This window comes from Rutilus rutilus (genome assembly GCF_951802725.1).
Source record: "Rutilus rutilus genome assembly, chromosome: 16".
Classification (NCBI taxonomy): domain Eukaryota; kingdom Metazoa; phylum Chordata; class Actinopteri; order Cypriniformes; family Leuciscidae; genus Rutilus; species Rutilus rutilus.
The window spans coordinates 5093169-5165257 of record NC_140224.1 but is presented as its reverse complement, the minus strand read 5'-3'; the positions used below and the strand labels follow the sequence as shown (position 1 = coordinate 5165257).

Genomic DNA, 72089 nt, shown 5'->3' with positions numbered 1-72089 from the left:
CCTTCCTTAGGCTCACGAACTTAGAGTGGTTAAAATGTATTAAACATTCCTAAACATTATAATCCCAACGTTTATCTGTTTAAATGTTTATCACATTTTACAGAGAACAGCTTCCAGCAAACTAAGAGAGTACAATGCTACGCACAAAAGCTTTTCCTGAAATGGAGCAGAACACACTTTGTCGGGACAATCTATTGTTTGTGGATCACAATTTGTAAACTATGTCTTATTATTTGTGGTTACGTTTTCTATTAACAGTTATAATTGTAAGTATTATGTTGTTGCTACGCTTGCCTGCTAGCCAAAAGTGTTGATATAACGTTAGTTGTTTACTGTAGCTTTTGTAAGCTCTCGCTTTTGTAAGGCAGTTCACCGGCCCTTAGCTAAATAAACAATGTTTTTGTGATTTATTACTGTAACAGAGTTCAGTAAGTAGGGAAGGAAGAGGCAGGGTCGGCTTGTGGAGACCGTGGGTATTTATTCAAAATAAACAAAAGAACAAAACAAAGTCGCGCACATGGCGCTGCAGTATTCAAACTCAGTCCAATAAATCTGTTGTAAATAACTATAAGTATATTTTGTTACAGAAAAGGTGATTGTCTTTTATTTAGAATTTTTTATTTTATTGAATTTGTTGACTTCCGGTCTTAAGCTAGACGCTTTTGTTTTCTTTTTGAATGCGTGCTCACAAGCTAGCGCAGTTTATGGCATATAGCTTGTTATCCCAAATACGGCAATAACTTCGACACGGAGACCTGGTAAATGTCGAATTTCATACTTGCAGCCCCTCCGAAGAGGAAAAAGGTGTGTTAATTAAATCAGTTGAGATATGAGCATTTTGTCTGTTAATATGTTCGTTTTTGCACAAATGTAAGACACCATGTGAATGTGAACAATGTTAGCTGATCAGTTACATGTTTTATATACATTTCAGCTCTTACGTTGGTGATATGGTGAATGGATTAAGGTTCATAAAGGATTAAACATCATAAAACCATCAGTAAAAGTCTCATCCTTGTTCGGGGGGGGCATGCTACATCCGTAATCACTCAAGACGTCCTCGCGCTCGGCGTTGTAGCATTTCTAAAACTCTTTCCACTGTGCTGCTGGTAGCGCGATCACCCACAGGTCTCCCGTTTGTCTCTCTCTCCTGTGGTCTCATTTCCTCTTGGCTTTTATCCGGTCTCCCCACGCCAATTACTAAAACAAGAAGCAGGTCTTTGTCATTCACACTTACACCGCACCTGTCTCCCGATCCTCTCTCCCGTCACAGACCTCGCTGAATCACGCCCCCCTTGCCACAATTACTGTTTGAATTACCATAGTTTTCCGACAAATATCATGATTAAATGGTGTATAACATTGTATCTAAAAGAAAATTACATACCACTCTAAAACGTCCTGTGAAATCCGTGCTTGCAAAGTCCGTGCATAAAATCTGTTCTGGATGATCCTCTTGTTTGATTGGTTTGAAACTGCCGCCATCGTTTATATTTACACTAGAGCAGAACTCACAGAGGGAGGGGCGGGACATTTTCCCGAACACACACTAAGCGTGTACACACACGCTTATTGTATTTATTTTCTTTTATAGGTTGGAACGAACATGGTGGAATTTCGAAATAGGGCAGAGTCCACAAAAACTCATCCCTTTGTCATGGCCATGGGAAACGCCCAGCAGATATAGCAATCTTTTGTCATCATCAATGGACAAGCTTTGGAACAAAGCACTCTGCTTGCAGCTGTTGATGTATGCTTCAAAGCATTCTATGTATTTGACTTGAATTACCCCAAGCAGTGCTTCTACCTGGGAGTTCTTGCAGCATGTTATCTTCCAAATGGAGGGCAAGGAAATCTTCTGCAATTCGGTTTCTCTCCGTATGCCTCTTAACAGCCTCCCAGATCGGTTTTCTCTCTGTCTTCCGATCAGTTTTGTAGGGACGCCCTGTTCTTGAAAAAGTCAATGTTGTGCCATAGCCTACTTTCTCCACTTGATGACTGTCTTCACAGTATCTAATGCTTCGCAAATATTTGAATCTTTGTGGCCAGCTCTTATTGCATGCAACCAATCTTACAAGAACAGCTTAGATTTATTTGAAGTTAATCAGAGTCACTTCAGGTGAAAACAGGTGTGTACTATTCCACACCTGAAAATCCAGCATTGGTCACCAGCATAAGTTCTGCTTTGCATGCTGGGACCAGCTGGTTTGTGCTTTGCATGGGAAGCAGGAGAACTAGTGGACCAGTATAAACCAGCCTGGATCAACCAGCCTGATTTTTCAGCAGGGATGAGCTTGATGAGTTGTTAATTTTGAACACAGCCACATACCCAGTTATAAACTTGTGTGCACACTTATACAAAAAAAATTAAATAGTTTTTCTCTGTAATGCCTCACTCTGGTTTTCAGTTTCATTGCATAGGTTGTTATTTTTACATGTAAAGGTGCAAATGTTCTGATATGATTTATCTTTGTTGAATTTTTTACATCACAAAAAAAACAGCTGTTTTAACCGGAGACTTTTATATCCACTGAGGGGCTTTTTCCCCTAGGAAGTACGTCATCTTCTGAAAAGGACATTGAAGACTTCCGAAGCAATACTATGGGCCCTTTCATACACCCGGCACAATGCGGCACTAGGTGCGACCCAAGTGTTTTTGTTAGTTTCAGCCTGACACAGTTTTCATTTTCCCGTCCAAATACATTTAGGATGAGTGAAAAAAAATAACAAATGACAAGATATAAGATCACAAAGAGTGTAAAGCACTCATCAAGTGTCTAACACAGGTGGATAAAGTTTCAGAAGAAAGCCTCACTTTTGTCTCCTTCGAGCTCAATGTGAATGTGAGGTCATTTATAACACATTTTCATCTTGTAGCAGTTGCTCAGGTGTTGCTCAGGTGTTTTGGGCAAATAACTTCACTGATTCACTGATTGGCTGAAAGCTTCACAAGAATGCGAACAGTCCCAAACCCTTTATTAGAGCCTATCTTGAGCTGTGACGTAAAAGGCAGCAGACAGAGAAAATATAGGTCCATTTTACATTTTAAAAAATCTGTATAAAATTATGAAATATTTACAATTTATATTGGTTTAGATTTTAGATTTTAGATTTTACACTTTAGATTAGGGTCCAATTCTCACTACTAACTATGAACTATGACTTCTGCCTCATGCTTATTTATAGTTAGTAAGGTAGTTGTTAAGTTTATGTATTGGGGAGGATTAAGGGATGTAGAATTTGATCATGCCAAATAAGGCATTAATATGTGCTTTATAAGTACTAATAAACAGCCAATATCCTAGAAATATTAATGCTAATAAGCAACTAGTTAACTAGTGAAAGATGCTTTCAGGACTAAATGGTGGGAGTTATGACGTATATCAGCAGGGGTTAGTGTGACCATGCTAAGCAGAAAAACTTTACAAAATCAGGTAAGAGAAGGCAGTGCCATGCAAGATCGCTAACAAAGATCGTGTGTAAGATTTGAAATAGCATTTCATAAGAACCTGTAGTCAAGAGTCTAGAGTCTGAAACAGATCAAACTGTTAGATACAGTGACTCAGCGCGGCATGTCGTTAAAATCATGTGTTAAGCTTGTGACAATGAAGACAATGAATATTTTCTGTCCCCCTTTTCATCCTGCCATTTTCTGTTCTGTATATCTGCATGACTAAAACTGGCAAAAAGAGAGAAATAGATTCAGATTTGGATAACGAATAAAAAGAAATTAACCTTAGCTAACCAAAAAAAAAAAAAAAAAAACTAATCAGAATACATAGCTGTTGACTGGCTGGCTGGTGTTTTAATGACAATGACGAGCAGAGGCTGGTGACTTGGTCTTGGCTGGTGAGCCTGTGTCACGGTGTGGTGCAGGCAGAAGAAGACGAAGAGTCAAAAGCTCCTATACAAACTTTTGCTTACAATATAATTCCAACAGGTACAGACAGGCAGAATGTACGCACACACTAAACAGAACTGAGAACGGACGAAGACTGACAGGAACTAAATAAAAACACTGATGAGCAGTGTGACATAGACAGGTGACATAGATGGTGATGATGAACTGACACATGACATGGAGGAGGACGAAGAGCAGGTGAAGGGCAGACAGAAGGCAGGAGGGACCAGGGCGGGGCAGACGATGCAGGCGTCCAGGGCGGAGCAGGCTGTCCAGGCGGCCAGGGCGGAGCTGACGGAGGGTGGAGCTATGGAGGAGGCACGGCTGACGACTCCAGGGGGTCGACTGACGGGGACGAAGCAGGTGGGAGAGGAGACCAGGATGGAGCCGGAGAGCCGACGAGCCCAGGCGACACCGAGGATCCGGCGAGACATAGCGATGCCGCAGGCTCCAGCGACTGAGGTGCAGGCGGGGGCACAGAAGGCTGCAGTGGAGCCGGAGTGACAGAGGACCAAGGTGGAGCTGGAGGGAGTGAGGAGCTCAACGGAGCCAGAGGGATGAAGGGACGAGGCGAAGCCAGAGGAGTGTAGTCCCGAGGCGAGGGCAGGGCGAGGAACGACCAAGGCGGAGCAGGGGGGACGAGGGAGCCCGGCGGAGCTAGTGGACTCATGGGCCACGGTGGAACTGAGGGAGGTAGGAGCCAAGGTTGAGCTGATGGACTTACGGGTTGAAGTAGAGTCCATCCTCGGGAGCAGACTCAGGAACAGGCTCAGGAGCAGACTCTGGACGGGCGGTCTCGGCGGGACAAGACTTTGGACGTGCGGTCTCGCTGTGGGACGAGACTCTGGAACGAGACTCTGGAACGGGGACTGGAACAGGTCTGGGAATTTGGATAGTCCTTGGGGCAGGAACAGGTCGATGCACAGAATGGGAAACAGGAACAGGTCTTGCCGTGGCAGCGGCTATCCTGGCTGAGGGCTCAGGCGGTGAGGCAGCGACCTTCTGGACTGAGGGCTCAGGCGGCGAGGCGGCAGCCATCTTGGCTGAGGGTTCAAGCGGTGAGGTGGCGGCCATCTTGGCTGAGGGCTCAGGCGGCGAGGCGGCGGCCATCTTGACTGAGGGCTCAGGCGGTGAGACGGCGGCCATCTTGGCTGAGGGCTCAAGCAGTGAGGCGGCAGCCATCTTGGCTGAAGACAAGGGCTCAGGCATGGCGGGCATGACGTGAAGAACAGGTTCGTCAGGCATGACATGAAGATCAGGCTGGTCAGGCAGTGTTCTGGTCAGGGCACGACGCTGTTGACGGTCTCTTTCCAGTCCAATCCTGTGGTGTCTGGGAGGTCGTAATGGTGGTGGAAAGTTGCCCAGATCCAGAACAGGGTTCTTAGGGTCTCGACGTCCAGGGCACTAGTGGCGGCAAGACACATAAAGTTCTTCACGAATGAAAAAAGGTTAGGGCTCTCCTGAGCCAGGATGATTATTCTGGCCCTATTGTCCATTTTGGGCGGTCTGTTCTTCTGTCACGGTGTGGTGTAGGCAGAAGAAGACGAAGAGTCAAAAGCTCCTATACAAACTTTTACTTACAATATAATTCCAACAGATACAGACAGGCAACACAGGTGACATAGATGATGATGATGAACTGACGCAGGTGATACAGATGAAAAGGTTGTCAAGTAAACAAATGAGTGGCGGGAAAACAGAACAAAGGAAGACATGTGACTATGAAAATACAAACAAACACTGACACGTGACAGCCTTCATTTCTGGCTTTATTATACTTTCTTTTTTAGGAGTTCAGTTTCATAGACCATCCCAGCATCAGTCTGGACATGAATTTAATTGAAATGATGACACCCATCGGATTTGCCTGAGGTGGGACACATTTGCATTATGGAATTTTTTGCCTATCCTCAAAATGAGCAGCTATAATTACTGCAAAAGGATTGTGATCACACTAATAATGACAATGTGGTTCCTTTCTTGAGAAATTAAACCTTTTGTATATGAATACACTCGTTATACTATAGCACCTTTGTATCTCAGGTATCTCATAGGGTAGAGTGGGGGAAAACGCCCCCCTTAAGGAAAATGTGACATTACAGTGAAACAAAACATAAATGTGACTAGAATTGCCATCCCGGTTTTGAGTGACTATGGCAGGAGTTATTCACCAAATATTAAAATTGCTCAGCCTTCATAATTAATTAGTATTTTCACTGAAAATATTTTTGTACAAAGGGGGCGTTTTGCCCCAGCGGTGGGGTAAAACGCCCCCCAAGGTGGGGTAAAATGCCCCCTTTCTTACCAACCAGTTTGCTTCATAGATCAACAGCAAAATTAACAGACAATAGTTTTTAATCTCTAAAGGTAAAAGGCAAGTAATGTATCAACATGTATATATATTAATATTTATTTCAACAATGTTCAAAATAGGCAAAATTAACTACCTTCCATCAGTGAGCTAACTGTGCTAGCAAGCTAGCTAGTTAATGCTCACTTGAGGTAATTTTTTCATGTTTTGTTCAAATATTTTGATTTTACCACCTAGTTATACTGCATTAAGTGTAAAACAAAGGATTTGATAGACAGAAATATTTTATTATAGTAATTATGATAGAGAAACTATGCCCCCAGGGGGGGCGTTTTACCCCTCAGCGTAGGGGGCGTTTTACCCCACAAGCTATGAGTTTTTAAAAAAAAAAAAAAATTTTTTAAATATAATTATATTCCTTATAAATAATATATGATCTCAAACTACAGACTTCACTATTCATCTATCATACATCACTGCGATATCCTGCAGAACAATATTCTCTTAAACACTTATTTACTAATATCTGAAAATTATAGCATTTACCATGTAATCCTCTTCTCTTCAAATATGTCGCTGGTGTCAACTTCTCCATAGAGATTTGTATATCCCCGTTATCAACGTAGTGCATAGCAACAGTAAAAATGTATCTTGACTACTTTTAGTGGTTATTTTGGGAAAAACAGGTGGGGGGCGTTTTACCCCAGGGGGGCGTTTTCCCCCACTCTACCCTACAGCTCATACAAAAGTCAAAAGTGGTCATTGTACTTTAGATGAATGCTGGAGCCTAGATGTAAATATATTTTATATTTATTTATTTTTATTAAGTTTTCTGCAGACATATAAAGGGTGTTACAACAGATGTAAAATGAAACAAGATGTCTGAAAGAAAAAGAAAATCAACAGAACAGTTCCACACAGCAATATAGACCCCCACCCATCAACCCCCCCACCCCGCCCCTAAGGCCACCTGTAGCACTCACAAGTAGATAATAAAAAAACAAAATAAATAAACTAGTAAATACATAGACAAAAAAAAAAAGAAAACAAAGAAGAAAATAAGACAGTAAACAAAAGAAGAAAAGTATCCCCCCCTCCCCCCAGAAGTCTAATCAGGAGGTCTTGACATCCCAATAAGGCCTTCAATAGTAGTCAGTACAGGGCTCCAAGTTTTATGAAATGATCTCAGCGAACCTTTAAGAGAATGTCAATTTTTTTCAAGGTGGATGCATTGCAATACCTCTCTTATCCAATCATCATGTGATGGAGGAGAAGCATGCTTCCATTTAAGGAGGATGGCACGCCTGGTCAGCAAAGTAGTAAAGGCAATGACGCAGTGCACTGTAGCTGGTATACATGTGATTGGGGAAAGGCCGAACAGGACAGTCAAGGAATTAGGGACAATAGTGTAATTGAGGGCCTGTGAGAGGGTACTGAAAATGTCGGACCAATAATCTGATAGCACCGGGCATGACCAGAACATGTGAAGATGATCGGCTGGGGATTGTCTGCATCTGTTACAGGCATCACTTCTGTTTGGAAACAATTCAGCCGAGTCTGGCATTAGTGAAATGAGCTCTGTGAGGCACTTTACATTAGGGCATGTCTAGCACAAATAGATGAAGAGTGAACTAAACTGAGAATGTTTTTCCACTGGTCATCGGAAATGTCAATGCCCAAATCATGCTTCCAGGTTAGCTTAAGGGAGTCAATCGGAGAAGGGGTTAAGGAGATTATTTTACCATAAATGGTTGAAATCAGTCATCTTTGACCAGAGTCGAAGGTGAGAATTGAATCAATTTCTGATTCGGGTGGACGATTGGGAAAATGGGGAAACAGCTTTTAAGATATCTCTACATGCACCCAGGGCGGACTAGAGGCACAACTTTTAAGGCCAGCCCAATATAGTAATTTATGGATGTTACATGCCCAATAGTAGTATCGAAAATTTGGCAGTGCTAAACCCCCTTCAGATTTGAGAAGCTGAAGAACTGACTTCCCGATGCGAGCTGGTTTGTTATTCCAAAGGTATCCATTCAATTGCTGATCTAAATTGGGGGAAAAGGATTTATTAATGCAGACTGGAAGATGCTGGAAAAGATACAAAAACTTCGGCAGAATAACCATTTTAATAAGGTTTGCACGACCTATTTCAGAAAGGGAACTCCAGCTAGCAATATCTGACTTCCATTTTTCCAAAAGTGGTGTAAAGTTCTTAAAAAACAAGTCTTTAAGCGAACCGGTGATAAATATCCCCAGATATTTAAACCCATCCAAGGCTAACTTAAAGGGGAATGAAGAATGAGGAAGAGATTTAGCCAACTGGTTAACAAAAAATAACTCGCTTTTTTGAAAGTTTAACTTGTACCCTGATAGGCAGCCAAACTGTTCTAGAACAGATAGTATAGGGGGGAAAGAAGCTATGGGGTCGGAGATGTACAATAACAAATCGTCTACATAAAGGGAAAGTTTATGGACCAAGCCATGACGTGTGATGCCTTTAAATGCATCGTGACTTCGAAGCCAGATGGCCAGGGGCTCAATAGCTATATTAAATAACAAAGGCGAGAGCGGGCAGCCTTGACGTGTCCCCCGCTGAAGTAAAAAGGGTGGCGATCGAACACCGTTGGTATATACCGATGCAGACGGGAAAGCGTACAAAAGCCGTATCCAAGAAATGAGTTTGGGGTCAAACCCGAATTTTCCTAACACAAAGAACAGGTATTCCCACTCGACCCTATCGAAAGCTTTCTTCTCGTCCAATGAAACTATGACTTCAGGGGTATTAGATGAGGGAGAGAAAATAATGTCAAGTAATCTCCGAGTATTGAAGAAAGAATGCCTATCCAGTGTAAAGCCTGTTTGATCTAATGAAATTATGGATGGCATTACATTTTGGAGGCGGAGAGACAGAATTTTGGCTAGTATCTTGCAGTCTACATTTAACAGAGAAATCGGTCTGTAGTTACCGCAGGAAGTGGGATCCCTGTCTTTCTTCAAAAGCAAGGATATAGAAGCCATATACAGCGTCGGTGGGAGTTGGCCTTCTTGAAATGAATTATTGTACATCCTCACTAAAATTGGGACTAATAAAGTAGAATATGCCTTGTAGAATTCAACTGTAAACCTATCGGGGCCTGGGGATTTCTTATTTTGCATTGAGTTAATCGCTTCTTTGACTTCTTGGGGGGAAATGGGGCTGCCCAATTCCTTAGCCAAATCTTCATCAATTCTAGGAAATATTAAAGAATCTAAGGTATTGGGGAACATTATCGAAGCTGAAGACTGCTCAGTGGTATAGAGGTTAATGTAAAAGTAAAAAAAAAAACTCTGTTGATTTCAGCTGGGTCTGCAGTGAGATTACCACTAGGGGACATAACTCTTGGAATTAATCTAGAGGCACTGGCCGCACGGGCCTGTTGGGCTAGAAGTCTAGCCGCCTTATCGCCATGTTCAAAAAAACGTTGCTTGGATTGCTGCAGTTGTCTCTCTACAATATGAGTCATCAGGCAATCATATTCTGATTGTAGCAGAAGTCGTTTTTTGTAAAGGGCAGGTGAGGGAGAGACGCCGTAAGTTTCATCAAGTTTGAGGAGTTTGTCTAGGATATCCTGCCTTTTAGTCCTTTCAGCCTTACGCATGTACGAAGTGAAGGAAATAATCTGACCTCGAACAAAGGCTTTAAGGGCTTCCCATAAGAATCCCCTGTTGGCCACAAAGTTCTCAAACTCATGATGCGCTAATAAATGAGAACTAAATTTCTAAAGTGATGGGGAGATAACACTAAGAGGAAGATTAATATCAAGCGAGGTGGGGGCATGGTCCGAAACAACTATGGGGTGATAGCCACTAGCGGTAACCAGATGCAACAATTTATTATCAATCAGGAAAAAGTCAATCCGGGAAAAGGTTTGGTGTGGCAGAGAAAAAAAAGACAAAACTTTACTCTGGGGGTTTTTAAACCTCCAGGGGTCCGAAATTCCTAGATGAGATGAGCAATTAAAAACTACTTTAGCAGAATTAGATAGACTAATTTGCTTGGAAGACGACCTATCGAGAATTGTGTCTTGCACTAGGTTAAAGTCGCCTCCTATCAGTATATGATGATTGTCGCTATTTGGGATTTTAGCAAAGAGGTTGATGAAGAATTGCTCATCGTCCCAGTTGGGAGCATAGAGACTAGGACTACTGAAAGGTTCTGTAACAAGCCCGATACTATGACATAACGGCCATTGACATCCTCAATAATATGTGTTGGCTCAAACAATATATTCTTGGTAATAATAATAGCAGCCCCTCTAGCTTTGGCCGAGAATTTCGAGTGAAACACATGACTCATCCAAGGCTTTTTGATTCGTTGGATATCTGATGTTTTAAGATGTGTTTCCTGTAGAAATATAATATCCCCTTTCAAATGTTGTAGCTGCGTCATTACCTTACCAATCTTAATGGCCTTATTCATTCCTTTGGTATTCCATGAAATCAAGCGCACACCTTTACTCATCCTTGACGTATCAACAGCCATCTAGAACGATGCATAATGTTGTAACTGGAACTGCATGGCCTTCTGCAACGGGGAGAGAGAGGAAAAGGAGACAAGAGTTTTTTTTATTTTTTTATTAAAAAAAACCTTATTTGTGGCCTCACCAAAAATATTCCCCCAAAATACGAACATTGTCCGAGCAACACGGCTCAACGCTTTACAGCGATACAAGACTTCCAACGTCTCATTCCCACCACCTTTGAACGCCACACTTATATTTAGTCCAGCCTGTGACTTAAGAACAAAACAAAATGAATAGAAAGAAAACAAGTGTAATAACCAAGTATTGCCTGTCATACAATGTGCATCGCACACAAACTGTAGGCACTACAGCTGTAAAACTAGTCTCTCAGGCACCGGGTGTCTGAAAAAACAAATGGACTGACCAAAAAAAATTAGTTACAACAAAATGTGTATAATGACCACAAGCACCAGGCCTAACGAAGGGAGGAGAGGGAAGAGAGAAAAGTAATAATAAATTAATTAAAATTAAAATTGAAAAAGTAATAATAATAATAATTTGGTACGCCTGTATAGCCCCTTTCACACAGAGATTCCGGAAAATACACGGATAAAGTGACCCGGGATTTGACCCGGGTTCGTTTGATTTTGATTCACACTGCCAGTGATTTTCCGGAATCAGAGAGTGCGTTCACACACCACCCGTTAAAATCCCGTAAAGACACGTGACATGGATGTGACATGTAATGTCTCAGCAGCGTCTTAAGTTTGCGTATGAGCTGCGATTTCTCTCTCGAGAAACCACGCTTGTGCATTTTTTTCTCTGATTCGATCATAAACTTGCGCATTACGTACCGTTTCACAGCTGGCGAACGATCCCGGCTTCAGCGTAAGCACTACGACACGGCATTATTATGGCTTTTGTTCACACAGCGCGCGTTCCGGGACTGAACACGGCAATGTTACTAGGTCCCCAACCCGGCATCAATGCCGGCATCAATCCCGGGTCGTGTTTGCGTTCATAGAGGGCGTTCTGGCAATTTGCCGGCAATTTCCCGGGTTCAAAGCGCTGTGTGAAAGGGGCTTAAGTGTACATTGATCTAAATTTAGAACTAAGGGTGTATACAAAACAATACCTCCATAATGCCAAATAAAAGACATCTAACGTTATAGATCTAGAGTAACCACTTTCATACGTAACGTTATGTAGCCTATAATACGCACATAAGTCAGTATGGAAATCCAAGCATTTAACGAATAGCTTCTTGAGTCAGTCGATCCAGTCATGAGTTACTCCACAAATCACTTCGAATTTAGACCTCAGCAGGACGAATAGATGCAATGTAGTCTTTGGCTTCAGTGACCGATGCAAATCTTCTCCTCTCACCATCCTTCGTTACGATAGTAAGCCTGGCCGGAAACAACAGCGCTGGTTTTAGGCCAAGATTGTACAGTTCAGATAGCACCTCTCTGTACTTGGAGCGTTGTTCCATCACCTCCGGCGCATAGTCTTCGTAAATAGAGATAGGTGTGCCTCGGTAGTGCAGCTTTCCCCTCCTCGCTCTGATCTTTTCCTTTTGTTGGAATTTATGTAGCCGAATGATAACAGGTATAACGGCTCCTGAATGGTTCAACTGATGCCTTTGATCTTTTAATGTCTTCCTTTCAGGAATCAGGATATTCCATATCACACAAATCGAATGGACACTGTGAAAAAACTGAAAAATAAACCAAAATTACAATCAAATTTGTTGAAGCGATTCTGCCATGACATCGCTCGAAACATATCCCATTAAAACTGAAATCAATACACACAGTACATCAAATTATAAATAAACAATAACCAAAATACATACAAACATACCGTGTGCTTTCCAATCGGGACTCAGGAGACATCAGTAGACAATTTTCTGCTCAAACACTCTTTCTATTTTACCTCTTTCGATTTGTGTGCGACACCTCGTGTTTCTCTCTTATCTTTTTTCTTTTTCCTTTTCCGGTGATAAAATCACATGACCAATACGTCTTATGTTACTCCTTTTCCCAGTAGGTGTCCCAATTACCAAACTATCATATAGACAATTCTCACATAAGTATTACACAAGATTTCTAAAACAAAACAAACAAACAAACCAAAAACCTTTCAAAGGTGAAACAATATCTGCGACAGCTACAACAGGTCTGGGCCTCTGCCCCGGCTTCGGTTTATCAGACAGCGTTTAGCGTTGCTCTCTGTTAGGATAGCACAAGTCGTTTCCAAGGCTTGCACGCGCTCATCCTGTGCATTTACGTGCGTCTCGAGCGAGGCAATCTTCGAGGCGTGGTCCGTCACGGCAGTTTGAATTTGGTCTAGCTTTACCTCGAGTGTTGAAACGGCAGTATTAAAGTCTGCAGAAAAAACGACGCGGTGTTCCTCAAGAAGGCTAGCGATGGCTGCCATGTTAACCTCTTTGCCACTCGCCTCGGCTTTCTGATCCTTTTTGCTAGGGAGCTATTGCTATTGCTATGTTTTGTAGTTTTAGCTGCCATAATGTGATGCCAATATGTATGCAACAAAGATATTGCCCACTTGGTAGTGAAGTAAAAGAAATAGTTGGGGTTTAAAACTATTATAGACAACAACAAAAAAAAAAGTGGGAGTGAGACTTAACGCGTGTCTACGCCATCTCACCAAACCGGAAGTCTAAATATATTTTAGAGTTTATTTGCACTTAATGTAAAGAAAATTTTGTGCAAATAGCCGCTGCCAGCATAAGCCTCCTGCACAAGTGGCAGTATTTGACTCCTTGGGAGTGAGAAAATACATTTAGGATGAGAAAAAAAAGGAAAAAAAAAAACAGAAAAACAAACAAAAAAATATTACAAGATAGAAGATCACATCTAGTGTAAAGCACTCATCGAGTGTCTAACACAGGTGGATAAAGTTTCAGAAGAAAGCCTCACTTTTGTCTCCTTCGAGCTCGATGTGAATGTGAGGTCATTTATCACACATTTTCATCTTGTCGCAGTTGCTCAGGTGTTGCTCAGGTGTTTTGGGCAAATAACTTCACTGATTCACTGATTGGCTGAAAGCTTCACAAGAATGCAAACAGTCCCAAACCCTTTATTAGAGCCTATCTTGAGCTGCGACGTAAAAGGCAGCAGACAGAGAAAATATAGGTCCATTTTACATTTAAAAAAATCTGTATAAAATTATGAAATATTTGCCATTTAAATATCGGTTTCTTGCAAAAAAAAGAAAAAAGGTATTTCATCATCAGAATACACAAATACTTTCGGTCAAACTTTAGATTAGAGTCCAATTATCTCTACTAACTATTAACTATGACTTCTGCCTCAATAAACTCCAATTACGGCTTATTAATAGTTAGTAAAGTAGTTGTTACGTTTATGTATTGGGGAGGATTAAGGGATGTCGAATATGATCACGCTGAATAAGGCATTAATATGTGCTTCATAAGTACTAATAAACAGCCAAAATCCTAGAAATATGCATGCTAATAAGCAACTAGTTAATAGTGAGAATTGGACCCTAAACTAAAGTGTTATCATACTTTTAAATGGTTGTGAAAGATGCTTTAAATGGTGGGAGTTATGACGTATATCAGCATGGGTTAATGGGACCATGCTAAGCAGAAAAACTTTACAAAATCAGGTAAGAGAAGGCAGTGCCATGCAAGATCGCTAACAAAGATCGTATGTAAGATTTCAAATAGTCAGTCATGCATTTCATAAGAACCTGTTGTCGATAAGTCAAGAGACTGAAACAGATCAAACTGTTAGATACAGTGACTCAGCGCGGCATGTCGTTAAAATCATGTGTTAAGCTTGTGACAATGAAGACAATGAATATTTTCTGTCCCCCTTTTCATCCTGCCATTTTCTGTTCTGTATATCTGCATGACTAAAACTGGCAAAAAGAGAGAAATAGATTCAGATTTGGATAACGAATAAAAATAAATTCCATAGCTAACTGGAAAAAGAAAAGAAAAAGAAAAAAATCTAAATATATACTGTATACAGCTTTTAACTGGCTGGCTGGTGTTTTAATGACAATAATGACAAGCAGAGGCTTTTGCATTTTGGAATGTTTTATCCTTAAAATGAGCAGCTATAATTACTGCAAAAGGATTGTGATCACAGTAATAATGACAATGTGGTTCATTTCTTGAGAAATTAAACCTTTTGTATATGAATACACTCGTTATACTATAGCACCTTTGTATCTCAGGTATCTCATACAACTCATACAAAAGTAAAAAGTGGTCATTGTACTTTAGATGAATGCTGGAGCCTAGATGCCCAAAGTATACGGAATATTTCAGTATTTGACCATTGTCATCATTACGTCTATTCTCTCTGTCTACTCCTCGGTTCCGTTATGGCGAATTGGTGGATTATGAATTCATCATATGAATTCGTATGATCTCGTTCAAGCCGCCTTTCCACTGCACACGACACGGAAGTCATTCATTTCCATTGGACACAGTAGTACGGGAGCTGCGTGGAGTTCCGATCATATGCGTATGCAGTAGATGCGTTGAAATATCCAGGGGGCCAATGTTTCATAAAAAATGTAAGCTTCCCCGGGCGCCGCCATTGATTAGCTGACCCCCACCTGCAATTCCATTGACTCCCATTCATTTTGGCGTCACTTTGACAGCGAATAACTTTACATCTGAGGCGTTTAAAGACTCCATTTGTCCATTATTTATTTCTAAAGAAACACGACAATGTATAAAAGGCTCCATTACCTTGTAGCTTATGTTATGGCCCCGTAGAAGCATTTTTTGTAAAAATAGGCTAACGATTGCATCATAACCACGCGACTCTCTGTCGCACAGTAGAGAAATTACCGCATGGACAGGAGGAGAAGCTTAAGGGCAATCGGGGGGACGTGGAGGCAAAGTGACAAAATAATTAATCAGAATACTTAGCAAAAGTTGCTCCTGCTCCTAGCTCATGAACACCTCCTACTCACACTCTCCGTCTCTGCAAGTTTCGGAAGGGAATGATTCAGATTTCTCTTGGCACAGCTACTAGAAGACAGACGGGTTGCTCACGTCACATCTACGTCGTCAAGCTCAGTTTGAGTCTGCGCAGTACGCTCAGCCATCAGGAAGTGAGTGCTTCTAATTTACTTCACTTTTCTCCATTGAAACCTATGGGGTCGCTGTGTCCAGTTTATATACTGTCTATGGAAATATCTCTGCGGCTAGACCGTATGCGACCGGTCGACCGGATGTGATGTATTCTAATCAATGTCAGAAAAAAATATTTTATAATTATTGAATCAATATTTATATTGATTAGCTCTATAAAATCTACTATGTTTTTATTTTAGAATAGATGTATTGAGGGTCATTTGTTTTGTGTGGATATATTCATGCATGCATTACGTTCATTAAAATCATTCATTTTACCAATAGCCGAGGGTAACGGTTGCTTCACGACCAACTTCAAAGTTCCGTGCGACTGACACTAGGGGGCGAAATGCAACAATCGTATGCGAATGTCGTGTGCAGTGGAAAGACGGCTATACATTTTCGTACGAATTCGTATAAATTCATATGATCTCATTTCATACGTTTTCTATCTCCCTCGGGAATTTCCCACACTGGTTATCAGCTGTGTTTAAATTCCGCCTGGTGTTAACACCAACATGGCAGCTGAGTTAGTGGCCCAGAATGTTCATGCTATGTTGAATAAATATCCTGAGGCTCCGGTGTTTATTATGCAAGCTGCAAGTTGGACAGTGTCCTCCCATCCTTTAAGCAGTATGTTGATTCTCCCACAAGAAAAGATAATGTGTTGGATTTGTGCTACGGGGACGTAAACAATGCTTATATTGCTCGCGTGCACTAGGCTCCGCGGATCACAACATCGTCTTTTTGTTTCCGCAATATAGACAAATGCTGAAGAGAGAAAAGCCAGCTACCTACAGCATCACCCAGTGGACAGAGGACGCAACTGCACAACTCCAGGGGTCATTTGCATGTACAGACTGGAGTATTTTTGATGTCGACCTGGATATAAAAATGGAGACAATAACTGATTATATCAAGTTTTGCATGGCAACCAGCATTCCAGTCAAAACTGTTAAAAGATATCCTAAATTGAGACCATGGATGACCTGCCAAATAAAACTCAAACTGCAAGAAGAAACAACAAGCATTTAATCACAAAGATTGGCTTTTACTGAGAGTGCTACTAAACTGGTACTAAACACTATCCTTCTGGTTGTCTGCCCACAGCTGGATCCTTACCAGTTTGCCTACAAGGCCAAAAGAGGAACAGAGGATGCTGTTGCTTGCCTCCTTCATACTCCCCTCCAACATCTGGATTCTCCCGGCCATTATGCAAGGATTCTCTTTATAGACTTCAGTTCCGCCTTCAATACGATTCAACGCCACATCATGATAACCAAACTCCACCATCTTCACATGCCTCCTCTTTTCATCCACTGGATCTATAATTTCCTCAGTGAAAGACCACTGGCAGTAAGGGTGGGTAGTGTAACATCCTCCACCATTACTGTCAACACTGGAGTCCCTCAAGGCTGCGTCCTTAGTCCCTTCCTCTACACACAATATACTAACGACTGCCGTAGCCCCTCCGACATCACAAAGTATTTCAAATACTCGGATGACACAGCCATACTCGCCCTCCTCACCGGCACCGAATCAGTTACAGCACATCACCAATCTGTTGCCCATTTCACTCACTACAGTAGGCTACAGACAGTCATCTCCTCCTTAACATGACTAAAACAAAGGAACTTATCCTGGACACACGGCAAAATCTCTCCACCACTCACAGACATTCATAGGCGCTGCCAACAGAGACTATTTGTCATACGTAAACTCAGGACTTTCTCAGTCAAACCACACCTTCTTCTTTTGTACCATAGTATCATTGAACCCATCCTCTTGTATTGTGCCACCTGCTATTTCACTTTCTCTCACTAATAGAAACAAGCTCCTTAAAATCACTAACACTTCTTCAAAAATAATTGGTCTTCCCACACCCAACTTGGCGGCTTCTTATTGACACTGCTAACACCATTGTGCAAAACCCCAGCCACCCTCCAGGCAAAATTTCCTCTAACGAGGACAATAAAGGATTAATATGAATACGATCTGATCTGCTTACGCACCACTAACATTTTGCATTCATTTTGTTCTAAAAATCTTACATAATAACTTTGTCTCTTACATAAGATCTCCTGCACTGGCACTGCCTTCTCTCTTACCTGACTTTTACCTGTATTTTATTGTTAGGCCTACCTCTTAAGGTTTTTCTGGTTTGCATGGTCCCATTAAGCCCAGAGATATCATGACTTCCACCATCTGGTTCCGGAAGCATCTTTCACCTTTGACATTCATTCAAAAGTATCTGTTTATTCTGATTATATTTTATCAGAACAAATAAATATCTGATAGCCTATTTTCTGATGATATTATTCGGATTTTTGCAAGAAACATATAGGAATCGCAAATGTTTCATTATTTTATACAGATATTTTGAATTTAAAATCGATCTTTTATCACAGTTGCACAAATTCGAAATCGCATCGAAAAATGACGTTTTCTCATAAGGTCTACCGAGTTCGATATTGACTGCTTTGATGAGCAAAAACGAATGACCAATTATGTGTTAAAAATCAAAAGATAAACATTAAAGAGTTTAAGTAAAAAACATTTAAACATTCAAGTAGGATATAAATCAACTGACATAATTCATCTGATCATTCCCGAGATTGCAAAACCGTGCTTTCTCCCGTCATCACGAGAGAGTTGGGGAAGTGATGCTGGAAGATAGGAACGCGACTAGATAAATCAAGTGGCCTATTGACTGCTATTTAAAAGTAAAAGATAAATGATAATGCGATCACATGCGTTTGATCGGAATGTAACCGAGTGGATGAAACGCATGAACGTGACACACCCACTACAGGTGAGCTGAGAAGAGTATTAAAGGAGGGGAAGAAGACATTCATTTTCAGCATACCGACAGGTGAATCAAAAAGAAGATGTAAGACCATAACTACCTTTTTTCTTCTTCTTTTTTTTTTCGATTTATTTCGTTTCTCATATCAAATTCAATTAACGGTTAAATTCTGTTAGCAGCATTGATTGCCATTGTAATGATTTCTTGTTTGATTTAGATGATTGTCTTGCTGGTAACTTTCCTCGCTGCTCTTCTGTGTCCCTCCGTCCACAGCGCGGACTCTTCAGTGGGTGAGTAACTCAAGTTCAACTTAATTTACTCCTAAAAAGGACTACTCCTATTAAAATAGGCACTAAAGGCGCTTGAAACTTTTTTTGATGGAAATTCTGCTGTTTCATTGGTTATAAATTAATGCTTTCCTTTAAACCTAAACAGAATGGTGCTATCACAAGCCAACATGCAGTAAGTGTTATTTATTGTATTATAAAATATTCCACTGTATAAAAGTTAATATAAATCTTATTATAAAATGTTCTATATTTAAAACTTGTTAGTAGATTATTTATTTTTTCTATCGCTTATTTGTAATAGATTTTACAACCTGGTCCAAAATTGCTCCACAATCCTGCAATGGATCCAGGCAATCTCCCATTGATATCGTGACTACAAGTGTTAAGGGAAATCCTAACCTGACCTCATTTAACTTCACTGGTTTTGATGACAACTCCACCTTCACGTTTATCGTTAACTCAGGCGACTCTGGTAAGGGGCACGGAGCACATGGGAAACTTGATTTAAAAAATATATGTATATATATATTTGATTTGTTCGTCTTTACACAATATAGTTGCTACATATGTAGCAGATTTATTAAAATGGGCTTCCGAATGAGGGACATAGGCTTCTATAGGCTACCTATTAACAAAAGCGATCAATCCTTAAGAGACGGTAACATGAGAGGTTTAACATTAAAAAGCTCCAGAAAAGTATACAGCACTGAGAACTAGGTGATAAACTGATAGACAACAGAAGGATAAAAGTTATTTGATTCCTCTTTTTGTTCATACCATGAGACTCACTGACTACATAGAGGCAACTTAAAGTTAAAGTTGTTTTTAGGGTGTAGGCTACTAGAATATGTTTACATGCTTGATTGTTAAAAATATTTTTCGCATATTTTAAATGATTACAGCTGCTCTCTCCCCTGGTTGAACGCGTCGTACTCCTTCCGAAACACGAAATGTGCTGTGATTGGTTAACTGGTGATAGCTTTGAACTTTGAGCGTCGTAACTTTGCAGATGTTGTGTATGCTCAAACAGCAACATTACACACTAACTAAAGTAAAAAAAAAAATTGAAAACATAATCAAGCACCCCTTTAAAGTTGTAAAAGAGGTATTCACTTTATTGTTCAATGCAGAAGTAATGTGTTTTCTGTGAATGTGCGAGACTTCCGATTTATTAGCCGCTATAAGGAAATAATAAACCTGTAGGCTATATCAAAGCTCAGTAAACTGTAAAGCTGTTTGCAACCAACCAGCATGTTTATAGTTAATACAATACTTTAAAATAATATGGTAAGAAGTACCAGTTTGCAATTTCAAGCAGCATAACGATTTGTACAGCTAAAAATAGCCAGAAGTGAATGATACCGGAAGCCTTAGACACGTAAAAATTACAATTACAAATGGCCGCGTCTGTTCTTAATTAAAAAATAAGGTGGATGGGGCGCAGACAAAGCATCAGTGATGCACAACGTCACTGTATTCCATGTCCTGGACCTTGTATCTAATATGTCCATTGTTTTCACAGTGGTGGTCAACCTGGATGATGATAAAATGACAGTGCAAGGAGGTGATCTTCCAGGTCTATACAACACTAAACAATTCCATCTCCACTGGGGTAACGGCATCTCCTCACCTGGCTCCGAACACACTGTGGATGGCAAACAATACCCAATGGAGGTATGAATTAATTCATTTCCTCTGCAAATGCATTGCATTATTCCACATAGCATTATCCCAAATGCATTATCTTTATACGTCTGATTCTGTTTCTCAGCTGCACATTGTGAATGTCCATTCAAAATACAACGGGAGTGTGGCAGCTGCTCTTGCTGCTAATGACAACACAGGATTGGCTGTTCTTGGTTTCTTTATTGAGGTGAGCAAGACCACGTTTATTATATCCAGAGTCAAGCGCAAACCTTAAAGTATATTCATGGCTTTGTTGTGTGCTCATGTGTATGTATTTTTTATTTAACCAACAGGGAACCAATGAACAAAACAAAACAAAAAGTTGGGATATCCTAACATCCATTTTGACACAGATCTCTTTTTCAGGTAAAGAAATAGTTTGTTGTTGATAGTTTACCCAGAAATGAACATTTTGTCACTCCTCACCTTCATGTCGTTCCCCATTGAAAGAATGTTTCAACTGTTTTTGCCCATACATCGAGTGTCAGTGTGGTCCAAAACAACAATGGCATTCAGGCACAAATCATAGAGACATACCTTCTTTTGTTTTCCACAGAAAAAAGAAAGTCATAAAGGTTTTGGAACAACAATGTTGACAGATTTTTCATTTTTGAGTAGTGAGCCAGATCAGCGTCAGATTTCACTCAATTCTGTGAAAGCGATGTTTGCCATGTGATCTTCGTACTTTGGTTAACGATATGTATTGCAAATATTATCTCAGTTTGATCTTATTCAGCGTTAGTAATTGAGTCTTGTGTAAAGTGCAACATCAGACATTATCAGAGCCTAAATTCGTGTGGTATTTGTTCTTGATTAGCCAAAGTTATGAACGTAGTGTGTTTGTGGTCTTGCCACTTGATCATGTTTGTTTTGTTAATTACCTAATTCTGAATTTACTACTTGTTTACTACTATACGTTGCCGGTTTGTGCGACTTTCTTATTCTGTCAATTGGTGTTCTTACAGCAATTTGCAAACATCTACAGTTATATCTTCATTGTTAGTTAGGTTAAGAGTGATCGCAACTTTTTGTATTTTTGGTTTTAGTTAGCATAGTTAATGTAAAGTGTCGAATACGCTGAAGATTTTGGTTTTGTTTCTACAATTACAAGTTAGTTTTGTGGTTTTTGGGTTATCAGTTACGGGAATCGTTTTTTAATTTATTATTATCTCTTCAATTTGGTGACACTTGTTTTTTTTTATGTTTGTATTCTATTTTATTTATATTGTTTTGTAACTTGTTCACACACTGCATTTTTTCTGATAAATTATACTCGGTACTGTACTTTATTCTTTTTTATCGGTTGTTTCTGTTTATTGCACATGCTGCAGCAATTATATCTCACTTAAATGTTATGCAATCATACCTCTAACATCAAGCACGTAACAGAATCCTTTTATCAGTATGAAGAGTCTTGCAATTCACACCATTAAAAACTTGGTATTTTGTTAATTTCTCTTAACCGATATGATTTAACAACAAATTAGCACAAAACTGAAGACGGCCAAGTAGTTCCTTACACCCTCTTGACGTTTTTGTGTATTTAGGTAATTCAACCACAGACATCATGAATCAAATCACAATGGACAGTCTGCTTGAAGGGGTGAACAGGACTAAATATTACCGGTACCAAGGCTCCCTAACCACACCCAACTGCAATGAAGCTGTGATCTGGACTGTGTTCAAAGATACCATCAAAGTCAGCCAGGACTTTGTAAGTCAAGGCAACTCTATCGTAGAGTAATTCATAAAAATCATATACGTTTATTACTGGATGGCAAAATTTTTGGCAAAAGTCACTCAGTTGAATTTATTCCTCCAAACAGATCAACCGCTTCAGCACAACTACCTTTTTCAAAGCAAGCCCTTCAGTTCTGATGACCAACAACTTCAGAGGAGTTCAGCCCTTGAATGGCAGAGTTGTGACATCACAGGAGGTAAAAACCGCAGCACCTTCATCTGCGGCCACATCCACTAAATCTATCATCACAGTTCTTCTCTTGTCAAGTTTGTGTTGGCTGTGAAAAATACATTTGTGTTTTTGTGCACATCAATATCAGCTTGTTTGATTCAGTAGATTTCTCTTGTTAATTATGTGTTAGCTTTATTGATCATGTTTGATCATGGTTGATGTTTTCTGTAATATTTTAATTTTGTCACTTGTATCATCTTATCTTGATGATACTTGACTGTTCGTAATTCTACCCATTGTATTTTTAAACGCACAATTTGCTATCTGTCACAATAACATGAGGCAGAGTTAGAATAGGATAAAATCCAAAATACACTGCTGTTTATATGAAACGTATGGTATCTGTAATTATATTCAACATTAGATGATTCTATAGTATTTAAGAGGATTTATGTTTTAAATGTCTAAAGCATGACAGCTATGACAGACCTCAGTTATTAAAATTAAATCAATAAATGTTTGCTGTTTAATAACAAAATGTCTCCCAGTCAAAATGCTTGTGTGTGTGCACGTGTATACTACCATTTAAAGGGATAGTTCACCCGAACATGAAAATTCTGTCATAATTTACTCACCTTCAAGTTGTTCCAAACCTGTAGCCTAAAAAACACAAATGAAGATCTTTTTGATGAAATCTAAGAGATTTCTGTCCCTCCACTGACAGCTACACAACTGACATTTTGACACTTCAAAAAGTTCATAAAGAGATCGCAAAACTAATCCATATGAATTGAGAGGTTTAGTCCAAATTTTCTGAATTTTCACTTTATATTGACAGATTTCATTTAGGCCTATTTACAGAAACTATTTTTTTAGAAACTAAACTTGCATTTTGTTCACATATTTTAGTTTTTCTTCTGTTGAGATTGAAAAAAATAAGACACTGTTAAGTCTATGTGAGTTCGGTGTTTAGTTATTATCATTAACACGCCTCTCCGTTGTACTAGGGATATAATGCCTACATCATGTGGGCTATGTATTCCTTTTAATAAACTTTTTTAAGTATAATCATATAAAGTGAAGTAATATAACATTTAGTGAGAAGAAGATAGCAACGCCAAGAAGTTATTGAAATAATTATGGTGAGAGTTTTAAGATGAGCCAAAAAGGAAGACACCTGTGAATGAGATCATTGGTTATGAACTGTATAAAACAGGGAGCTGTGAGTAAGATAACTGCTAGTTGGTCAAACTAGTTCTTAAGACACGGTCTTAACATTGTGGCTACGTTTATGCAACTGGCCCCAGCGGTCTCCGCGCCTGAAAATTTTCAATGGACATGAATTGCTTTTGGAAGGCTATTCATCAAAGCTGCATGTCTTCTGGGGGTGGAGACCTGTTACACCTGATTCACCAGAACCAAACTGACCTTAATTATCTGATAGCCTAAAGCACGTGTCCTGCATAGTCTAGTCAAGTCACCTTTATTTTTTAAAGCGCTTTATACAATAGGCTACAGATTGTTTCAAAGCAGCTTTACAACAGTAAAGTAATGATTCAATGATGCAAACATAGTTCAATTTGGCTATAAAGCAACTCTAAAAAAAAAAGTGTCATTGTTCAGCTGAAGTCAGTTCAGTGTTAATTTAGTTCCGTTGTAAACATTTGATGCACCTACTTATTGTACGCCCTAAAAGTATTTACTCTTTTTGTGAAGAAAAAGTACATACTTTTGAGTGAGTAGCAAGTGAGTAGAGTAGACAAACTTTGGGACATACTATCAGGTCATAATTGCGTCTTTAACGGTTGCTCTCTGTCGCATCCTGTCACCTTGATGTGGTCTGTCAATCATCTTGTCACAGTTAAAATCCTCCACATTTCATTTCCTATCATATCGGAGAGAAATGCAGAAGCACGTTGATCTGCAGTTGTGGGTCTTTCATGCAGAGAACTCTCCTCATATTAATGCATAATGATGCATTTAAAAGTTAATAGTCAAACGGATCATAAAAGTCCACATTGTTATTGCATTCGACAGTAACAACGCTGCGGATGTAGTACGTCTGAATTTCATTCATACCACCCATATTCACACTATAGAACATACTTTTTTAACGGTCGCGAAGTAAGTCAAAATTCAAATGTAGTACCTGCTCAGACAGTACGCGACTTCAGAGCAGTGAATGATTTGGTGACCCATTCACTTGCCTTGCTACTGAATGAATCAGCTGTTTAAAAAAAAAAAAAAAACCCAGTGACAGTAGTGACTACTGGCAGTTTAAAAAAAAACAAAAGCTACTGGCAGTTTTAGTTTCATATTTCATATTAGATCAGTGGTAGGCCTTAGCCTGGGTTTCCCCATGCTGCCTTGCGCGCAGCGCGATTTTATTCACGCTGCTAGGCAGCCTGGACACCATGGACCAGATTTTCCCCTCAAAAAGGGAACCAATCACAGAACGGGGAGCAGCAAGACGATGACGACGTCTATGCGACACATCGAAGCAGTTTGTTTATATGGATCCAACATGGCATCAGACGCGAAGTTACCTTTCGATTGGCTGGTTTGAGGTCAGTTTGGTGGTTTTCAAACATTTAAATTTTATAGGCTAATTGGTTAGCAAACAAAACCAATTGTGCATGTACTCCATCCATCATGATGTTGAAAGCCAGCAATTTTAGCCAATCAAGAGCGATAGCAGGCAGAAGTGAAGATTAATAAGTGACGGGTATTTAGTGCGATAAGGGCTGGGGGTGCTGACGAGGCTCAGGCGCTGGTTTGGGCTGAGCGTTCACAGCGCTGGTTTCGCTGGCTATTGAGTCTGCGTGGTTCTCTAGCGACTTAAAGCAGCTGCAGAGCTGGGACGCTTTGGCAGAAAGTGGCACATTGCCTGCAAAGACTTCCTTTTCTTCCTAAAAAAAACAACAACTTACAATGTAGACTGTTTCAGAACCACTTTGTTTTATTTTCACATTTTCAACATTTTGTTTATGAGTCATTCAGATAAATCTCCAGAACCACTGAACTGTGTGTGTGTGTGTGTGTGTGTGTGTACCCTAACCTAACCCTAACCCTAACCCTAACCCCCAGTGTGTATGTGCACTGGTGTCTGATCACCCTCACTGGAAGTTCTAGATGGTGTAGAAGCCCTGCAAAATGTCTCCACCTCTTTTTGTCTTTTCACCATCATCCTTTGTCTTTTCTGTCTTTTCCTCCATGCTTTTCTGACATGTCTTTGCTCCCTGTCAGATAATTCACTGATACTCTTCAACTTTCCTTCTTCCCTTTGTTTCTTGTTTCTTTCTCTTTCTTTCCTTAAGTATTCCTCGTACTTCACTGGGTCTTCCCTCAACCTTTGTTTGTATTCTCTCTGTCTCTCTGTTGTAGTTTTTCTATTTATTTTTTTAGGCATGTTGGTGTTTTATGTCATTCTCCCTGTCAAGTTAATCATAGAAATTTTTGAATAGTTGTTCACACATTATACAAAATTTTATGGAATAACATCCAAAAAAGTTTTCTCAATAGCAGAAAAAAATGAGTTTGGTAGTGACATTCCTTAAAGTTACACACAGATTTTTAGACTTGAGGATTTGACCCTTAGATCCCTCAAAATGATGGGATCAATCTACTCACCATATAGCACATGAGAGAGAGGGACACAGGAATATTTCCTGATCAAAAATGTAGGGGTGTGGTTAAAATCAGTCTCAGCCAATGGACTACAACATTCACTGTTTTGGTAATGACATGAAAATGCAGGACAAGATTTTTTTAGATAAAGTTTCATGAATTAAATATAAAATATAAAATAAATATATTTTTTTTAACTTCATTTTTTTAACAAGAATGGAAAAATGTGCAAAAAATTTTTAAATATCATTTTCACAAGTTGAAATTTAGGGGTTAGGGTTTGGGACAGCCACCTCCTAATTGAAAGTAGCCCATAAATGATGATTTTATATATATAAAGCTTACTGATATCTTAAATATTATTGTGGGTTTCAATAGATAATTGAAGGATCTTAGTAAACATCTAAGATTTTAATAATTAAATGCTTTTCAAATGTGTTTTTTGGATGAGGGACAGCAGTTTGCACCAATTCTGTAGAATGGCCCATATACGAAAATAGCTCCTAAGCAAGCAGCGCAGTGGTGTTTCGTTCGTGAATGAATGAATCAGCCGGTTTGAACGAATCAATGAATGAACGATTCTTTTACTCTCTTATTAAGACTTGCTGCCACCTAATGGAGCTATTATTGCATTTCAAACGTTTATATTTTTATATTAAATTATTTAAAACACAACTCGAATTGCAGTGTAAATACATCTAAATATGAATAGTTAGCCTAATAAATAGTCATCTCAGTCAATAATGCACAACATTGGTTTTTGGTAATTTACAAGGTCATCTACCAAATCTGTTGAGTATTAACATCTCCATGGACTCTTTCAGGTAAGATGTCTGACTTGTTGAGTATTCAGTAGCCTAAGTCTTGTTAGATTCCTTCTGATCCGTCTGTTGTTTTGTAGCAATGGTGCTCTGTGTCAGTGTGGGTCCACGCGAGACACACACCCCTCAGCGGCCCTGGGCGATTAACTTCAGCACAGCCATGGTCAGTCACTGGGACAGCACACAGCACTCCTCCGAACACCCCACAGACGCCTATGGAGAGCTGGAGTTTGCTGGGGCCGGCAAGAGACACAGATGTGAGTAGCCTACCTCTCCATTGCCCCAGTGAGTTTAATTTCCTATCTTATCAGAGAGAAATGCAGAAGCTTTCATGCGGACAACTCTCCGCATATTAATGCATAATGATGTATTTAAAAGTTAATGGCCAAACGGATCATAAAAGTCCACGTTGTTATTGCTGATGAAATAACACGGATAACATTAATATCAGGTTAAACTTTGATTAGTCACTCAACCCTTTATCTAAACCTCTCATCGTCGGTCGCGCATATCCGCCATGTTTTGTAGCTTTTTTTATAAAAAAAAAAAAAAAAAAAAAAAAACTTTTTACTCGTGTTTGTAGTTCCTTCTCCAAAGCGCAATGGGTTGTTGGCAATATTAGCCTCAGAGTGTCCACGGATCCACAAAATCTACTGTGGTGAAATAGACCATCCGGGGACTTCTGGCATACACTTTTCAACATAGCCTACTGTGCTTTGGGACACACTTATTTTAATCTCACATACTGTTTAGGATTATTTATTGCTACTAATCTGACTTAATAATGGCTTGCAGTGCTGGGTAGTAATTGATTACATGCAATCTAAATTAGGTCATCAGATTCCAAAAATTAAGTAGGCTACTTGTAATTAAATTATATTACATTTTAAAATACTTGAAATTTGATTCGGTTACTTTTTTATTGATTATATGATTACAAGAATAACTATTCTTACAATGGCAGTAACTGATTCATAATTCATTGATTCTACTTTTTTATTTTATATATTTTTCTTTCTGAATTGGTTCAAAATCAGAGTTGGAAACATCTTGAAAAATGTTTCTTTTACCACAAATTTTGTATGTATGCAAATTGTATAATATCCAAGGTACACATTTCTAGTCACTACCGAAACACAATAATAATTAACTTAAAGGGACAATGTGTAACTTTTTAGGTATTTTATTATCTAAAATGAATATTTTTATTCATAAATATGTCCTCAATGGTGTACAAATACCTCTGCTAATTATCGGACATATCCTCGTAAACGAAGAATTTATTATCTTTATATACATGGGACGGGTAGGTCCACGGAGGCTTCCATGTAGTTCCGCCATCTTGAAAAACTATAATAGCAGAGAGGGACAAAAAGTACTAGGCCAACGCGTTTCCACAACGAGTTTTCGTTCAGAGCCAGCGTCACGTGACTGAAACCAGCAGAAGCGGAGGCGCAGAGCAGTGAGAGGCGCTTGTCACTGCCGCGGCAAGTTTAAAAGGCTGCACTGCACGGTTATTTATAATGGAGGAGTCCATACATATGCTGAGTCACAGGATAAGGAGTCCTCGTCGTCGAAAAAGTCCAAAACAGAAACGTGAACGGAGATAACAAAAAAACAAAAAACAAGGGTTAATGTCGGGATAGCTTTTTCCAGGTGGACAGAGCTAATGCAGGAGAAAGCTTTCAAAAGAGACGCTGAAGTTGCCTGCTTTCTTCTCGACAGGCAAGTCAATGTTACGTTAATTACAAGCTTTTTTTCATTGCTTGGTTGTGTACTTTTTTATATAATACAGGGCCGCGGGAAGTGGGGTGCAGCACTCCCTGTTTTCACAGAATTGTAAATTCAACGCATATGTTTGTTCATTAACATTTATTCATTTTTAGCATTTAGTCATTTATTTGTAATTAACACTTTAAGTGGGCTATTTAAAAAGTGTGAATTTATATGTTAGATTATGTTTTTAAAACATACGCGCAGAGTGTTACGTAATATTGTGTGTGCGTTGTAAGAATTTGTCCGCAGCTGCTCAAAAAAAAATAAAAAAACAGAGCTATGAGCGCAAGTCCACTGCCAGCGTTGTGTAAGGTTAGCACTAGGCAGTTTTTTGTGTTCATTTCTATTTCCTGTCGCTGTGCAGCCTCTTTTATTGTATATGACACTGTAAACAGCCCAATAACCCTTTTCTTTAAACTAAAGGATTAATTTATGTCCCGTTGACCGGTCCATTGCATTACGAATAAAAGCAGAATCAATAAAGTCAAAAAATGTGATGTGAAGTTTGAGTGTGTGCGCTGTTTGAACGAGTGTTCTCACTGATAGGCTACGCTTGTGTGATTCGCGGAGTTTTGACGAGTTTTATAGTCTTGATATTGTTTCTTATTCAAAAGTGGTGACAACCCACCCCACAAAAAAAAAACTCACCACCCCCAACCTAAAACCTCTTCCCTACGCCCCTGATATAATAGGCTATACAAAAATATAACGAATAAAGAAGGCATCACTACTAATTACCATAGTTCATGTTTTTCACAGTCAATAATTCATACTGTAACATTCGTTTATTCGTTGTCAAGTTGCAGTTTGTTTGAAATAACAAACCTGTTCACCCGAAGGAAAACTCGAAGTGCTATTAGAACATCCTGTCATAGCTTTTTGGTACATAACGGCTACCGTAGATGCAACATGCATTTGAAAAAGCGAGGCGCTGAAGAGCACTATTTTTTTTAATGCAAAATACATTATCACCACTAGATGGGAGAAATTCCTACACAATGTCCCTTTAATAAGAACGCTTATATTGACCTGTTAAGATTTTGTTTACATCTACCATGTAAATATATTCTTTACTATTTTATTAAAAAGTTTTCACATGTACTGTAAATCAATAACCATTGCAATTTTAAGAGTATTTTGAATCCAATCTTTCTTTGTAAAAGGCATAAAGTTTATCATATTGATTTCAAAGTTAAGGATTCATTAGTTTGAATATACATTGATGCTAATCAGCACGTGGTTAGCTAGCACAGTTCTGAACATTTCTACACACACAAAAACAACATTTTATTGGATAACACCCAAAAAACAATGATGCCACAACCAAAACTTCGCCACATGTTTCGGTCGTGACATTTTCGGTAGTGACAATTTTAGATACTTTAGATACTAGCCCAAAGATGCTAATTAGTACATGGTTACCTAGCAAAGTTTTGAACAGTTGTTCACACATTATACAAAATGTTATGAAATAACACCCAAAAAAGTTTGCTTAATTGGAGAAAAAAAAGGTGTTTGGTAGTGACGTTCCTTAAAGTTACACACAGATTTTCAGACTTTTGAACACATTTACCTCAAAATGATGGGGCCTATCTACTCACCATGTAGCTATGAGAGAGAGGGACACAGGAATATTTCCTGATCAAAAACGTAGTCAGTCTCGGCCAATGGATTAAAACGTACACTGTTTCGGTAGTGACATGAAAATGCGGGACACTTTTTTTTTTTTTTTTACATAAAGTTTCATGATTAGAAAATATTAAATAAATAGTTATTTTTAAAAACGACAATGGAAATAAATAGCAAAAATTCTTTCAATATCATTGTCACAGGTTAAAATTTAGGGGTTCGGGTTCGGGACAGCCACCTCCCTACCCAATAAATTATGATTTTATATATTTTAAATATCATTGTGGGATTCAATAGATAATATAACGATCGTAGTAAACATCTAAGATTTGAATATTAAATGCTTTTTAGTTGTGATTTAAGTATAAATACGTAGCAGTCGTAACTTTTATTTTAGACATGCCGAGTTTTGGTCAAGGGATGGAGTTGAAGGCCTATGACATTGTTTCATATCAGTATAGCCTGTTTCATATCTATTGTTTTGGTTATTATTTTATTTTGAGGTTGTTGTTTTTTTTTTCAGAGAGAACTTTATACAAATGTATGATATGTCATTATCCCTCTGCCACGTTACACATGTATATAATACATGCTATTTGATCCTCAAAGTGGCACTGTTATTTCAGCGATTGACATTATTGAAATGTGAATTTGACGTAGTGATTTGATGAAGAAGGTTAACTCGTTTGACATGCCAGTTTGCAACATGACACATTAAAAAAGGCAAAAAGAAAGATAGAGAAGATATCAAAACCCTGAAATATCACTTTGAAAAATAAAGCCAGAGAAAAAAAAAAATAGTATGTTTATATGAATTTCCCCATAAGGGGCCCCTCTAACTGATTTTCATGGGTATTTTCTAACCTTTTTAAATATGTATGCCATCTGTAATGTAAAATTCTTAAATTTAGTCAATCAAATTAGAATAAAATTCTGTTACCAATTAAATTAGTATCAGCCAAAGTCATCTTTGCACTGCAGAAGTGGCACAGAAGCTACATATGAAGTTGCATTCAGAAATATGAAATAAGTGACAAAATGAAACAATAATTGGATTATGAAAGTAACCAGAAGGTGGCAGCAAGTCATTGTTTTGATGAATGAGTCATAAAGTCATGGACCAAAATATGATTCATTCAGGAATAAAAATCAAGTGGCTGTCTATATTAATGGACCATTGCATCACAAGCCTATTTGCACTGGGTGTAAATGTATACTCTGTGTTTTATTTTATTTTTTAGGTTTAAACACATTCTCACTCCCAACACTGACACCAGTGCTATAGGTGCCAAAAGTGCCACTTAGTGTCTTTTTTATTTGGCAGCAATCCAATTGCTGTAAATGCTAACTCTGAGGCTGAAGGGCATAAAAATTGTATTAATATGAAAGTATATGTTCTGAGCATATTCAAGTCCAACCAATCTTCTTTGTCAGTCCAAAAAGCCCCTCATGTCATCATGAAGTAACAGGTTTTCTCATTCTTGGAATTTCAGATCTTAGTTTATATGCTTTGGCTGAAACTTACAAATATGTATTTGTTTATTTGTTTATCGAGGTATGTTGGAAGGGAACTCAACAGGAAGTGTCCCTTGAAAAACAAGATTCAGAAACCCCACAAAACAAGACAAGCAGGGAAACAATTAAAAGGATATAAAACAAAAGTATGGAATTTAACAAAGGCATGAAGTAAAAAAATAAAAAAATAAAAATAAAAAGGGATAGTGCTCATTAAGTGAAACACCCCATAAAGATTTTCTCCCCTTCCTCCAGAACAGCGGGTCAGGAATCGACTGGTTAGCGTTTCCTCTTAGACCCTGCTGGTAGATCCTGAAACTACATCATAGCACAAGCTTGTTTGCTTTTGGTGTGAATCCTAACTTCAGGGCTTACAAATTTGACAATTTGACAAAAGTAATTTTAAATAAAATAATAAAAAATTGGCGAATAAAAAAGTATTTAAAAACATTATGATAGCATTAAAAACTAGTTCACCCAAACGATATACACATTTATGCAATAACGCTCTCTCTGTCAACTTAAAACTACTTTGTGAAAATAAATTCACCAGACAATTCCAACTCCACTGGATTTTATCTTAGCTTCCAAAAAAATGATAAAAAATGTGAGAACGCAGTTAGGTATTGAGAACAATGAGAGAGAGAGGGGAAAAAAACACATAAAAGGGCTTTTGACTGATTTGAGCTCTGCTTTCAGCAGTCATGACCTGAAGTCCAGTGACTATAGACCGCGTAGTGCACTGGAACTGCTTACTAATTTTACGCACAATATCACATGAGTACAGGCATTTTAATATCTGCTTGTGGCATCCTGCCCCAACATCACTTGCCTGAAGCCCTGATGTTCTTAAACTAAATCTTAAGACTGTCAGCCTCAAAACTAGCACTAATGTGATGTGCCATCTCATCTCACAAAATTCGGTGCATATTTTTAGGGCCGCATATGACACCTATGCTGTCATTATGTTATGGGTTCTCTTACGAGAGGTTCTCTCGTATTGCGTAAGCTAGCTTACGCTGCGGGAAAGTCTCCTTTCACGAGATACTGAAGCCAAAAATTATCCTAATTTTTTAAACTTTGTCAACGCAGTGCGGCAGCCTGCAGACCTAGGGCAAGCGAATCGCGTGCCCATTGGCTGCTCTGCGGCAACTGCATCAGCCTATGGCTGAGCCTTGCGCGTGACGTCACGTCCAATGAGCGCGCTTGGCGCGCTTAGTGCGTCACAGCCCGTCATTAGGGGTGTGGCTTAGAGTATATAAGCAAGGAACAGAGGCTGCTTCGCTGATTTCTGTCTCTTCAGCGAAGCTCTTCGCATCGCTGATCTCCGAGGAAGCCGCCGTTGAATCCAGCGACCTGCACGCCGAGGATCTCAGCCTGAGGACGCCGGCCGCTCGCCGCCTTCAGCCTTCCCTGCCTGCTGCGCCATCCGGCACTTATATCCTTTTTCTGCTCTGTTTTGTGTGTGTGTGTGTCCGCCGCGACACACTTGCATCTAAAAGAGCGCGAGGCGTTGTTTCAAATGCCTCGCACATCCTGTGGCTCGTGCAGAGCCTCGCTCAGCGACGGAGACCGCCACGTGCTGTGCGCTCTCTGCCTGGGTTTTGACCACGCTGTTCGCGCTCTCTCCGAGGGCGGCTGCGAACAGTGTGAAGATTTACCGATGTCGACCCTACGGGCTCGACTCGCTAAATTCGAAGACACTCCATCTTCTCCGGCCGCTTCTTCCGGGCCACGAAAGAAAAAACGTCGCTCTCAAAGGCCGCCGGAACTGGACGCTACAGCTGAGCGCTCGCCGGAACCTCTCCCGCGAGCCTCGCTCTCTCCTTCCCCCCCACCCTTCTCCGACGCGCAGCGGCCGGCCACTGCCCGCACTGCCGTCGCCCTGGGGGATGATGCAGATGATGCCGCTGACAGCTGCTCTCTGCTCGCGTCTGACAGCGAGGAGTGGTCGGGCTCTCACCGCTCTGCCCCCTCTACTCTGGAGTCTTCTCGAACCCGCGCTAGTGTTGACGCAGAGCTTCTCCGCCTCCTCACTTTAGCGGTCGAGAGAATGGGACTGGATTGGTCTCCACCTAAGGAGCCGGAGCCCAATCGCCTTGATGGGTTTTTTCTGCCTAGCCGCCGCCCTGCGCCTGCCTCTAGGTCAGCACCCTTCCTGCCTGAGCTCCACGCCGAGCTCTCTAAGTCCTGGAACGCTCCGTTCTCCACCAGACTCCGCTCGCCAGTCTCCTCGGCTCTCTCCCAGGTGGACGGAGCCGCCGAGAACGGCTATAACGGCATCCCCGCCGTTGAGGATGCTGTGGCAACGCACCTTTGCCCGCCGTCTGCTAGATGGCGCTCAAAGTCTGCCCTGCCGTCTAAAGCCTGCAGGACCACCTCAGCTCTCGCCGGCCGCGCTTTCGCCGCCTCCGGCCAGGCTGCTTCCGCCCTGCACTCAATGGCTATTCTTCAGATCCTTCAAGCCGACCTCCTCCGTGAACTGGACGAGAAGGGCTCGGATCAGTCTGCCTTTACCGATCTCCGCAGCGCTACGGATCTCGCGCTGCGCGCTACCAAGACCGCTGCTCAAGCCATCGGCAGATCCATGGCCGCGCTCACCGTCATCGACAGACATCTATGGTTGACGCTCGCGGACATGAGTGAGTCAGAGCGCGCTGTGTTTCTGAACGCACCACTCTCGCCCACCGGCCTCTTTGGCCCTGCGGTCAGCGGAATTGTGGATCGGTTCTCTGAGGTACAGAAGGCGTCGCAGGCGATGGACCTCTTCCTGCCCCGCCGTTCGAGCTCAGCCACAGGCCGCCCTCAAACTCAGCCTCCTGTGCGCAGCTCTAACCAGCGCTCTTCCAGGCCCCCCAACGCTTCGCAGCGGCGCCAGGGCAATCGCCCCAGGTCGCGCTCGACCAGCCGTCACAGACCGCCGCCCCCACGGGGCCCGCGGTCCAAGATCGCGTTGAAGCCCGAGCCCGCGAAGTCCTCCTAGCATCCGCAAGGAGGAAAAGATGGTTGAGTCCCGCTACGGCCGGACCGCCATCAAAACGCACAGCTCTGTCAGTCCCCTATGTTCAGGCTACTGCAGCAGCACACACCGCAGCCAACGAGCCAGTAATTACACTCGCTCGCCTGCACACAAACGCCGTTTTCACGGCGACCCAGATAAATCTCAAAAAGAGTATAAGTGCTTTAAGTGTAGAAAATGTGCCCACACCCATGTGCTCACTGCTTCGCACAAGTGCAATCCCCATGGTAACGCGCCCAGAGCGCTCTCTCATAAAGCGGCCTCACACCGCTCGAGCACTAAATGTAGTAAAAGTGCCCACACTTCCGTGCTCACAACTACTCGCTGCTCGCTCTGTCACTCAGTTACCTCAAATTGCTACGGCTCAAGCCGCAGGGGTTTTAAGTGTAGAAAAAGTGCCCACTCCCGTGTGCTCACTGCCTCACACAGACCAGGTTCCCATGGCAACGCGTCCAGAGCGCTATCTCTTAAAGCGGAAACTTTCCGCTCGAGCATCAAGTGTAGGAAATGTGCCCACAGCCCTGTGCTCACACCTGCCCACTGCCCGCTCTGCCAGACAGGTTGCAAACCTCATAAAGCCCCCAAACACTGGCCGTGTCATAAGTGCATATCCCGCGCCAGCTCACGAGCACGCGCGCCCACTTTCAGACACCATAATCCCCACGCCGCCCTCGCGCCTGGGTTGTTTGACAGCAGTTCACGCTCCATCGTCCGAGATCGAGCTACTAAATTCTGCACAGTCGGCCAGCCCTGTTCTTCTGCCCTCGTGTCCGAGCATCGGCGGCGCGCGCGCCGCCCCGTCTTCTCTGATACAGGTTCCCCATCCCGCGCAACGCGGCGATCTGAACCCAGAGACCATTCGACCCCTAGCTATGCATGCAAAAGCATGGGAGGCTATTCAGGGCGCGTCAGAATGGGTGCTCAACACCATAAGACACGGTTATTCGCTCCAATTTGCTCGTCGCCCTCCGCGCTTTCTAGCGCAGACGGAAACGAAAGTGAGTTTGGAAACAGCACATCTGCTTCAAGCAGAGATAACAAAGCTGCTGCGAAAAGGGGCCATAGAACAGGTGCATCCTTCTCTGAGCGAGTCAGGCTTTTACAGCCGTTACTTCCTCGTTCCCAAGAAGGACGGAGCATTAAGACCTATTTTAGATCTGAGACATCTGAACAAAGCCCTCATGAGACGGCCGTTCAGGATGATTACAACCAGACAGATCCTCGCGCAAATTCGCCCAGGAGACTGGTTTATCTCTCTCGATCTGAAGGACGCTTATTTCCAGATCCAGATAACTCCCCGTCACAGGCCATTTTTGAGATTCGCCTTCGACGGTCGAGCTTATCAATACACAGTCCTGCCGTTCGGCCTGTCTTTAGCACCCCGTACATTTACGAAATGCATGGACACGGCTCTCGCTCCCCTGAGGAGTCAGGGAATGCGAATTCTGAACTACTTGGACGATTGGCTCGTTCTGGCGCAGTCAGAGACAGAACTTGTGTCTCACAGAACAGCGCTACTCGACCACCTGGAGGTTTTGGGTCTAGCGGTCAACTGGACAAAGAGCTCGCTCTCGCCCCGGCAGTCGATTTCCTTTCTCGGAATAGAACTGGACTCGGTGGCGATGACGGCCAGATTGACGGAGCAGCGCGCGCGCCGCATCCAGCGCCTCGCTGTATCCTTCAAAGAAGGCAACCGGGTTCCCCTGAAGGCATTTCAGCGCATTCTGGGGCATATGGCCTCAGCTGCAGCAGTGCTTCAGTTGGGTTTACTGCGCATGCGCCCGCTTCAACGCTGGCTGAGAACGCGCGTATCCCATCGAGCCTGGGCGACCGGCGGCTCGCTAATCAGAGTGACTCAGGTCTGTGTCTCAGCCCTGCAGCCCTGGCTAGCAGCCGAATGGTATCACACGGGAGTGAATATGGGAGTGGTCTCACACCGGAAAGTTGTCTCTACAGACGCGTCCAACCTAGGTTGGGGAGCGCTCTTCGAAGGCAGACCGGTCTTTGGCCACTGGTCAGACCAGGAGAATCTCCTACACATAAACTGTCTAGAGATGCTCGCGGTCGAGAAAGCGCTCATGCACTTCCTCCCTTTCCTCCTTGGTCACCATGTTCTAGTCCGCACGGACAACACTTCAGTAGTGGCCTATGTGAACCGCCAGGGCGGTGTCAGATCAAAGCAACTCTGCGCCCTGACGGAACGCCTGCTCGTATGGGCTCAGCACTCTCTGCGCTCTCTGAGAGCATCGCATGTGCCTGGCCATCTGAACGAGGGCCCCGACAGACTGTCCAGGGACAACGTTCCCCCTGGGGAGTGGTCTCTACACCCTCAAACAGTCCAGTCGCTGTGGCGCCGCTTTGGCAGAGCGAAAGTCGACCTCTTTGCGTCAATAGACAACGCACACTGCCCAGCGTTCTTTTCAAAGAGCGAGGACGCGCTGGCCCAGTCTTGGCCCAGCGGCCCGCTATATGCGTTTCCGCCAGTCTCTCTGCTGCCTCAGGTCATCGAGAGAGTCAGGAAAGCGCGCCACACAGTGCTCCTCATAGCCCCGTTCTGGGAGAACCAAGCTTGGTTCCCAGAACTCATACAATTGGCAGACTCAGCCCCCTGGCCGATTCCGGTGCGGAGAGACCTTCTCTCTCAAGCCCGCGGCTCGATTTGGCATCCCCACCCAGAGCACTGGTCTCTGCATGCGTGGAGCCTCAACAACTACATGCTGATCTACCAGAAGGGGTGATGAACACGATCATACAATCTAGAGCCCCCTCCACGAGGCGGCTCTACACGTCTAAATGGTCTGTGTTTAACAAATGGTGCACTACCAAAGGGCTCAATCCACAGACATGTGGGGTCTCGCAAGTACTGTGTTTCCTTCAAGAGCTACTGGACGCGGGCAGGTCCCCCTCCACGCTCAAAGTCTATGTCGCGGCCATTTCAGCGCTCTCTGTGTCAGAGCCGGGCCGCGCATTAGGAAGGAACGAGTTGGTCATCCGCTTCCTTAGAGGAGCGAGGAGGATGAACCCCCCGCGACCCCCTTCGGTTCCTATGTGGGATCTTTCACTGGTCTTAGACGCACTGAAAGCACATCCCTTTGAACCTTTAGAAACTGTGGATATGAAATACCTCACGCTCAAAACCGTTTTTCTGATAGCACTGTCTTCAGTAAAACGTGTGGGAGACCTTCACGCGTTATCCACTAACGCTGCGTGCCTCGAGTTCGGACCTAATGACTCTAAAGTTATTCTCAGACCGAGGCATGGGTACGTCCCAAAAATTTTGGGCACTCCCTTCAGAGCGCAGGTCATTTCCCTTTCAGCCCTGCCGATTACTGGCTGCGAGGCAGATAGTCACCTCCTCTGCCCAGTTAGGGCGCTGAGAAGCTATATTTCACGCTCCGCCGCCTTCAGGCGTTCAGAGCAGCTTTTTGTTTCGTTTGGTGGGCGCACCAAGGGTCTCGCCGCCTCGAAACACACTCTGTCCAGATGGATAGTCGATGCTATCGCAGCTGCTTACGCATCTAAAAACCTGCAGTGCCCCTTGGGCATTCGGGCACACTCCACCAGAGGCATGGCCTCATCGTGGGCGTGGTCCAGTGGGATTCCCATTCATGACATTTGTGCAGCGGCGGGCTGGGCCTCCCCCTCCACATTTGTTAGGTTTTACAACCTGGAAGTTCCCGCTTTGCAGGCCAAAGTGCTATCAGTCTAAGTCTCGCGTAAGCCAGCCCACTGTCTGTGCGCGGGCTACGCTGCTGATTTAGCTCTACTGGTTGAGCTACACTATATGGAAGTGTTAGTTGGACCGGCTGTGCCGCTCCCTGCCCCATATTATGTGCTTGTGTACTGTGGTATCTGGCCGCCCAGCTCCGTTTCGCGTTCCCTGGGCTTCCCACGGGATTCATTCAGGATGCTGGGTGCGCGCACGGCGTTGACAAAGGTGTTCCCGCAGCGTAAGCTAGCTTACGCAATACGAGAGAACCTCTCGTAAGAGAACGTACTCGGTTACTAACGTAACCTCTGTTCTCTCTAGAGAGGGAACGAGTATTGCGTAACCCGCCGTGCTCTCGCCACGAGCTCATTTTCGCTTCATGCGACAGAAACCAGCGAAGCAGCCTCTGTTCCTTGCTTATATACTCTAAGCCACACCCCTAATGACGGGCTGTGACGCACTAAGCGCGCCAAGCGCGCTCATTGGACGTGACGTCACGCGCAAGGCTCAGCCATAGGCTGCTGCAGTTGCCGCAGAGCAGCCAATGGGCACGCGATTCGCTTGCCCTAGGTCTGCAGGCTGCCGCACTGCGTTGACAAAGTTTAAAAAATTAGGATAATTTTTGGCTTCAGTATCTCGTGAAAGGAGACTTTCCCGCAGCGTAAGCTAGCTTACGCAATACTCGTTCCCTCTCTAGAGAGAACAGAGGTTACGTTAGTAACCGAGTACGTTATGTTACATTCATGCTGTTGATCATATTCATTTATATTTTATTAATGCACCAAGTGCGGATAGCTGCCTTGTTGGCAGAGGCTAATAACACTAACTCCACCACCATTGTCTGATTGATCCAGACAAAATTACAGTAGAGATCCTGCTGATAACAGAAGCAGTGGTGAGGAGAGGAAGGGGCTGTTCACACAGAGCAGACCCGCAAATGCAAAAGCTGTATACCGTTTTTTTTACAATGGTTAAATAAAAATTAAGAAAATATTACAAAAGTGGAAATAAAGTTCCTAATGGGTATTTAATAGTGGGAATAATGTGTTTTAAGGGTAGGGTAGAGGCTGATAAATGATGACTTGGGTGAGCCTGCATTTTTTTCTCTTCGTGATTACGTTTCCCGAAGGTTAGTTTCATGGAACTTGCAGTATAGCTCTGGACATGAATCGAATTGAAATAATGGTGACATGCATCTAATTTGTCTGAGGTGGAACATAATTAGTGGTGCTTGCCAAAGGCAATAAGGCATTACTATTGTTATTGCTCATACTTATTCTTCTTCTTTTTTTTCTTCTTCTTATTATTCCGGAGTTTGGCGCGTAACTCCTCCCGCACCGTTTGTCACAAACCCTTGAGTGAGGTGTCAAATCGTGCGGTTCTTTGAGGAGAGGTGTGCTATATCTAAGCGATCGGGTGTACGATGTTCGCACAGCGGACGAAAAAGCGGCCAAAAAAGTCCCATTGACTTAACATTGCAGGATTTTCAGAAATTCAAATCCAACTGTCACTTTTCACACACACAGACACCAAAGGGCCTAAAATCTTCATAGCCACACCTTAGCAACCACTAAGAGTTCCCTAGCAACCACCCCAAACCACTAACTAAATGTTAAATGAGCAATATCACACTCGTAGCCGTGCGATATCGCTGTATATTAGCACGGCTGCGGCCTCGTGCCGTACTAAAGGCACTTGTTACTAAAGATTTTAAGAACTCTATAAAAACTCCATTGTAACCATCTGTGACAACTACCAACCACCAGGTAACACCATAGCAACCACCAAAAATACCATAGCAACCGCCTAGCAACACCATAGCAACCACCCAGAACACCCTAGCAATGCCCTAGCAACACCATAGCAACTACCAAGAACACCCTAGCAACTGCCTAGCAATGCCCTAAATATCACCATTGTAACTGTGTAACCACACCCTAGAAACCGTTAAGAGCCACCTAGCAATCATATTGTAACATATAGAATCCATATTTCAGCTCCACAACATTGTACAGACATGGTTGTTGGCTCGTTTGCAATCACGTACAACACCCTAGCAACCGAGTGGCGAGTTTTGCCACTGCAAGCACCACTCACATTTTTCTTCAGGAAATGTACATTCTAGTTGCGTTGTGGAATTTTGTCCTTATCCTTAAAATTAGCAACTGTAATTACTGCTAAAGGATTGTGTTCACAGTAATAATGACAACGTGGTTCCTTTCTTGATAAATTAAACCTCCTTTTATAAATTAATACTTTCATATGTCGTAATACATACTATACTACTTTTGCATCTCAGATATCTCGTACAGCTCATACAAAGTCAAAAGTGACTTTAGATTGATATATGCTGTCTTAATATAAAGTACCTAAAGTATAGGAGCTTTAACCATTGTCATCTTTCTAAAAATTCTATGTTTCCGTGGGAATCACAGCATACAAATTCTTGTGAAATCGCCACCCAGTAAAATTATGACGTTTTATCATGAGTTCGAGTTTAAAATTGACTTCTTTGAGGGGCCAAAACAAAAAGGAAAGAAACATCAAAAGATGAAAATTAAAGAGGTTAATTAAAAATTAAACAGACAAGAAGGATAAATCAGCTATGAAACCAATCAACTGATGTCATTCATCTGAACATTGTGTGAAATGCTCTTTACAGTCACCTATAAATAATGATCAATGAGGATGACTCACAGTGGCAAAACAGGCTATTGAGCTTTCTCTCTCTCTCTAAAATATCTCTGAAATATATTGCCATTAATATTTACATTTTTTTAGCACACCAGGGTGACTAGGAACATGAAATTGTCTAGCTATCACAGGAGTATAAATATGAGGAAACACAAAGGCCAAATTCCCGTAATCATCTAGCCTGGGTTTCCCCATGCTGCCTTGCACGCAGCGCGATTTATTCACGCTGATAGGCAGCCTGGATTCCATGGACCAGATTTTTGCCTCAGCGAGGGAACCAATCACAGAACGGGGAGGGAACAGCAAGACGATGACGACGTCTATGCGACACACCGAAGCAGTTTGTTTGTATCTATACATACCTTCTGCCCTCATGTTTGTCTTGCACAAACGGCAATAGTCGCTGAACGCCATCGTGTACACAAATCTCTGACCCATCGTCTTCTTCCTTCGTTTTGGTGCAAACAGGGCTAAAAAGTACCCCATGCCAACGGTTAAATATAATGCTGGATCTTTAATGTTGTGGGCCTATTTTTTTCAATGCAGGGTCATTGGAAAAACGTATCTGTGGCAACATTTTAACAATACATACAAATCAATGCAGTTTCCAAAAGAAATGAACACTAGAGGCAGTAAAAAAGCAAGCACTCAATCGTTTTCATACACAATTATGATACAGATAAGTTTTTCCAATGACCCTGTGTTGAAAAAAATACCATGAATCCCATGAAAGACGAGTCACGATAAGAGAGCTCAAAGACAAGAGTTCAAAAACAAGCTAAAATGCCATGATGAAGATTGTGTTGTTATGTCACATTTGCTTTTGTTAACACTATCGGGTAGGGTTTAGTGTAGGTGTGTCACATGCCTGTCCTGTCTTGTGCTGCACATGGGTGTTTTGTTATGTTGGGCCATGTGCTCGTGTAATTGTCTAGCCCCTCCCATCTTGTTACCTGATTATTTAATTATTTGCCCCACCTGCTTTCCCCGTTATCCTCTTTTGTTTGTTTCCCTATTTAGTCTCCCTGTGTTTGCAGTCCTGTGTTGGTTCGTTGTCTATGTTTCCCTTGTGTTATGTTCCTGATTTATACCTGCCTTGTTTTCCCCCACGGGGAGTTTTTGTTTGTGGTTTTATTTTGTTTATTACTTAAAAAGTTCCTTACCTGCACTTGGATCCTCGCTTCACTTTTTGACCTTCTGTGACAAGGTGCACGTTATTTTAAAATGGAGCATTAAGCTTTTAACGCCACTCACCATACGTTTCACTTTGAAACTGTTGCGAAACTTGCACGACGCAATGTATTTTGCAAAAATGATGCCTCAGGAACGCTTTTCTAATGAGCCTTGGCTGATTTTTTTTTTTTTTTTTTTTTTTTTTTCAGATACATGGTATCATGGATTCTAGCAAATACCAACAGATTTAAAACATCAAAACCTGACTGCCTCTGCTAGAAATCTTATAATGGGCCATGGTTGGATCTTCCATCAGGACAACAATCCAAAACAAACTGGACATGGCTTTTGCCATGACCACCCCATTCCCCTGACCTGAACCCTATTGAAGATGAATGGGCTAAACTGAAAAGAAGAAGCACCAACATGGATCTGTGACTCTGAAGGATCTGGAGAGATTCTGTATGGAGGAATGGTCTCTGATCTCTTGTCAGGTGTTTTCCAAACTCATCCGGCATTATAGGAGAAAACTTAGCGCTGTTATGTTGGCAAAAAGTATTTAATAAAAAGGTGCCAATAATTAGGGCCAAAGTGTTTTGGAGAAAACCATGTATTTCATAATGTGATTAACCCCCTACTTTCAATTCTTTTACTTCAATAAAAGGTTAGATTTTTGAATGAAAGATCAAAAGGATAAACAATGCAAATGTATTTTTACAGCCATCTTTGATTATATTTACCAGGGGTGCCAATAAATCTGTTATCGTTTGAAGGTATTGCTCCAATACTAATGAACTCTTGTTTTTATGAAACCTTATATGAAAAGCTATTCAACACCCAGAAGTGTTTACCTGTTGATATAATCCAAATAAACTTAAACTAGTGCTATTTACAACCATTTATTTAGGTCATTTTGCCAACTTTTGGAAGTCGACAGCTAATAAACTTTTTTACTCATTTTAAAGGTTGGAAAGGAAATCACAATTATGAACTGAGCTTTTCACAAGAGGGTTAGAGATTGTGACCTCAGTGATGCTGAGAGGTAAGAATGTGATAATTCAAGTATTGACAGCCATATACTGGAAATAGGATGAATAACACCTAGCAATGTTATCACATGCGTTTGATCGGAATGTGTCCGAGTGTATTAAAGGTGAGCTGATAAGGTGAGAATGAAGCCATTCATCAGTTTTCTGAATACTGACAGGTGAATCAAGTCGAAGAGGTACAGTAAGACTTTAACTATCTTATTCTAAATGATTTCATTTCTCATATCAAATTCAATTCACTTATAATAAGGTTAAATTCAGTTGGCAGCATTGATTTCCATTATAATGATTTCTTGTTTGATTTAGATGATTGTCTTGCTGGTAACTTTCCTTGCTGCTCTCCTGTGTCCCTCCGTCCACGGCCAAGTGGGTGAGTAACTCAAGTTACTCTGTATATCTAGTATTATTTTTTAGGAATCCTCTTAAAGTAGGCACTAAAGGCTCTTGAAACATTTTGATCGGAAATTCTGCCGTTTCATTTGTTGTATTTATTAATGCTGTCATTTCATCCTAAACAGCATGGTGCTATCACCTGCCGACATGCAGTAAGTGTGATTTATTTATTATATTATAAAATATGCCACTAAAACTTAATATCTGCATAAAACTTTATATAAATCTTATTATAAACATTTCTATATTTAAAACTTGTTTTTTTTTTACCCCTGACTTGTAATAGATTTTACAACCTGGCCTCAATCCTGCAATGGATCCAGGCAATCTCCCATTAATATCGTGACTACAAGTGTTCAGGGAAATCCTAACCTGACCTCATTTAACTTCACTGGTTTTGATGACAACTCCACCTTACTGTCAATCGCTAACACAGACGACTCTGGTAAGGGGCACTGGGAATTCCTGTGGCCAGTTGCATAAACTCAGCCATTAGGTTGTTAAGACAGTGTCTTAAGATCTAGCATGACCCACTAGCAGTTAGTCAAGGGAGGGTTAGTCTTTCCTTTCGGTATGAAACGTTTTTACGTTTTTATGTAACTGATGTTAAAAAGTCTTTAAAAAAAAAAGACGACTAACTTGTAAGACTAGTCTAAGCAGTTTATGCAACCGCCCCCTGGTATGCAGCTGATATTATCTGCATTTGTTACAGAAAAAAAACTAGATTTTTTTTTCTCAGGATTTGTTTGTCTTTACAAATTGTTCTGTAGTTGCTAAAATCATATATTTGGTAGATTTATTCAAAGTGGCTTCCAAATGAGGAACACCTACTAACAAAAGTTATCAGTCCTTAGAAGACGATAATATGAGAAGTGTCACTTTAAAAAGTTTCAGAATTGCTCAGAAAAGTATGTGCAAGCACAGAGATCTAAGTGATAAACTGTTAGAAAACAGAAAGATAAAAGTTTTGTTTGTACCATGAGACTTACAAACTACATAGAGGGAACTTAAATTTGCAAAATAGGTTGTAGTGTGCAGATCAAGCATCAGTGATGCACAATGTCAGTGTATCGTATGAACCTTGCATCTAATGCCCTCACCTAGTATTGAGATGTGTTTTGGTCTATTGGATCACAAGTAGACGAGGGAGACACATACCTGTTTAAACCAGGTGTTTTAATCCATCTCTTTTGTCCACTTTCAACCACTTCTGTCCTGATTTCTTTGAGGGGAGGGTCTATGAGTGGGTAAATGTATATTTTTTTTAGATCTTTCAGTCTAATGGACAAAATGAGCTCATGCAATTTACATATGAACGTGCCCGAGGACGACTGAAAAACATAAGCCCCTTTCACACAGAGATTCCGGAAAATACACGGATAAAGTGACCCGGGATTTGACCCGGGTTCATTTGATTTTGGTTCATTCACACTGCCAGTGATTTTCCGGAATCAGAGAGCGCGTTCACACACAACCCGTGTATGTCCCGGAAAGACACGTGACATCGATGTGACTTGTAATGTCTCAGCAGCGTCTTCAGTTTGCTTATGAGCTGCGATTTCTCTCTCAAGAAACCACGCTTGTGCATTTATTTCTCTGATTCGATCATAAAATTGCGCATTTCGTACCGTTTCACAGCTGGCGAACGATCCCGGCTTCAGCGTCATCACTACGACACGGCATTATTACGGCTTTTGTTCACACAGCGCGCGTCCCGGGACTGAACACGGCAATGTTACTAGGTCCCCAACCCGGCATCGATCCCGGCATTAAACCCGGGTCATGTTTGCGTTCACACAGAAGGCGTTCCGGCAATTTGCCGGCAATTTCCCGGGTTCAATGCGCTGTGTGAAAGGGGCTATAAAGAGAGCAGCAGATTTAATTTCTGCCCTGACAGCCGCAAGACCAGCCGAACGCTGTGAGTGTGTGTTAGAAATCAGGAATAGAGAGAGAACATTGTGCTTGGTACGTTTTTCATCTTCAAACCAACTTGGGTCTTTAGCCGACAAAGTTTAAATCCCGTCTGGCTAGAGCGCTTCCCATAATGTTTGCGCACCAGGGGTCTCATTTATAAAACTGTGCGTAGGAACCTTACTAAAAGTGTAGAGTGGTCCACTTGTGATCTGATCAACCAAAACGCATCTTGATACCAGGTGTAAACAGGTCCTAATATTTCCATTGTCTTCACAGTGGTGGTCACCCTGGATAGTAGTAAAATGACAGTGCGAGGAGGTGATCTTCCAGGTCTGTACAATTCCGTACAATTCAAGCTCCACTGGGGTAACGGCAGCTCCTCGAATGGCTCCGAACACACTGTGGATAAAAAACAATACCCAATGGAGGTATGAATTAATTAATTTTCCCTGCAAATGCATTGCATTATTCCACATAGCATTATCCCAAATGCATTATCTTTAAATGTCTGATTCTGTTTCTCAGCTGCAAATTCTGAATGTCCATTCAAAATACAACGGGAGTGTGGCAGCTGCTCTTGCTGCTAATGACAGCACAGGATTGGCTGTTTTCAGTTTCTTCATTGAGGTGAGCAAGACCACGTTTATTATATCCAGAGGCAAGCGCAAACCTTAAAGTATATTTACTGTATGGCTTGGTTGTGTGCTCATGACTGTATTATATTTTAATTTATCCAACAGGGAGCAAAAAACCTAACAAATAAATGGGATAACCTAACGATCTTGTTGCCATTCATCAGTAATTCAGGTAAAGAAATAGTTTGTTATTGATTGCTTACACAAAAACAAACATTTTGTCATAATTTACTCATGACCCTCATGTCATTCCAAATCTATCCACCCCTATTGGAACACAAAATAATATATATCGAAGAATGTTTTGGAACGACAGTGATGGGTGACAGGTTTTTCATTTTTGAGTGAATCTTTAAACTGTATGGGGGGTCTTTTGTGCACTTCATACCATTAAAACATGCTATATTTAGTTAATCTCTCTTCATCATCAATATGATTTAACAACAAACTAAAGACGGCCAAGTCGTTTCCTTACACCCTCTTGACGTTTTTGTGTATTTAGGTAATTCACTCCCAATCATGAATCTAATCACAATGGACAGTCTGCTTGAAGGGGTGAACAGGACTAAATATTACCGGTACCAAGGCTCCCTAACCACACCCAACTGCAATGAAGCTGTGATCTGGACTGTGTTCAAAGATACCATCAAAGTCAGCGAGGACGTGGTAAGACAAGGCACCTCTATAGTAGAGTAATTCATAAAAATCATATTCGTCTATTACTGGATGGCAACGTTCATCAATTGAATTTATTCCTTCAAACAGATCAACAGCGTCAGCACAAAAATCAATTTCAAAGCAGTGGACGGTTCAAGTTCGGTGTTGATGACCAACAACTTCAGAGGAGTTCAGCCCTTGAATGGCAGAGTTGTGACATCACAGCCCTCCCCAACACCTTCATCTGCGACCACATCCACTATATCTATCATCACAGTTCTTCTCTTGTCAATTTTGTTTTAACACCACTGTTTTCTGCAGAGCTGCTTTATAGCTGATTCCACTTTTTCATAATTGATGAATTTTGCAACATTTGACATGGAACTGAATCATTGAATTGATGAAGTGATGAAGTGAATAATGACACAGTTGTGTTCTGTAGTGCTCCTTACAGCATTTACAACTAATATCATAATTAATGAACATTACACAGTTATTTAACAAAACTGAATCAACACTGAACTGACTTCAGCTGAATAATGACACTTTTTTAAAAGATCTACTTTATAGCAGAATTTTATTGATTGCATGATTGATCATCTTTTCCTGTTTATCTCTGTAATGCTGCTTTGAAACAATCTGTATTGTATACAGTGCTATAATAAATATATCTTGAATGTATGAGCTTATTTTATTAATTTATTACATCTTTATTGACCGTGTTTGATCATGGTTGAAGTTTGCTGTAATCAATTGTTTCTATCCAAAACACAGTTTAAACTGATGAAATCATATAGACTGCTAATGTTTTATATGAAGCGCATAGTATCTGTAATTATATTCAACATTAGATGATTCTGTAGTATTTAAGAGGATTTATGTTTTAAGTTTCTAAAGCATGATAGACCTCAGTTATTAAAATTAAAACATTAATTACTGTTTATAAGGCTGCCTTTATATAATCAATAATACAGTAAAAAGAGTAATATTGTAAAATAATTGTAAAAATGTTTTCTATATGAACATATAAAAAAAATATATATATATTCCTGTTATGCAAAGCTTAATTTTAACATCATTACTCCAGTCTTCAGTGTCACATGATCCATCAGAAACCTGTCTAATACGCCAATACATTCAAATATATATATATATATATATATATATATATATATATATATATATATATATATATATTATTATTTTTTCTTTCTTTTTCTTTTTTGGCTTCTTAATATATCTAAATCATCAAAAACTCATGGAATTGACATTAATTGCTTTTGGAACTCATGCTATTCATCAAAGCTGCATGTCTTCTGGGGGTGGAGACCTGATTCACATGCTTCACCTGAACCAAACTGACCTTAATTAACTATATGACACCCTAAAGGGCAACAGCTGTCCGTGTTTGAGGTCACTCTAAGCTTGTTTGCTGCTTTTAAAGCTTTTGAGTGGAATGGTTTTGGAGTAATTGTTATGGAGTAGGGTCTTGCAGGTTCAATATACATAGAGAACTTGGTTTAGGTTTAATTAGCTAAAATGGTAAGATAAGTGTTGGATAACTTCCTAAAAATTTAAATAATCTAAAACATTTAAATTAATAGAGTTTGTAACACTATCCTTTTGCATTTCCTTTCCTTCAAGATGAATTTCTGGTTTATGACCTGCCTTGCAGCTTGTTTGTTGTCTATATCATACAGCGCACCAATATCTGTGGGTAAGATGTGATCATGTGATTTGGTTTCCAAACTCATGCCATTCAATTATGTTCTCTAGGTTTCTACGGTCAAAAAAATTCTCATTCAGTGTGTTAATTTTGCTGTATTTGGGCTCTTCTCAGCTTGGTGTTATCACATGCCTTCATGTAGTAAGTTTTTTTTCTTACATCCTTTTTAATAGGTTATTGTTCTATAACTTCTTTCATGGCACAGAATAAGTCAGTGAGATTTGCTTTAATGTGCTTTCTGTATCTCAGGTGATGTCACTTGGCCCATAATTGCAGAAAAACACTGTAATGGCACTCAACAGTCTCCAGTAGATATCATAACCACCAGTGTCCAGCCTAATGCTAATCTGGCCTCTTTCAACTTCACTGGCTACGATGATAAAACGACCTTGACTCAGATTAAAAACACTGGCAAGACAAGTGAGTACATGTTCAAATGCATAGATGACAATAAAATGAGCTGCAAGTCAAGGTGACATACAAATAACATATGCATGTGGTAATTTGGTTTTACTCTTCAGTTAAAGTTACACTTGATCACATGAGAATGCATGTGGAAGGAGGTGATCTGCCAGGCTTGTTTGCCAGCAAGCATTTTCATCTCCACTGGGGTAACGGCAGCGCCATGCCTGGATCTGAACACACTGTGGATGGCATACAATACCCTATGGAGGTATGAAGATTGTACAGACTAGTACAACTTTTTGTACTTGTACTTTATCACTCATCATTTGTCCTGCCCATCTGTTTCAGCTGCACATAGTGAATAAGTTTGAACATAACGGGTCAACTACATTGGCTGCTCTTGGTTTCTTCATTGAGGTATGTTTCTTACCAACAAATGGTTTGAGACTATGTTTTAGTTGAGGTTTTTTCTTTTGTTTTTAACAGGCCACTGATGACACTGGTAAACCAGAGAGCTGGAAGACCTTGACATCTTACCTGGAAAACATTGCCAATGCAGGCAAGTCTCAGGCTTCAAGTACATGTTGCTTTTGTTCCATGACTGAAATCCTGTGTGCATTATGTCCTGTTGTCAGATGTGACTTCCTCCTAAAATAATATTTTCTAATGGCCTTCCTGCTTCTCAGATGATAAAGCATGCATCACTGATTATATCTCTATGAATGATCTGCTTCCTGGAGTGGACCGGACAAAATATTACCGTTATATGGGTTCTTTGACTACACCAAACTGCAAAGAAGGTGTTGTGTGGACCATCTTTAAAGACCCGGTCAAAGTCAGCCAGGATTTGGTAAGTCTAGAGACTAAAAATTAAGGTCATTTATTGGCATTCATGGGTCCATGAAAAGCCTTTAAGGTCCATGGTTGTTTGGCAAGGTAATTTATAATGTTAAAGGGTTAGTTCACCCAAAAATGAAAATTCTATCAGCAATTACTCACCCTCATGTAGTTCCAACCCCGTAAGACCTTTGTTCATCTTCGGAACACAAATTAAGATATTTTTGATGAAATCTGAGAGCTGGATCACTTCTCCATAGGCTTCTAAGGGATTGAAACTTGCTGGCCCAGAAAAGTTATTAGAAGCCTATGGAGGAGTGATCCAGCTCTCAGATTTCATCAAATATCTTAATTTGTGTTCCGAAGATGAACGAAGGTCTTACGGGGTTGGAACTACATGAGGGTGAGTAATTGCTGATAGAATTTTAATTTTTGGGTGAACTATCCCTTTAAAAAGGTTCTTCAGATTAAAATTATCTTCACTAAACCCTTAAGTTTTTCACAGTGATGTCATAGAATAACCATTTGTGTTCCCCAAATAACCTTTTATTGATCAGTTCTAGTATTAAGAACATTTTTATCTACACTTTTTTAAAAATAAAAGCTAAAAGGGGGGTTGGGTTTTTCATGGATCCACAGATGCCAATCAAAAGCCTTTATTTTTGAGTGAAGAAAGGGGTCATTAGAACTGTTCACAGAAAGGTTCTTTGGGGAGCCAAAAAAAGTCTCTCACTCTCTTATCAGTTATATTTTGGTATTTCAAGATCTTGGGTTTGGTTGCAAATAGATAAGTTGATTTTGGGTATAGTAATGGAACTTTGTTTTGGTTTTTCTGGTCTCATGCATTTATTTTATTTTTCCAATTCTAGATTGACTTATTCAGCACCAGTGTTTACGTCAACAAGGCGACCAACTCTCCCCTAATGGTGGACACGTTCAGGGGTGTACAGCCGGTCAATGGCAGGATCATAACATCGCAGGTGGCCGGTACCACAGCTACTGATCCTGTAACCCAAATGGCATCAAACATGGACATTCTAGACCTCTCTTCTGAGTGTCATACACCTGAACCTTACCCTGCAATTGATTTCCCAACTGATGAATTCTGGTAGGATTCAAGTGGGATGGTGGACCATGTTATGAAGTGTCTTTTTAAATTATTTTCAAGTAATATTTTAACAAATTAGAAAAAAGAAAAGTAACTAACTTCCAGGTTTTTTTTTTTTTAAATGGTGTCCTAGTTCATGTATGCATTTATCTGTCCAACACTATATTTAATAGTTTACTTAACTAAAGCGCACTAGCTACTGTTTTATGGGTGTGACTTTGTTTTTTTGATACTCTTGAAAACATGTCTGATGTACACTGTATCATTTTTACTCTACAATTGCCATTAAGACATTGTCAATTTTGCACTTTAGAAACTTAAGCTTTTTAGAGTTGTAACGTAGATTAAATGGTCTTTAGTGTACAGGAGCTAATATTGAATTTGATTTTTAAACATGTGGTTCTCAATTTGTCATAAGTTGCTGTTAGTTTGAGTAATTCAAGTGATCTCAATTTAGCAGATGTAACTGGTGCTTGTTTTGACTGTCATTCTCTTGTCTAGTCAGTTTTTCTCCTCCTGCAGGAATAACTGGTCTGGAGTTATACACTGGTGTATCCTTTATGTATATATGCACAAGGGATTGGGTCTTATCTTTAAATGGTAATTTATTTAGTCTATGCATCAACATGTGACTGCCTTGTCAAAACACTGCCTTTCATTCATACTCCATTCAACTAATCTGTAAACCTTTTTATTTATTTTTAAATGTATGTTCTGTTTGGCTAAATAAAGGTCTGTCATGTTCTCAATCAGGTAGCAAGTTTCATTCATCTCACAAGCTCCACTTATGAAATGTAACCTTGTAATGCTTTATGGAGTGATCTGGGAAGATTCTCTTCTGAGTGATGGCACAGCCTAGAATCAGGAAATATTGTCTAAGATGGTCTCTTTGTGCTGGTACTGTAAATAACTGTTAAATGATAGTTTTGGACTTGTGCATTTTAACTTAATTCTGTAAGTACTTGGAGTCAAGACTAGATCTTCAAGACCTCAAGTTTAGTGAGAAGTTTCCAAACCTGTTAATAAAACACCCCAGTTAACACAGAACGTTCCCCTAATGTTATTTTTTGGTTATTTTATTGGGAACCAAATACTTACGTTAGGGGAACGTTCTTTTTTGGTTTTATTTTTATGTAACAATAAAATAACGTTCCCAGAACGTTGCTGGGTGGTTACCATAAAAAAATAACGTTCTGGGAACCATAAACTAACATTCTGAGAATGTTCTGGGTACCAAAAACTAACGTTATGGGAACCAAAACCGTAATTAGTCAGAAAAAGAAAAACAGCATGTTAATTTTTAAACATTGTTTATCAGATTTTTTTTTTTTTTAAATCAGTTTGACTATCAACAAACATATCAGGCAACATTGTCAGATATACATTTTATTGGTATGGTAAATGTTCAACTAAGTGAATTAATCTGGGTGATGTATAGCATCATTAATGCGATTACGATATTCGCCTTATTTTATATGCGATATTTACGTATTAACAGACTCCACCAACACCACGCAGCTTTCATTGATACAATCACCTGTGCCATTCATTATAAAATGTAGAACTTTTAATACTTATGTAGTTTCTCTAAACATGCGTTCTCTAAAATCAGGAAACTTTTTATGCGTTTTGGCCGTCCATTTACATGAGAAAGATACCATTATCGTCTCCGTGTAAACTACAAAAACACATTTGTGAAAACGGTGACGTCATGTGCATGCGTATTACGAGTTCAGTCTATAGTTGCGTAGTGTTTCTTTACAGAGTAACATCAGCTGCTGGCATTTTTAGTCATTTTTGAGGATCCATGTGAAAGGGATCGTTTTGACAGCGTTGTCATCTGTACGCGGAAAAACGCAAAGGAAAATGTATCACGGTTTTAATACATCGTTGTTGTGTAAATGTAGGCTACCTTTAGTGTTTTTCCAATAAGCTACTTTAACTTGAGTCAATATCCATAAAAGTATATTTACTTATGCTAATATGATGATTGGATACTTAATACAACGCAGAGTATCTTTAACATTCCTTTCTATGATAAAAATGAATACTCATCAAGTTTGTTACATCTGACATGCATGAAAGAAACTGGACATCACTTTACCTGTCTGGGGGTGGAGTGTAATAGATGACATCATAAAACACCTGAACCAAATGGACCTTAATCACACCTGGTACCACCTGTCTCAATTAAATCATTTTGATACCCATCCATAGGTGTGTCTTTGCACATTTCAGGACTTTAAAAGTCTTTGAGAATAAAGCTTTCACACACGGTGGGTTTCCAACAGGGTTTTGCAGTTTCAATACAGGAACCAGGTTTTGGTTTTAATCAGAAGATAGGCATCCAATTGTAATATTGAAGGACTGGTGAAGTTATTGTAACTAACTAAAATGGTAAGATAAAACATTCATAAAAAAGTAGTGTAAAAGTTAACACATATAACAAGTGTAATCTGTATGATGCTTAAATGTTATTGATTTGTTCTGGGAAAGAACTATCCATTTAGTTGAAAATGACATAACAGAACTGAGTGTTTGCATTACTTCTGTTTTTTTTTTTTTTAGATGAATGCTTTCATGGCCTTCCTTGCTTGTCTGTGGCTGATGGTGCACACTGCATCATCCTCTGTGTGTAAGTGTTTGTTCGTTATTCCTCTGATTAATGTCACTGTAGGTTGTCATGTTTCAAACATTAATGTCCATGTGGGTTTTTTTTTTTTTTTTTAGCATGGTGCTATAACAGGCCATCCTGCAGTAAGTTCCCCCATACCTTAACCTAAATTAAAGCTGATGTAGGGCAGGCCTACAGCAACAACAAAGATATTTATATTATAATTTAAAAATGTGGTGTTCAATGATGAAATCTGAACAAGTTCACAAAATACTTCACTGTTAACAGGGTGAGGATGTTTAAGTTACTTTTTTGCATTACAGGTGATGTCACTTGGCCCACAATTGCAAGTAAAGACTGTAATGGCACTCAACAGTCTCCAATAAACATCATATCAGCCAATGTCCAGACTAATGCTAATCTGACACCTTTCAACTTCACTGGCTATGGTGACAAAATTACCTTGAATGAGATTATAAACACTGGCAAGACAAGTGAGTAGATCTCTTTATTGTCTTAACTGTTTTATGCAATACAGGCTTTTTTTTTCAGGGGTGCGTTTCCCGAAGCCAACTATAGTTCTGTCATTACCAACACAATTCAGCAAAACTTGAGGCAAACTTAGCTAAAGTTCTAGAGATGTGTTTTAAAAAAAGTTAAACTTAACTTTATCGCTGTGTCATGCAAGAGAGAAACTGGCTTGGAACAGAATCTCACTGTTCAATTTGTGGTTTTACTTTTCAGTTAAAGTTACACTTGATCGCACAAGAATGCATGTGGAAGGAGGTGATCTGCCAGGCTTGTTTACCAGCGAGCATTTTCATCTCCACTGGGGTAACGGCAGCGCCATGCCTGGATCTGAACACACTGTGGATGGCAAACGATACCCTATGGAGGTATGAAAATAATGTAATACAATAAAGCTTTGTTTTTATTACTGGTCTTATGAAAGGTCTTGTGTCTCAGTTGCATATCGTAAATAAGGCTGAGCATAATGGCAGCATGTCTGGTGATCCAGAAATGGCGATTCTTGGTGTCTTTATTGAGGTACGTTGCCTTTTCTTCTCTCATATTTGGAGAACTATTTAAACAGAATGTTTAATTGAAATGTCACCCACAGGCCTCTAATGACATTGGGAAACCGACGAGCTGGGAGAACTTAACATCTTATCTTAAGAAAATTGCCAATGCAGGTTTGGGCATGATCCTGGAGTATGAGGAAAGTAGTTGTATAAAATATGCTAGTAATGTTCATAAATGTATTCATTTTGTCTAAGGTGATGTAGCACGCATTTCCCTCAACATCTCCATGAATGATCTACTTCCTGGAGTGGACAGGACAAAATATTACCGTTATATGGGCTCTATAACCACACCAAACTGCACTGAAGGTGTTGTGTGGACCATCTTTAAAGACCCAGTCAAAGTCAGCCAAAATTTGGTAAGTCTAGTGGATTCTTAGCACTGAAAACGGCATCTTCTCGATATGTTGAAACCATGAACCAAACTCTTCCAGTCTCAGCTACAACTACAGTGTTTGAGGGCGGGTCAAAGTAGACATTGTTCGAGGGCAGCCAATAAAGACCATAGGCTGGCATTATGCAAATTTGTTACATTGATACGTAGGATTGGAACAGGAAGTGAGACTGGAATCGTTTCGGCTGTTTAGAATCAATTCTTTCTTTTGGGAGACAATGGGCCTCATTTATCAATCTAACGTAGAAACGAGCGCAGAAATCTTCTTAAGACAGGGTTCACGAGTGATTCATGAGACATTCTTATACTGCCAAACCCGTCGTACGTTGATAAATGTGGCGGCTAAAAACACTCGTCATTTGAATATCACGCCCCTAAAAATTCACGGTTAAGAAGCCTTGCCCCTTTACGGCATGGAGAAACATAACCTGGCTGAGAAGTAATCTCATGAAAGAGAAATAAATGAATCAAACCGCTGTTACCCTCGTTATTGCAAACAATTATAGTAAATATGCATTTTAAATACCGGTAAATAAAACGTAATCTTTTTCAAACATTATAAACTCTATAACCTAGGCTTCTCCCCCACTAACTCTATAAATTCTATTAAACTATAAATTAAAACCCAAATTTATAGTCGCATGCAAACATCGAACCAAATGAATTAAAGTGAAACTGTACAAATCCAAATGTTTCTATATTTGCCACAACGTTTAGTTGCTAAATGATTCATTATGTAAACAAGGCTTTATACTTTGTTCGTATTCCAATATCCATGTAAAAGGGCATCCTTCACACGCTCAAATGTTTGGTTGGGCACAATGCTCAAATTAAATGGTCTACAGTAAAATCAGTGTAACTTATGTTTGGTTGACTGCATTTTAATTTGAATGTAATAAAGAAATACAATGCGTCAGTGTCACAAACGAGCGTGGCCTATATAGTTAGGTTTAATAAATTAAATTTAAGTCACACCCGTTTGTGTGAACACTCATCTATTCTAATTTAATTTTAATTTGACATTCCAATCTTAACGGTTAATGATCGATTGAGCTTCAGTTGTCGGTCAGGAAATTAATCTTAAATGCTCATTACAGTTCACCAGTAGATTTATTATTCAAGTTCATGCTACCTCAAAACCTTGCGTAGGCCAACACGAGCTGAGTCCATATAGATAACTGCCAAGTTTTGCATGGAAACGGCCACACGTCAAGTTTGTCGTTCGTTTCATAAATTATGCCCAATAACTAAGCAATTTGAATAGCTCAACAGTCTTTTTGTTTAAATCTCGTTTTCTTGATTTAAAGCTAGTACCATATTTACCACGCCTAATATCGATCTAGCTCACTGCAGTGTACAACAAGTCTCATATGGTAGCCACCGAGCGAATGCACAGTAGCATCGTAACTTTCAACACTCAAAGAAGCAGAAGCGGCGACTGGGATAATAAGCTCCACTGTTCTCGAGCTGTGTCTCACGCTCGTTTCTCAGTAGCAATTGCTCCAGTGGCCTTGTTCTGCTCCAACGGCTTTTGTAACGTTTATAAGTCTTTAATACATTACTAGTCATCCACGAATATGATTTCTGTCCGAGTCCCATCGTATTCTCCATAGACATAATGGTATTTTCCACCGGCTGTAGAAGTGAAGATAACTCCCATGATTCTGTGAAGTCAAGGTGTCATCAAGCTTGCTTTATGAATAAATGACCTCGTGGCAAAAAATTACATGGTGTGCCTTTAAGATGTTATGTAGTCTTTGGTATAACTGACTCTGCGTCACATTAAGTTTCTTTAGCTGTAGTCCAAATGGATAGAATTTTACGTACAATTCAGTTTTCTTAAAATAAACTTCTTAATTTAGGCCTCAATTGTTGAGACATATTTTCTCAGCATCTTCTTTTGTATTATCTAGATTGACCTCTTCGCTAAGACTGTCTACATCAACAACGCCACCAATTCTTCTCTAATGACCAACACTTTCCGGGGTGTTCAGCCCATCAATGGCAGGATTGTGATGTCACAGGTAGCAGGTTCCAAAACTTCTGGCCAACTCAAACCAACTACATCAACCACTAAACCAACATCAACCACTAAACCAACAACCACAAAACCAACATCAACCGCAAAAACAACTACATCAACTGCAACAAACCCATCCCAGGCTCTTGTGCACCCACTTCTGAGTCTCGTACTCCTGTACTGCATCCTATATTTGTTCTAAAACCGGTCGACGAAATGAAGGTACTTTTGAACTGATGTCTCTAGAGTAGACCTGATGGTATAATATTCCCTTTATATTTTTACAGATGTGTTTAAAAAAAGAAGGGGGAAAAAAAAGCACATTGTAAACATCCATGTAAATTGTCTGGATTAATGCATCGTTCTTATTGTCAAGGTTTAATATTGCTGTGGAAAGATTTCAGTGTTTTTCAGCTTAATGCTAGTTTCCTCGCTCTCAGCTTGTTTCCTGCAACGGTTTCATACGGGAGTGTTGTGCACTGAAGGTCTTGAACATTTTGGTTGTGGTGTTTTATAGAAGTGTTTGATTTGGTACACAGTTTTGAAAGACATTTGAGCATGTGTTTGGACTTTTAAATGCACTTATTTTAATATTTGACTACAGTGGCAGCGTTGCAGTTTGAAATGGAAAGCGGTGAATGTAGGCAACAGGCTGAGGGTGAAGGACATTACATTGATTTTAAACTTGGCTTTAGGAGGAAAAAGCTTGTTAATCCTTTTTCTCCCCAGAAAAAGGTTCTTTTCACTCATGGCTATTTTGTAGGTTTTCACTATAAAGTTTGGATTTGTTAGTACACCAGGCTGATCTCATGAAATGCGTCTCTATGGCACACATTGTATTTATCGTGCAATTTATACAATGCATGCTTTAGAGACGCATTTCATGAGATCGAGTTAGTGCACGATGTTTTGTTTTCCCCAGTCCGTTCTACAAAAGTGTCTTGTCTAATGTGAATGTTTGTCAAAATGCTTCAGTGCAGTATTCAACCAGTCATTTGAAATTTTTACTCCTTGCTTTTTTTTTTTTTTTTAAATGCATATTACTATTGTCTTATAAAAAAAAATCATTAAACTTACTAATTGTATCAAATTTGATCGGTTTTACATTTGGTTTCTTTTGTCAGTCATTTTAGCTGCAGATGATTGGATTGATTCCACCTCAATCTTGTGGTTTTGATTTCTTTGAATATAAGTGACATAATGGTCTAGAACCATTTAAAAATATAATATTAGTGCAAGGGAGATAAAGCATTAGACTAGCATACGCTGACATTGTCATATTTAAAAATAAAATAAATTATCCAGTTCCTTCAACTCTAAAATGGAAAATTCTGTATATTAACAGTATTTTCTGTCCTATTCACGGATAATCCTTATACAGAAATTTATATTTTTATAGCATATCTTTTGGTAGCAAATAATAGCTCCAATATTAATGTGCCTAACATGGCAACTAAACGTTATGTTAACAGCTTATTTGACATTTAGTAAAACATAATTTTCAGGTTCTACCACAAGTATAGGGAATGGATTCCAAACATCTGAAATCCGACTTTAAAAAGCAACTTCAGCCGCGGTCAGCTGCGTGTGTAATGGCGCTTGCGTCTCAAACTTTTCGCGCCGATCAGGTTCTTGTTCTCACAATGCAACGTTTAATTCAAAATACAGGTAAGACAAATACGGAAAAATCCTTCAAATTTATATAGTAGCCTAATAATTTTTTTTTTTTTTAAACCGTGTGCAGCCAGCAACTTACTGCTTGCGCACACAAAGTAGGCCTACATATATGGAGAGAGAATTGTGTCTTTATTACATGCCAAAAAATAAATGATCTGAGGAAAAAAAAAAGTTTGAGAGAAAGTTATCACACTGATAGCAAAAAAGCATTTCATGAGAGAAAAAAATATTTGAGAGAAAAGGTTTTCATACCAATAGCAAAAAATAATAATATTTGAGACTAAAAGTTGAGAAAGTATTGTCTCATAGAACATAAATTATTTCTGAGAAAAAAAAAATCTCTCAAAATATTTTGAAAACTCTCAAATATATATATTTTGCTATCAGTGTGAAAACATTTTCTCTAAAAAAAAAAGAAACGCTTTTCTTTGCTCTCGATGCAATTTCTTGCTCTTGTGTCAGGATTTTGCTTTCACTGTGAGAATTGTCATGGGCGGGGCCACGTTCCTATTGGCCAGTCGGGTGAGCATCGTCCTGTCTTGGGAGTCGAACTGAATCATTACACCATTGTTCGGTTCACCGGCATAGATGCCGCCTCTGCCTTAGTTGAGCACAAACACTCCAATGTTTGGGTAAGATGATTCACGGTGATCATACGCCTGGTTCAGATTACAAGATTTTTGTGTCTGTTACGATAGTCACGGTGTCAGATTACACTCCTAAAAGTTTTGTCATGTAGTGGATGGACAAGAAATATGTCAGACTACACGTTGCTTTCCGACCAGTCACCGCGAGCCGGCTCACGCACACATTCACTCGCACATACACGCACTCACTCACATACACACACTCTCACTGTCCTCGCTCGCTCACACACACAAACACACACACACACACACACACTGTAGCTCGCTCACTCACTCGCACACACACAATTGCTCTCGCACTCGCGCACACACACACTCACTGTCGCTCACTCGCACACACACAATTGCTCTCGCACGCGCGCACACACACACTCACTGTCGCACACTCACTCGTCTCACTCACATACTCACTCTTGACGAAACACGTCGAGGAGGACCGTTAAGCCGGGTTTGCGCCTGGAAAGCTCTATAGAAATCTGACACTCTGTTGAACGAAGTTATAAACTGAGAGAGCGTGCCGTTCACAGACACCAGAATGAACGAGTTCACAGTATCGTTCATCAGGCAGTAATACAGTAGGCTACTTTCAGTTCACGTTCACCCAAAATATGAACGAGTTCATGAACGCGTTCAGGCACAACACTGATAGTGCTCTATATAGCCTACCTATAGTGAGAGAGATACAGATGCTAAACACATTAATAACAATCATTTTAGGTTATAGTTCAGTTATGGGTTCAAACAGGAAATGTATCACATTGACCTTAAAACAAAATAGTTTATTCTGAGTCCGAGTAAAACTGTACAGGAGGTTGTGTATATGATGAACTAGGGCTGGGCCTGGGCGATATATCGGATGACAGTGACTACGTTTACATGCAGCCAATATCCGGGTTATGGTCGGGTTAGGGTCACTATTTGGGTTTCTGAAACATTCGGAATAACCCGTTTACATGCGTGAGCAGAGAGAGTTACTCCTGTATACATGGAATTTGTAATCAGTTGGGAATATCCCGATGTAAACGGCGACGCACGGTTAGCGTCGGGACGTACGGACAACCTTAAGACGCAATATGCGTCATTTCCAATTCTTCTTCCTGTATCCAAAGACAACAACAACAGCAGCAGCACCCGGATAATGAATAGTTCGGGGCAGATAGCGATCGCCTTTGTTTACGCTTTCCTTCTCGCTCAAAAAGTGTGTTGCTGTGCTGCGTCTCGCCATGTTAACCTCTACTTCTTGTTTACTTCCGGTATACTGCACGCGGGTTTTTTTATGCGCCGTCTCTACTCAAAAGACCAAGATTCCTTGCGAATAGAACATGCGCAGAACACACACAAATGTTCCTTTTGATGGGGATATGCCGATACGCGTTTACATGACCAAATATTCGGGTTAGAAAAGGGGTACCCCAGGGGTAATATCCGGGTTTTTAAAAACCGGGATATGAGCATATCCGGGTTTTTGCCGGTGTTTACATGGCCGTGCGCGACCGGGTTATTGCTAATATCCCGGTTTTGAACGGGTTATTGGCTGCATGTAAACGTAGTCATTGTTATGCGCATCTCGTCAGTAAAGCCGGTTCCTTGATTAGTAGTAAATCGCCATCACCTGCTTTCAGATGAAGCGGCATTTGATTTAACACAGAGCCGTAGTTCACTGACAAGCTGAGCCATATCGCATTAATTATCGCAGGCAATACGTCCGTGATCATCTAAGATCACCGTGATAATCTAAGATCACCGTGAATCATCTTACCCAAACATTGGTGTCTGTGCTCAACTAAGGCAGAGGCGGCATCTATGCCAGTGAACCGAACAATGGTGTAATGATTCAGTTCGACTCCCAAGACAAGACGATACTCACCCGACTGGCCAATAGGAACGTGGCCCCGCCCATGACACAATTTTCACAGTGAAGCAAAATCCTTACACAAGAGCAAGAAATTGCATTGAGAGCAAAGAAAAGCGTTTCGAGAGAAACACTTTTTTTTTTTTTTAGAGAATGTTTTCACACTGATAGCAAAATATATATATTTGAGAGTTTTTTTCAAACTATTTTGAGAGAGATTTTTTTTCTTAGAAATATTTTTTTTATGTTCTATGAGAATACTTTCTCTCAAAACTTTTTTTAGTCTCAAATATTATTATTTTTTGCTATTGGTATGAACTTTTTCTCTCATATTTTTTTTTTTCTCTCATGAAATGCTTTTTTGCTATCAGTGCGATGACTTTTTCTCTCAAACTTTTTTTTTTCTCTCAGATCATTTATTTTCTCGCATGTAATAAAGACACAATTCTCTCTCCATATACATACACTACTGTGATTCAGTGCTCCGATATTCCAACGCTATCTCACGACGAAGTTCTTTTTCGTTTTTCGCTTGAGGGGAAGTTGGAAATATACCTTTGCAGCTGTGCTGTTAGACACCCAGACACAGTCCACAGACTGTTAGGCTAATTAAAATTACACTTATGAGTGTGTAAGTATAAAGTAGGCCTATATTTAAAACTATATTATACAGATCTGGATATTTTAGACTATAGTTTGAATTAATCGCTCTTCTTTGTATGACACTGCCGTAACATTACGGATTAGCTCTTTTGCCATTATCATGAATAGGCTATTGTATGCGTTCAGCCATGTTGTAATTAGACTACCAAAAATAAATAAAACAATTATGGTAATTATGACATGAAACGAACGATTAAGCTGTGTTCACGTCATGTTTCATTACATGGAAAAAAGGTGCGCTCATACATGTCACATACTTTTGATTTTTCCCTGCAAAAAAGGAGTTCACATAAAAATCGGTTTACAGGCTTTTAAAGACGTCCTTGGAAGTCAAGGAAGGTCTTATGTTACAAGCTGTTCATGCATTGGTCAGTAAGCCTGTTTATCGGTCCAATGGCGGTTTTTCAATAATATAGGTGAAGGTCTTACGGTCTTTCCTTTTACGCAACAAGATGAAATTAAATACATTTTCTCATATCTAGCCTATACCTCGTTATTTCATCTGACTCCATAAATGAAAAAAGGTTTTAATGATATCTGAGCATCATTAAAAGTAAGCAAATGTTTGATTAATCTTTTAAACCTGAGATGGTCACATTCACGCTTAATCAAAGTTAATTTGGTATAGCCCCCATGGTGTGTGCATACACTTGAATTTAAAGTAACGTTTACTGTATGGCCACTACTACAGATATAAGTCGACCAACTTTACTTCTCTTATAATAGCTTTGGATTGGCCATTGTGATTTCTCTTCTACACTTATCTAAAGTAACATTAAATTAAAACAGAGGTAAAACACACCCAAATTTAGGTTAGTCAAACAGTATTTGCTGCCCTAAACGAAAATGAATCAGTTCAAAGATAATAAATAAAAAACATCAAGTGCTCTGGAATAAAGAGAAAAGATGTGAACCTGATATTAGAAAATACATAATGTAGTCTGAGTAACAAATCGCCACGAGCCTCTTCAGCATCTCCCTAAATACTCAGACTCTTTTCAAATGTAAACATGAGTTCACAGTGGGAATTTACATTAATCACTGTCCCAGACTTCCTAGGGACAGGAGTTGATTTACATGGGGCACACCCACAGCAGTTAACAAGATATCTCTAAACTATCCACACCTTATTACCTTTTTGGTTTACTTCTGTGGGAATGAGACCAAACATGTGTAATACTGTAGGATAATGATTCACATTAAACCATTTAGATTCTTGGGTGAATTTTGGTGATCTCAGGATGAGAGAGAAGGAATGGGGGAAGAAGGAAAGAGATGTAGATTAGGATGATTCTGAGGTGAGACTTGAATGGTGCACAAGAGTGAGTTCAAATGTGAGTTACAAATTTCCTTTGTTCTCTCAGAGAGTTACCCTCTCTTCCAGTTTTTCCAGTCTTATTGGCAATAAAAAAGCGACGAATACATGGAAATTCTTACATTATAGCCCCTTTAAAGACATTGCTAGTGATCGTCTGATTTTTTTCAAATATTTTAAAATGTACAGATCTTTTAAACTAATGACCAATACAACTATGGCCCATCTTTTAAAATGTCTCAAGACTGCGTCCCAAATGACATTGTTCTTATAATATACTCTATAGTCTAGTATGTGAATTTTATAAGGTAATTTGCATGAAGTGTCCTACATCTTAACATAAAAAAAATGAAATGCAGCATCTGGTGCATTTTCTTTTTGGAATTTTCAGTGTTTATACACTTCTCACACTGTTTATAAATGGCATAGAATAGTGCATTAGTACACAATTTTCAAATTGTGTCAGGACGAATAGATAGCATTTGGAATGAGATGTGTGGGTGTTGAACATAAAGGTCACTTGAAATATTACATTTCCCTCCCATGTGGCTCAAATGGGTTGGCCTTTGCATGAACTTTCTTTGCCAGCTGATCTGGTTTCATATGGCCACATTATTACTGCAGGTCGAAACTCATTACAAAAGAGGCGAACGTTTCTAAACTCATGTTGGTAATTTGATTATTCCACACCATGACGCCAGTGATGCCTTTGTATTATTAATACAGTAGTGCCACCTTTGAGGGTGACCGTAGTTACACAATATCAACTGATACAGTATCTGTCAAAAAAGAATGCTGAATGTGCAACTGGTGGATTGACAGTCAGTTGGGATTATTAAATGCAAATGCATTTATAGGGTTAGTTCACCCAAAAATTTAAATTCTATCATTCATTACTCACCCTCATGTTTAAGCAGTTTTTATGTTATGTAAGGGTTGCTTGCTTTCTCATGATAGCATGAAGTTCCAATAAACTTCCAATAAACAAAAGTTTATTATAATTTTTATTTTATTTTGAACAGTATAAAAAATAACATACTTTTCATTGTATGGCCAATGTAGGCAACATATGGGGTTGAGGTACGTCTGCTGAATTAGCCAATACAGGGCTAATTCAGATAGGGCTGACATGGACACTATGGACAAACCCTTTTAAAGAGGTATTTCACCCAAAAATGAAAATTCTGTCATTAATTACTCTTCCTCATCTCGTTCAAAACTCGTAAGACCTTCGTTCATCTTCGGAACACAAATTAAGATATTTTTGATGAAATCCGATGGCTCAGGGGGGGCTCCATTGATAGCCATTTAATTAACACTTTGAAGGCCCAGAAAGGTAGGAAAGACATTGTTAAAATAGTCCATGTGACTTCAGTGGTTCAACCTTAATTTTATGAAGCGACAAGAATATTTTTTGTACGCCAAAAAAAACCTAAACGACTTTATTAAACAATTTCTTCTTTTCCGTGTCAGTCTCCGACGCGCGTTCACGAAAGCACCACGACTATTGTGTGTGTGTGTGTGTGTGTGTGTGTGTGTGGTGGTGATGCAGGAGCTGGCGTTCTGATATATGACCCAGAAATGCAGGGCTGTGTTTACAAGCAGAGGAAGACGCACGCTCAACATAAAACAGTTCATAACTATTTTTTTGCACAACCTTACTCGAACAAGGGCTGGGTTTCCCGAAACCTCCTTAACGCTACGTCGTTCTTAAGTTACACCTTAAGCTGTACCTTATCGTTAATACGTGTTTCCCGAAACGTTCTTAGTTAAGTATACCTTCTGTAAGTCATACGTTCGGAAGGTTGGTCTGGACCACTCTTAGCTTTACCTTATCACTGTTGCAGGTCTATACGAATATAATTCTGAAGTTTTAATACACCCAGACAGTATTCAGTTAGGCTAATTCAAGTGTTTTCATGCAAAGAATTAAATTGTCATTACACTGATTGTTGTTAGATTTTTAATTATATTATCCAAAGGTACATCAGCTGGCAAACTATTAAAGGCTTAATAGTCTATTTAAAGGGAATGATTGTGGTGGGGAGTTTGCTTAAACTATGGCAGCAATACAGCGAATAGTTGTTCTAAAAGACGGCGGCGTCTGCGGAGCGCTTTCAAAGGCCAGTGAAAGCATACTGTCAGTTAAGTCCTATTCGGATGCTAATATTGTTTCTCATGGGCTCCTCCTGTATTTTAAACATTTACAGGGGTGAGTCGGTGATTTTAGTGCCGTCGGAATCCATAATGTCAGTGTTTTTTCTCACCCAACCCGCGTAAAAATCCCTGGCCAAATTAGTACCTACTGTTTTTTGATGAATCCACATCTCTTAGTTTACAAGAAGAGATTCAAAATCCACTGCTTAAATCCTTTTTGATCACTGCAGAGCACCGTACGTAAGATGTACACTTTTATTACTGAAATGCTGGAAAGTATTTACAAGACCAATATTTCATTGCAGCTCCACCTCAGCGAACAAAAATGGGAAAGAGAAGAAAGCACGTAAAACTTTGAAATGGTTATTATGGCAGCAATATATGATACAATTTTAAAATATGTAGGCTAGGCTATTATAGGCTATTATAGTTTGGTTTATTTTTTATAATATCCCATGAGTCCTAATAAATGCAATTGCAACTATTTCTGAAGTGCTTCTTTTATAAAGAACACCGCTTTCTCACATAAACAGCCCCTGCACGAGAGAATAATTGATTCTCGAGCCATCGATATCAACCAATTCAGCAGCATCGCCACGGACAGCACCGGGTAACGTCGCACGTAAGAAGGTATATCTTAAGCAGCTTCCTAAGGTATGGTTCGGGGAACACGCCTAGAAATGGTATACCTTCAGTTAAGTTATACCTTAAGAGTCTTCGTAGCGCGCCAAGAGACAACGTTATCAGGAAACGCAGCCCTGGAGAATGTGTGTGCTGCATCCATTGTGATATTGTCATGCCACATCTTGAAAGTTTGGATAATTCAGACGATGAGACGACACGTATCACACGCTTGCGTTGTGGTGCTCTTTTGAACGCATGCCTGTCAGAGACTTATATGGAAGAGAAGAAATTGACTAAAGTTCAGTTGTTGAAAGAAAGTCACATTTTAACGATGTCTTTCCTACCTTTCAGGGCCTTCAAAGTGGCCCCGAGCCATCGGATTTCATCAAAAATATCTTAATTTGTGTTCCGAATATTGGAATGACATGAGAGTGAGTAATGAAAGAATTTTCATTTTGGGGGGAACTATCCCTTTAAGACCCACATTGGGGCTAATTCAGATTGGGCTGACATTAGACCCACCATGAAATGTTGGTTGGACTAAGAAAGTGTAAGTAAAATAGTGTGTGTGAGAGAGAGGGAGATGAGGAAAGAAAACACAATTTACAAAGACAGTGGACTCATAATAATATGAATGGGAGAAGGGCAATACAAATATGGCATACCTATGACATACACACAAGTTTGTGTCATTGTCTCAACATCCTACGAAATTCACATGAATTAATTTGACCATGCCACAAAAAAAAAAAAAGTTTCCTTTAAAAGACACACAAGATCCACATTCTTCCAATACTGTACATTCTGCTGCTTCTGAGACTAAACCTTTTTTATGACTATTTGTTCCATAACAGGTCTCGAAGGTCTACATTCTTCCAAAAGATGATTTTCCACCTCTGCAAAGGATATATTAATAATGCGCAGTTCGCTCTTTGACGTGCAATTACTATGAATGGGGTCCAAAGCTTACGGTTTCAAAAAGGATGTAAAAAAAAGTAGCCAATTATTCATTCACTAATCTACAGGAGCAATGTGATAACTTTTTGTGAGTGACAGAATAAAGTTTAAGTGGTTATTAACTGACATGCGCACTAGTTCCCCTTGAGTTCAATGAATTCCAATTCCTCAATAAGTTATTCTTTTGAGTCCCTCTTTTCAAGGATTAATTTAATCCGGTGTGGCCAAATGAATACATACTTCTAAAACCCGAATACGATCTCCAACTGTTAATAAGATAAGTATAAATACCACAGCATGAAGTCTGAAACATAAAGGCTGATTGTGTAAGGATAAAATGTTCTAGAAATGGTTTTACAGGTGCAGTGCAACGCTGCGGCATTACAATTCAGCTTGTTTTACAAGTTTTACAAGGTTTTCTTTGTGTGAAGTTTCGTCCAAATATGTCCTTGATTGAAATTCAAGCTAATTTTCAGTTGAGGCCTATTAATTAAACTGTAAAGGTCTCAATTTAAGAACAAAGATGGGATTTACTGAAAGTGTTCATTTCATCAAACATTTATTCAAGAAGTGAGTGTTTACAGCGTTAGATTAAGTGTATAGCTACACAATCTTTATCTCAAACATATCTGTAATGTAATCCAGAGGGTGTGAGTTTCAGGTTTGCTGATTGTTGAACCCAGACCACTAAAAGATCCGGTTCCATTTCAAAGGCGATAAAAAGGACAAAATGTTCTATTACGCTTTCGGGTGCCATCAATTTGGGTGTAAACTGTCACACTTGGCCTTTTTTTCCGCAAGTCCTTTGTGGATCGTGTTTATTGTTCAAAAGAATTCCCTCATCCATTTAAAAGAGTGCCACTCCAGTAATGTGATATTAGCACTGACAATTCCATCAACCTTCAAACGAAAAATAATCTTATCACGGCAGTTATACAAGTTGCAATACTGTTATATAAACAGAAAAATAATAATGACATTTTGATCATTATAATGACATATGGTTATTATAATTAATTAAAACCTTAAAAACATTGTCATTACTTAAAGCTAGCCTATATAATTTAAGATAGTTGCCATGGCAACATTTTCATTCAGTTTAATGAGGTACTAAAATAACTAAAACTAAATAAATTAAAAGTAATAAATAAAAATAAGAACTGTTTAGACATATAAAAAAAAAAATGCAAGTGAAACAAAAGCAAGTGAAGCAAGTGCATAAACAAAAATTAAATGCACAACTAATTAACTAGGATTAAAATTAAAGTGAAAACAGAAAAATGTATTCAAAATATTAACAAAAAACGTACTCGGTTACTAACGTAACCTCTGTTCTCTCTAGAGAGGGAACGAGTATTGCGTAAGCTAGCTTACGCTGCGGGAAAGTCTCCTTTCACGAGATACTGAAGCCAAAAATTATCCTAATTTTTTAAACCTTGTCAACGCAGTGCGGCAGCCTGCAGACCTAGGGCAAGCGAATCGCGTGCCCATTGGCTGCTCTGCGGCAACTGCAGCAGCCTATGGCTGAGCCTTGCGCGTGACGTCACGTCCAATGAGCGCGCTTGGCGCGCTTAGTGCGTCACAGCCCGTCATTAGGGGTGTGGCTTAGAGTATATAAGCAAGGAACAGAGGCTGCTTCGCTGGTTTCTGTCGCATGAAGCGAAAATGAGCTCGTGGCGAGAGCACGGCGGGTTACGCAATACTCGTTCCCTCTCTAGAGAGAACAGAGGTTACGTTAGTAACCGAGTACGTTCTCTTACGAGAGGTTCTCTCGTATTGCGTAAGCTAGCTTACGCTGCGGGAACACCTTTGTCAACGCCGTGCGCGCGCCCAGCATCCTGAATGAATCCCGTGGGAAGCCCAGGGAACGCGAAGCGGAGCTGGGCGGCCAAGATACCACAGTACACAAGCACATAATATGGGGCAGGGAGCGGCACAGCCGGTCCAACTAACACTTCCATATAGTGTAGCTCAACCAGTAGAGCTAAATCAGCAGCGTAGCCCGCGCACAGACAGTGGGCTGGCTTACGCGAGACTTAGACTGATAGCACTTTGGCCTGCAAAGCGGGAACTTCCAGGTTGTAAAACCTAACAAATGTGGAGGGGGAGGCCCAGCCCGCCGCTGCACAAATGTCATGAATGGGAATCCCACTGGACCACGCCCACGATGAGGCCATGCCTCTGGTGGAGTGTGCCCGAATGCCCAAGGGGCACTGCAGGTTTTTAGATGCGTAAGCAGCTGCGATAGCATCGACTATCCATCTGGACAGAGTGTGTTTCGAGGCGGCGAGACCCTTGGTGCGCCCACCAAACGAAACAAAAAGCTGCTCTGAACGCCTGAAGGCGGCGGAGCGCGAAATATAGCTTCTCAGCGCCCTAACTGGGCAGAGGAGGTGACTATCTGCCTCGCAGCCAGTAATCGGCAGGGCTGAAAGGGAAATGACCTGCGCTCTGAAGGGAGTGCCCAAAATTTTTGGGACGTACCCATGCCTCGGTCTGAGAATAACTTTAGAGTCATTAGGTCCGAACTCGAGGCACGCAGCGTTAGTGGATAACGCGTGAAGGTCTCCCACACGTTTTACTGAAGACAGTGCTATCAGAAAAACGGTTTTGAGCGTGAGGTATTTCATATCCACAGTTTCTAAAGGTTCAAAGGGATGTGCTTTCAGTGCGTCTAAGACCAGTGAAAGATCCCACATAGGAACCGAAGGGGGTCGCGGGGGGTTCATCCTCCTCGCTCCTCTAAGGAAGCGGATGACCAACTCGTTCCTTCCTAATGCGCGGCCCGGCTCTGAAACAGAGAGCGCTGAAATGGCCGCGACATAGACTTTGAGCGTGGAGGGGGACCTGCCCGCGTCCAGTAGCTCTTGAAGGAAACACAATACTTGCGAGACCCCACATGTCTGTGGATTGAGCCCTTTGGTAGTGCACCATTTGTTAAACACAGACCATTTAGACGTGTAGAGCCGCCTCGTGGAGGGGGCTCTAGATTGTATGATCGTGTTCATCACCCCTTCTGGTAGATCAGCATGTAGTTGTTGAGGCTCCACGCATGCAGAGACCAGTGCTCTGGGTGGGGATGCCAAATCGAGCCGCGGGCTTGAGAGAGAAGGTCTCTCCGCACCGGAATCGGCCAGGGGGCTGAGTCTGCCAATTGTATGAGTTCCGGGAACCAAGCTTGGTTCTCCCAGAACGGGGCTATGAGGAGCACTGTGTGGCGCGCTTTCCTGACTCTCTCGATGACCTGAGGCAGCAGAGAGACTGGCGGAAACGCATATAGCGGGCCGCTGGGCCAAGACTGGGCCAGCGCGTCCTCGCTCTTTGAAAAGAACGCTGGGCAGTGTGCGTTGTCTTTTGACGCAAAGAGGTCGACTTTCGCTCTGCCAAAGCGGCGCCACAGCGACTGGACTGTTTGGGGGTGTAGAGACCACTCCCCAGGGGGAACGTTGTCCCTGGACAGTCTGTCGGGGCCCTCGTTCAGATGGCCAGGCACATGCGATGCTCTCAGAGAGCGCAGAGAGTGCTGAGCCCATACGAGGAGGCGTTCCGTCAGGGCGCAGAGTTGCTTTGATCTGACACCGCCCTGGCGGTTCACATAGGCCACTACTGAAGTGTTGTCCGTGCGGACTAGAACATGGTGACCAAGGAGGAAAGGGAGGAAGTGCATGAGCGCTTTCTCGACCGCGAGCATCTCTAGACAGTTTATGTGTAGGAGATTCTCCTGGTCTGACCAGTGGCCAAAGACCGGTCTGCCTTCGAAGAGCGCTCCCCAACCTAGGTTGGACGCGTCTGTAGAGACAACTTTCCGGTGTGAAACCACTCCCATATTCACTCCCGTGTGATACCATTCGGCTGCTAGCCAGGGCTGCAGGGCTGAGACACAGACCTGAGTCACTCTGATTAGCGAGCCGCCGGTCGCCCAGGCTCGATGGGATACGCGCGTTCTCAGCCAGCGTTGAAGCGGGCGCATGCGCAGTAAACCCAACTGAAGCACTGCTGCAGCTGAGGCCATATGCCCCAGAATGCGCTGAAATGCCTTCAGGGGAACCCGGTTGCCTTCTTTGAAGGATGCAGCGAGGCGCTGGATGCGGCGCGCGCGCTGCTCCGTCAATCTGGCCGTCATCGCCACCGAGTCCAGTTCTATTCCGAGAAAGGAAATCGACTGCCGGGGCGAGAGCGAGCTCTTTGTCCAGTTGACCGCTAGACCCAAAACCTCCAGGTGGTCGAGTAGCGCTGTTCTGTGAGACACAAGTTCTGTCTCTGACTGCGCTAGAACGAGCCAATCGTCCAAGTAGTTCAGAATTCGCATTCCCTGACTCCTCAGGGGAGCGAGAGCCGTGTCCATGCATTTCGTAAATGTACGGGGTGCTAAAGACAGGCCGAACGGCAGGACTGTGTATTGATAAGCTCGACCGTCGAAGGCGAATCTCAAAAATGGCCTGTGACGGGGAGTTATCTGGATCTGGAAATAAGCGTCTTTCAGATCGAGAGAGATAAACCAGTCTCCTGGGCGAATTTGCGCGAGGATCTGTCTGGTTGTAATCATCCTGAACGGCCGTCTCATGAGGGCTTTGTTCAGATGTCTCAGATCTAAAATAGGTCTTAATGCTCCGTCCTTCTTGGGAACGAGGAAGTAACGGCTGTAAAAGCCTGACTCGCTCAGGGAAGGATGCACCTGTTCTATGGCCCCTTTTCGCAGCAGCTTTGTTATCTCTGCTTGAAGCAGATGTGCTGTTTCCAAACTCACTTTCGTTTCCGTCTGCGCTAGAAAGCGCGGAGGGCGACGAGCAAATTGGAGCGAATAACCGTGTCTTATGGTGTTGAGCACCCATTCTGACGCGCCCTG

At 40.8% G+C, this 72089-nt stretch overlaps 3 protein-coding genes across 3 annotated transcripts; all 3 read left to right on the top strand.

The window, feature by feature from the left end:
• Nucleotides 1-18629: 18629 nt before the first annotated feature.
• On the top strand, nucleotides 18630-47847 carry LOC311305685 (carbonic anhydrase 14-like). The gene is made up of 15 exons (XM_084433498.1): nucleotides 18630-18750; nucleotides 18884-18956; nucleotides 19102-19128; nucleotides 19258-19428; nucleotides 20479-20630; nucleotides 20728-20829; nucleotides 20936-21008; nucleotides 22190-22356; nucleotides 22469-22664; nucleotides 27083-27259; nucleotides 46150-46301; nucleotides 46399-46500; nucleotides 46614-46680; nucleotides 47011-47174; nucleotides 47274-47847. The coding sequence occupies exons 2-15, from the start codon at nucleotides 18884-18886 to the stop codon at nucleotides 47466-47468; spliced, it is 1818 nt and encodes a 605-aa protein (XP_084289624.1). The 5' UTR covers nucleotides 18630-18750; the 3' UTR covers nucleotides 47469-47847.
• Nucleotides 47848-48562: 715 nt separating this feature from the next.
• Nucleotides 48563-51990, top strand: LOC311305705 (carbonic anhydrase 4-like). The gene is made up of 9 exons (XM_084433514.1): nucleotides 48563-48707; nucleotides 48810-48882; nucleotides 49006-49032; nucleotides 49141-49311; nucleotides 49413-49564; nucleotides 49645-49713; nucleotides 49783-49855; nucleotides 49983-50146; nucleotides 51003-51990. Exons 1-9 carry the CDS (start codon nucleotides 48705-48707, stop codon nucleotides 51243-51245), a joined length of 975 nt encoding a protein of 324 aa, XP_084289640.1. The 5' UTR covers nucleotides 48563-48704; the 3' UTR covers nucleotides 51246-51990.
• A 1470-nt stretch (nucleotides 51991-53460) lies between these two features.
• Nucleotides 53461-58456, top strand: LOC311306325 (carbonic anhydrase 4-like). Its single transcript, XM_084434659.1, has 9 exons — nucleotides 53461-53638; nucleotides 53810-53876; nucleotides 53972-53998; nucleotides 54179-54349; nucleotides 54600-54751; nucleotides 54822-54902; nucleotides 54976-55048; nucleotides 55133-55296; nucleotides 57245-58456. The coding sequence occupies exons 1-9, from the start codon at nucleotides 53636-53638 to the stop codon at nucleotides 57551-57553; spliced, it is 1047 nt and encodes a 348-aa protein (XP_084290785.1). The 5' UTR covers nucleotides 53461-53635; the 3' UTR covers nucleotides 57554-58456.
• The last annotated feature ends 13633 nt before the right edge of the window (nucleotides 58457-72089 follow it).

Coding starts and splice junctions, on each gene's coding strand:
- LOC311305685 (XM_084433498.1), top strand. CDS start 18,884: ATGATTGTCTTGCTGGTAACTTTCCTCGCTGCTCTTCTGTGTCCCTCC. Junction 18,957..19,101: donor CAGCGCGGACTCTTCAGTGG/GTGAGTAACTCA, acceptor AAACCTAAACAG/AATGGTGCTATCACAAGCCA. Junction 22,357..22,468: donor TCAAAGTCAGCCAGGACTTT/GTAAGTCAAGGC, acceptor TCCTCCAAACAG/ATCAACCGCTTCAGCACAAC.
- LOC311305705 (XM_084433514.1), top strand. Junction 48,883..49,005: donor CAGCGCACCAATATCTGTGG/GTAAGATGTGAT, acceptor GGCTCTTCTCAG/CTTGGTGTTATCACATGCCT. Junction 50,147..51,002: donor TCAAAGTCAGCCAGGATTTG/GTAAGTCTAGAG, acceptor TTCCAATTCTAG/ATTGACTTATTCAGCACCAG.
- LOC311306325 (XM_084434659.1), top strand. Junction 53,999..54,178: donor CTATAACAGGCCATCCTGCA/GTAAGTTCCCCC, acceptor TTTGCATTACAG/GTGATGTCACTTGGCCCACA. Junction 54,903..54,975: donor TTCTTGGTGTCTTTATTGAG/GTACGTTGCCTT, acceptor TGTCACCCACAG/GCCTCTAATGACATTGGGAA.